This window comes from Oryctolagus cuniculus, chromosome 7 (assembly GCF_051225735.1).
Source record: "Oryctolagus cuniculus isolate XC-2025 breed Fujian yellow rabbit chromosome 7, ASM5122573v1, whole genome shotgun sequence".
NCBI lineage: Eukaryota > Metazoa > Chordata > Mammalia > Lagomorpha > Leporidae > Oryctolagus > Oryctolagus cuniculus.
In genome coordinates this window covers 145,881,805-145,942,752 of record NC_142873.1, presented here as the reverse complement: position 1 = coordinate 145,942,752, position 60,948 = coordinate 145,881,805, and the positions used below count along the sequence as shown (strand labels likewise).

The 60,948-nt window shown below is 57.1% G+C and overlaps 2 protein-coding genes, 1 long non-coding RNA gene and 1 other non-coding gene across 8 annotated transcripts; 2 read left to right on the top strand and 2 right to left on the bottom strand.

Annotated features, from left to right (window-relative positions):
• The first annotated feature begins 305 nt into the window (after positions 1 to 305).
• LOC127493681 (uncharacterized) lies at positions 306 to 2,820 on the top strand. The gene is made up of 3 exons (XR_011390830.2): positions 306 to 427; positions 1,559 to 1,727; positions 2,551 to 2,820. It is a non-coding gene; the product is annotated as an uncharacterized LOC127493681 (transcript).
• Positions 2,821 to 3,958: 1,138 nt separating this feature from the next.
• Positions 3,959 to 32,991, bottom strand: CRYBG2 (crystallin beta-gamma domain containing 2). 2 transcript variants are annotated; one of them, XR_016211212.1, is made up of 22 exons: positions 32,812 to 32,990; positions 30,748 to 30,817; positions 27,480 to 28,216; positions 19,658 to 22,268; positions 19,263 to 19,310; positions 19,067 to 19,179; positions 18,782 to 18,911; positions 16,678 to 16,817; positions 15,490 to 15,616; positions 15,202 to 15,237; positions 14,789 to 14,925; positions 14,502 to 14,628; positions 14,107 to 14,246; positions 13,879 to 14,005; positions 13,679 to 13,711; positions 13,444 to 13,556; positions 9,045 to 9,174; positions 7,822 to 7,965; positions 7,406 to 7,529; positions 5,616 to 5,774; positions 4,206 to 4,365; positions 3,959 to 4,120 (listed from the first exon to the last, which is right to left on the bottom strand). XR_016211212.1 is itself a non-coding variant. In XM_017346564.4 (22 exons), the coding sequence occupies exons 1-22, from the start codon at positions 32,925 to 32,927 to the stop codon at positions 4,032 to 4,034; spliced, it is 5,607 nt and encodes a 1,868-aa protein (XP_017202053.4). In that variant the 5' UTR covers positions 32,928 to 32,991; the 3' UTR covers positions 3,959 to 4,031. The 2 variants fall into 2 exon arrangements, 1 of the variants encoding a protein (XP_017202053.4); XM_017346564.4 differs by having other exon boundaries at positions 7,826 to 7,965; positions 32,812 to 32,991.
• Positions 32,992 to 33,547: 556 nt separating this feature from the next.
• Positions 33,548 to 41,903, bottom strand: ZNF683 (zinc finger protein 683). Of its 4 annotated transcripts, none has more exons than XM_089299153.1 (6): positions 41,779 to 41,903; positions 40,933 to 41,061; positions 40,404 to 40,608; positions 37,150 to 37,826; positions 35,389 to 35,517; positions 33,548 to 34,612 (listed from the first exon to the last, which is right to left on the bottom strand). In XM_089299153.1, exons 3-6 carry the CDS (start codon positions 40,573 to 40,575, stop codon positions 34,304 to 34,306), a joined length of 1,287 nt encoding a protein of 428 aa, XP_089155279.1. In that variant the 5' UTR covers positions 40,576 to 40,608; positions 40,933 to 41,061; positions 41,779 to 41,903; the 3' UTR covers positions 33,548 to 34,303. The 4 variants fall into 4 exon arrangements, with proteins under 4 accessions (XP_089155279.1, XP_089155280.1, XP_089155277.1 ...); XM_089299154.1 differs by having other exon boundaries at positions 40,933 to 41,058; positions 41,779 to 41,878; XM_089299151.1 differs by having other exon boundaries at positions 40,404 to 41,061.
• Positions 34,593 to 35,115, top strand: LOC149125784 (uncharacterized). The gene is made up of 2 exons (XR_016210208.1): positions 34,593 to 34,755; positions 34,830 to 35,115. It is a non-coding gene; the product is annotated as an uncharacterized LOC149125784 (long non-coding RNA).
• Positions 41,904 to 60,948: the final 19,045 nt, after the last annotated feature.

Below are 60,948 nucleotides of genomic sequence, written 5' to 3'. Positions count from 1 at the left end.
CAGCCCCGCCCCTAGCCCAGGCCCCGTTCACTGCTCTGTGGCCGCCCGCTTGTCCCTGTGCCTATGGGAGCTCCCCTCCCACCTGTCCTACATTCACACAAGCAACTCATCTGCTGGTTTCTTTACCCGAACCACAAAACACCAGGTCTTGAGAAATTTCAGAAAGGATCTGTTTCCATCTTCTCCTTTGAAAGCAGGAACTGGCCCAGCTAACCCCCGTCCTCCTGACACCAGTGGTGTGGGTATGAAGGCCACGTGCCTGGAGAGCGCAGGGGCAGGCAAGCAAGGGGGGCTTCCTTGGGGGAGGGGCAGCGAGCGGGCTCCAGGAAGTGCGCCAAGGGTCCAGGACTGAGCTCAGGGACTCCTCCCCCACCAACCCTGGGCCACCGGGAAGCTGCTGCTGCTGCAGGCCGGGGAGCAGACACAGGTGAGCGCCTTTGGGGCCCGCGTCTCCTTTGGACCGGTCACTTAGACACATTTTCAGAGAGGGCAGTGGGAGTCGCTGCCAGGGAGACTCCGGCCAGGGGTTCTGACACAGGCTCTCTCCTGGGCTTTGGCTCAGTTTATCGCACACGTGCAGGTAGGCCGTCTGTGAGCCAGCTGCTTTCTGGACTGGCATCTTAAGACCAGTAAGTCAGTTCAACAGTTTTAGCTTTTTTTTTTTTAATTACTTATTTATTTGAAAGAAAGAGACAGGGAAAGGCCTTCCATCCTCTGCTCACTCCCAAATGGCTGCAACAGCGAGGGCTGGGCCAGGCTGAAGCCAGGAGCCTGGAACTCATCCGGGTCTCCCACATGAATAATGGGGACCCAAGTACTCGGGTCATCCTCCGCTGCTTTCCTAGGTGCACAAGCAGGGAGCTGGATCCCAAGTGGAGCAGCCAGGACTTGAACCTGCACACATGTGGGATGCTTGCATCACAGGTGGTGGCCCAACCTGCTGCATCTCAGTGTCAGCGCCTTGGTTTTGTTTTAAATTTCTCTCTCTTGCTGCTTTCCCTGGACTCCGCCTATTTCCTGCCCGACTAGTCCAGTGCACCATTGTTCTCAGAGAAAACTATCACCGCTTCCTCAATCTAAATATGCCCAAGCTTCTGGTCAAAGCCTGGGGGGCCATCTGCACCCTCATCCTGAAAACTACATCAAACCCAACCTTACTTTCAGCTCCGATCCCCTGCCACCATCTTCTTTAAAAATACACCAAAAAACCCAAAGCCACAAACTATTTCTATAAGGTTTACTATGCTTTGGTTCTTTTTAAAAGGGCGATTATTGCCCTCAACTCCCCAGAGTTCTTTTGCTAGAGACTCAGACAGGTGCGGTTTCTGGCTAAAGGCTCAGGTTGGTAAGTGAACAAACCAAGATCCAATGCCCGGGCTGCAGGATTTCCCAGCCCAAGGCCTGATCTCTCGCCCCACAGCTGCCCCCTGGCCAGTGCTGGGGGACGTGGCTCCCTCCCTTTCCAGAAGTCATCTGCCCAGGGCCTTGGGCCTGGTGGCTGATAGGAAGGAAGCAACGTCCTTTTCCGCCCCTAAGCCCTCCTTCCTTCCCTACCCAGCCCCGCCCCGCCAGTCCTGCCTCCTGGTTCAAAAGCAGCCAAGCCCAAAGGCGAGTGCAGAAGCCCTGAGCGCATCTCTGAAAGCTGCTGCCACCAGGACCACCGAGACCCCGCCATGATGAATGGCTTCCTTCTCCTCCTCACCGTCAGCCTCCTCGTTATGGCTCAGGTAAGAGCTGCTCCCCCTGAGCCCCTGGCACCATGGCCAGGACTGCCCAGCATGGCAGGGTGGGAACGCAGCTCCTGGGACCCAGCCTTCTGCAGGGAGCCGAGGCTGCGGGCACCCCACAGGGGAGTCTGGCCTCAGGAGGCCTGGCGGCCCAGCCCTCCTGCCCTTCCGGCTGTGGCGAGCTCCCTGGAGGGCTGCCGCTGGCCAGCAGCCTGTGTCCACCTGGGGAACACTCACAGGTGCCGGGGAACGATGGCGAATGAAGAGGCTTGGGAAGGCAGCGGCCTGCGGGAGGGATGGCGGGTGGCGTCGACCCGCAGGGAGCCGGGGAAGTGGCCCCTTTGGGAGGGCACCAGGAAATGTTCCAGTGGCACCTGCCCTGGCTCAGCGCGTGGCTGGGGCCCCCTCCCCGGCCCCCTGCACAGAAGCCTGCAGCTTCAAAGAAAGCAGCTGTGTGGCTCCTCGGGCGCCCCGGGGGGCTAGTCTACCCAGGAGCAGCCGTGGCTTGATCTGGCCTGCTGGGTGCCTGTTCACCCAGCCCGTCCCATGTGACCCCCACCCGGGTCATTCAGAAGAGGAGGAAACTGAGGCTCAGCTCCTTGCAGGGCCATGAAGTTCAAGGGCCAGGGCTCCCCCGGCTACCTCGGTGCTGGAGGAGCTGGTGGCCTGGGAGAGATGAAAGGCCTCTCCCCTCTGCATCCCTGCCAGGGTCAGAAGGAGCAGCGACCCCAGGGGCCTGAGGCGGGGTCCGCGGAGGGTAGGGAAGGGGCCGGGAGATTCAAGCGCCCCCTCCCCTGAACTGTCCCTGCTGCTTCTCTTGCAGATCCAAACCGGAGTCTTGGGAAACCAGAACATAACCCATACCTCCCACCCAATCAGCCGCGCAGGCGCAGGCGCAGGTGCAGTGGGCGGCTGTTTCCTTCTCTTCCTGACCAACGCTCTCCTCCACCTCTTCTACTTCAGCTGAGGGACCACCTGCCCCAGCCTGGCAGGCGGAGAATCCCGCCCCTCAATCTGAGAGCTCCAGCGTGTGGAAATGGGGGTGGCGCCGGCACTCCACAGCCAAGGTCAATAAAGCTATCTTGTACGTGAACCTCCTGCAGTGTGGTCCCTGGACATCACTGGGCCCCAAGAGCCAGGGATGCAGCAGCACCAGGGAGCCCCAGCCCTATGCAGCCTCACCCCAAAGTCCCATGCAGGAGCGGGTAGGAACCAGCCATCCTCACCACCCCTGTAGGATTCTTTTGCTTCACCTGCCCCTGATGGCCCCAGGGCCCACCACCCTGAACATGCCCTCCCCCCAAGAGAGCCCCGTACCCTGGTATGCGGGTGTCCTCAGAATGACAGATTCAGGGAAGTCCCCAGTACCAAACCTGTCCATACCGCAGCCTTGGGGGGTCCCCGGAAACCAGCTCTCTGCCCACTGTGGGGTGGAGAGGGATCCAACCCACCCATGCACCAGGAAGGCAGGAAGCACAAGGAGCTGCCCTCCATGCCTTGAGGGGTCAGTGTGGGAGCCAGAAGCAAACCCTAAGGCAGCCCCCACGGACCCTTCCCACCCCTGTCTCCTCCTGGAGGACCCCAGCCAGCGAGCTGAGAAGGAGCTGCTTGGTGAGGGTCCGGGCCCTGCGGGAGCTCCTCCACCCCTAGTCCTGCCCCCTCTCAGCCGGCTCTGGGCCCAGACCCCCTGACGATTCTTCCCTGAATAACTGAGGACAGACCTCTAGGCTTGGAGACCAGGTGGGGGAAGTAGGGAGGAGCTCTGGGGCCACGCCTTGCAGGGTGAGGGGTGCAGCTCCCTCTTGTCCACCTGCTGTGCCCCCACTGAGCTGCTAAGCCTGCACCCCTGGACTTGTCTCTTCCCGGGTCACCCCCAGCCTGGCCGGGAACATCACAGCTGCCCTGTCATTGATTCTATCACCCTGGCCGTGGGAACCCTCCACTGGACTGCGAGCTCCCAAGGGCGGGGCCCAGCACACCTGGTTCCTAATTGTGTCTCCACACCCCAGCACAGGGGCTCAGTACATAGCCTTCCCGGAACCACATCAGGCACCACACCCGCCACCGGGCTGGTCCCAGCGCTCCCTCTGGTGGCAGAGAGAAGTCTTACACCTGAGCCTCAACCCAGCAGAAAAGGAAGCAGCAGGACTGGGGCGGAGGGGGACCAAATGAACACATGGCTGCCCTGGCCCCCAAATATCAAGGTGCATGGTGACAAGGACACCTGGCAGCATATTACAAAATAGCTTATGTTCCAACAAAAGTTCTATAAAAACATTTCATCCCAGCAGAAACCCCCGGGCTTCAGAGCACATGCACCGTCCAGATCTGCGAGGCCCTGTCCTTGGCTGGCTCCCACAGCACCACGTGGTCCCGGTCGTAACCCCGGCCACCTGCAGGGAGATAAAGAGATGCTTAGAGAGAGCTGGGGGACACAAAGGCCCTCAGCCCCTCCCCGCCATGCACAGCCCAGGTTACCTTTCACATCCAGGATCCGGCCCTCAAACATCTGGCTGCAGATGTGGCCCAAGTCATTGATGCTCCAGGTCTGGCGTGGTAGGCGGCTCTCAGCCCAGAGCACCACCTTGGAGCCGGGGCTGGGAGGCCCGATCACCTGCAGGCTCATGGTGGGGGCCACCTGTGGTCCAGGAGGTCATTAGGCACTGTTCCTCCCCACAGGGGCTCTGCCATGCCCAAGACACCCAGGAACTGAGCTTCAGCTTCCTTGGGAATGGGGATTCCCCAGTGATGGCTTTTGTGAGGGCTCAAAATGAGAAAACAGGGGCCGGCAATGTGGCATAGTAGGTTAAGCATCTGCCTGCGGCACTGACATCCCATATGGGCGCTTGTTCAAGTCCCAGCTGCTCCACTTCCAATCCAGCTCTCTGCTATGGCCAGGGAAAGCAGTAGAAGATGGCCCAAGTGCTTGGGCCCCTGCACCCACGTGGGAGACCTGGAAGAAGCTCCTGGCTTCTGGCTTTGGATCAGCTCAGCTCCAGCCATTGTGGCCATTTGGGGAGTGAACCGGCGGATGGAGGACCTCTCTCTCTCTGCCTCTCAAATAAATAAATAAATCTTTAAAAAAAGGAAAGTGAGAAAACCTAAAAGGGAGAGGTAAATATTAGCTCCTCTAGGAAGTCTTTCATTATTAACCCCGGAAGCACAAGCTTCAGCATCAGGCAAACGTCCATGTGTCTATAGGCTGTTTGACCTTCAGCAGACTTGACCTCCTGTGCTCTGAGTTCCTCGCCTGCAGAGCGGGGAGGCTGACGGGACCCCCCCGTGGCGCTGTCTGAGGATTACAGGAGGCATGTTCCCACCTCGGGGCCTTTGCACGTGCTGTTCCCCTGCCTGGCAGGCTCTTCCCTCGGCCCTCAGCCGTCACATCTCAGGGAGGGCTCCCCTTGCAGTCACCTGATCCCTCTTGCTTCTGCTTTTCTCTTCTCTCTCCTCTATTGCACTTCTCATCCTCTAACACGCTAAGATAGTCTACTTATTTGTTTCTGCCTTTCTCTGTCTCTGCCACCAAGTTCAGGAGGGCAGAAGTCCATGCTGGCTTCTCACTGCTGTATTCCCGGCACCTGGAAGAAGGCCTGGCACGTAGTGGGTGCTCGGGAAGTGTCTACGGAGTGAATCCATCATTATCTGACCAGTTCTGCCATCAGACACCCAAGCTGGGAGGTCCCTCAGAGGCACCTCGTTGGACACTTGCTGTGTAGACTGAGGCTGGGGGGCGGGTAGGCTTGCCCAGGGGTACAGCCTGCAGGCTCCCCTGCCCGGGGCCCTGGCGTCGGCACTCAGCTCTGCTCTTTACTGAGTGGGGCTTGCCAAGGTGGGCTGGCGAGCACTAGGGTGCGGGGGTCCCGGTCCCACACCCTACATCAGTACCTGGTTCTTCAGCAGCCCATCCTCGTAGTACCAGACGCAGCTGCCTCCAGCTCGGGGATCGGAGACCACCACGCGGCCCGCCTTCATGTCCTCCACGTGGTCTGGCACCGCCAGGACCCCCTCCAGTGCCGCGTTCCAGAGGCGGAAGTAAACCCGGCGCTGGCAGTGGGGAGAGGCTGAGAGTCAGGGGTCTCCATCACGGACGCCCCCTCCACCCTCACCAAGCTCCCACACCCTCCTTCCTGCCCCCAAACTTCCCTTGCCCTGCTCCTCAATCAGCCCTTTTTGAACACACATCCCGAAGCCACACGCAGAGCATACACACACACACACACACGCACACGGTTCTGTATCCAGAGAGGCAGCCACAGCGCACAGCGGGCACAGCACGCAAGACACCAACACACACACATGCGTAGCCATTCAAACTCATACGTCCTCACCAACACACAGATCCACACAATCGGCCACAGGGAGGACACAGCTGTGCACACGGTCACCAGGCAGAACGTGTGCACACAGCCCCAGCCAGGCCCCAGGGCTGCAGACACTGGACCTGGCTCAGTTGGGAGTCTCGGATGGAGGGGCCAGTAGCAACAGTGACAGTCGCAGCTGAGGTTTGCCGAGCGCCTGCCACTCGAGCCCCGTTGCTAGGGTTCCGCACACAAGACGCATCCCCAGGCCTCCGACAGACCCGGGGCCCACAGACTCCTCGTTTTAAAGGTGAGGTCCATGGAGGAACAGGACTTGCCCAAAGTTGCAGGGCAAATCCTCGTCCGCTTCTTTGGGCCTTCGTTTCTCCATCTGAGTGGGAGATCATCTCCACAACTCTTCATGTGAGAGTCTAGAATAAAGGACTGAACAGGTGCTCTCGTACAGAGGCACACACAATCTCAACGGTGTCACGGACACAGGCGTGAGCAGCCCTGAATACCGAACACGCACGTGCACACACACACGTGTGAGGTCACCTCCGGAGCACACGGGACGCCACAGGGACAGAAAGCCCTCAGACAGGCATGTGTGTGCACGCACACGCACACACACACACACAGAGCCCACGCTGTGCTGCTACACCAGGCACGGGTGCAGGCAGATCAGCCATGTTCCAGACACATGGGCTGCATGTACCAACATGGTGCCTCTCACAGCGAGCTGCGCCCAGCACTGTGGAGAGGCAGACGACGTGATTTTCAGTCCTAATTAGACAGCCCTATCCTTGAAAGGCCATGGGTGCTATACTTATTATACCGTCGATTATAAGTCAGACATGCCCAGGACACTCATGATTTCTATGGATAGGACTCCCAGGACAAGAATCAAGTAAACAAAAGTGAGTTGGTTTACAGAAAAATATAAAATAGACAATGATTCAAGAGGAACGCCTAGGGGCTGGCACTGTGGTCCAGTGCGCTAAGCCACAGGTTATGACGCCAGTATCCCATACGAGTGCTGGTTCGAGCCCCAGCTGCTCTGCTTCTGCTCCAGCTCCCTGCTAATGTGCCTGGGAAAGCCCGTGTGGGGGAGACCCAGAAGGAGCTCCGTGCTCCTGGTTCTGCCCGGCCCAGCCCTGGCTGTTGGAACCATTGAGGAATGAACCAGCAGATGGATGATCTCTCTCTCTTTCTCCCCACCCCCTCTCTAGCACTCTGCCTTTCAAATAAATAAATAACTCCTTTTTTTTTTTAAAGGACCAACTATGTTGCAAAGATCGTGACAAAAGAACAGACTGCTGAGCGTGGGGAACACACAGCCACACCTGGACACGCCCACCTTGGTGTGCTACCCACCTGCTTGATGGGGTAGAGTGAGCCCACCCTCTGGGTGCCGCTGTAGGTCAGCCAGTTGGTGATCTCGCAGCTGCCCACCAGCCACTGGCGGCCCCGGAAGTCGCTGTGCTCACACAGTACCCAGCTGGGCCCGGCAGGTGCCAGAGACAGAGAGAGATGACAGACACCAAGTCAAAACCACCCACCTCCTCTTCTCCCGCCCCGGGGGTCAGGGCCCCACTGGGGAGAGGGAGCCTGGGAAGTAGATTTGGGGCTTGCAGGGCAAAGTGGGGTCCTGAGAGGTCCACCCGGCAGTGAGCCCCTCTCTCTTTTCAGGCTTGGAGGGGAGGCTCCCTCCTGGGGGAGAAGGGAGGGGCCAGAGGCCCTGGATCTCCCGCCCACCCACTCGCCCCGCCCCGGGCCGCCCCACGACGCACTCACACGCCCCCCTGGACGCGCACGGACAGCACGTGGTTGTTGAAGCCCTCGGCTTGCAGGCTCCGCACCTCCCGGGTGAGCTCCATCTCTTTGCCCTCGAAGCACTCCAGCCCGTACAGGAACACGGAGGGCTCTGAAAAGTGCTGGGGCCGGGCGTGGAGAACGGGTAAGGCCCAGGCAGCCCCGGCCGCAGACGCCCGGACTCCCGGGTCTGCGCTTCAGGCCCCGCTCTGCCCTGAGCCCAGATTCGGGGACTTCCTGTGAGCCAGACCCGGCCCCGTTTCCCCTCAAACCTCCTGTCTGCTAAACGGGGGCCATGCCACGTCGCCCCCTGTCCATCCTCAGGCTAACAGCAGCCTGGGAACCCCAGCGGCGGCCACCAGAGCGGTCCTTACCACACCAGACTGTGCGCCAGCGCCGCCCTGATCCCAGTACCACTCAAGCACCCCAGACAGCTGGTGCTGTTGTAGCCCCACTTAACAGAGGGACTGAGGCAGGAGCACTTGCTGGGCCCCCGACCCAGGCCTGTGTGCAGAGCCAGCGTGCGGCCGCCCCGGCTGGACTCCCGAGCTGGGCTGCATGGAGAGCCTGGCGCGGCCTCTTCCCAGCTGTGGACTGCTCAGTGTCCACATCTGGAAAAGGGAGCTCATAAGGGCGACCCCTGGCAGGGCTGTGGCGGAGCCCCTGACCGCTGCCTGCCGTGTGCCCCTCGCTCAGCACCTGTGGGCCGCTCTCATCAGGCACCCAGCCTGGCAGCCACCCAGTGCTACAGGCCTGGCCCTGAACAGGCCTGCATCACCTCTGTCCGTGTTTTCCCTGGTCCAGGATGTCACTCACTATTCGCTCTGGGTCTCTGCCGGGCCCCGCCCACCTGTGCTGCTTCGGAGTGGGTTCTGGGTTGTTCCCACCTGCTGTCATTCGGCAGGGCTGGCGTCTCCCCACGCCTACCCCCGAGGGTCAATGCCTCCTGGCCGGGCACCACTTCTGCCTTGAGCTCTACGTCCGCATGACCATGGGCTCCTGGGAGGCAGCCTGGGTCAGGGCCTATCTCTGCAGCTGCCCCACAAATATCTGGGAAATGCTACTGGCTTTGAAGGCCCTGAGCTACAGGTATCTGGGCCGATTCTGAAAAGACTGGATCCAACCCACCAACCCAGTAGGCGTCAGGGCAGGGGCGCCGTCGGGACCCCCAGGGCTGCCTGGAAGTGGGGGAGCTACTCACCAGGGGCACCTTCCGGAGGGAGCCCAGCACCGTGGATGTCAGGCAGCCCATGGCCGTGAGAGTGGGGAACTCACCCTCGGAGAGAACGTGCTGCTCCCCCTGGAAGTCCTCCTCACCAAACAGGATCCAGCTGGGGAAGAAAGAGCGGGGCTGTTTCCTGAGCCTCCTCTGTGGTTGGCGTGCCCAGGTGCCCCCCAGATCCAGAGGAGTGGACCACACCAGGGGAGGTCAAGGGCAAACAGGGATCACTGTGAGCAGCCAGCACTACCCAGCAGCGCCCCCTGGTGCCGGTTCTAGTCCCGGCTGCTCCTCTTCCGTTCTGGCTCTCTGCTATGGCCTGGGAGAGCAGTGGAAGATGACCCAGATGCTTGGGCCCCTGCACCCGCATGGGAGACCCAGAAGAAGCTCCTGGCTTTGGATCGGCCCAGCTCCGGACCTTGTGGCCATTTGGGGAGTGAACCAGTGGATGGAAGACCTTTCTCCCTGTCTCTCCCTCTCAATGTCTATAGCTCTCTCAAATAAATAAATAAAATCTTAAAAAAAAGAGAATTAAATAAAAATGAAGCACATTCCTAGGATTTGAAAACAAATTAAACAAATGAATTTAATTGTATTTCTGGTTGGTGACATAATCATCACAATAAGGATTACTTAAATGTCTTTAAGCCATAATATTTGGAACTATGCATTCCCATATAATGAGAAAGAATGTTCTGAGGGCAAAATGAACCACAAAGAACCCTCAGACAGCTGTCAGTGGTTTCTACTGTTAGCAACAGTACTGATATTTTAATTTTAATAACATGTAGGTTTTGTAAAACAGCACTTTCGCTGAATACCACTTCCCACAAAAAGAAACCAGGATTCCTTGGGAAATGGCTGATTCCAGATTCAGGGCAAGAAATGTATAAAATGACCCTGGATTGTACTAGGGAAACAAGGAAGCTATCACAACTATGGTGTTCATTTCAAAAGGACTCAGACACATCTGAGGAGTTCCCGTCGGCCAAAGATGGCACAATTCAAACAGCAAAAGAATTGGCTGGTGCCGTGGCTCACTAGGTTAATCCTCCACCTTGTGGCGCCGGCACACCGGGTTCTAGTCCCGGTCGGGGCACTGGATTCTGTCCCAGTTGCCCCTCTTCCAGGCCAGCCCTCTGCTGTGGCCAGGGAGTGCAGTGGAGGATAGCCCAAGTACTTGGGCCCTGCACCCCATGGGAGACCAGGAGAAGCACCTGGCTCCTGCCTTCAGATCAGCGCGGTGTGCCGGCCACAGCGCGCTGGCTGCGGCGGCCATTGGAGGGTGAACCAACGGCAAAAGGAAGACCTTTCTCTCTGTCTCTCTCTCTCTCACTGTCCACTCTGCCTGTAAAAAAAAAAAAAAAAAAAGAATAGTCAGGCAATGGACCCGAGCACATCCAGTCCAGGAGAACAGCTGGGTTCACAGTGACGGGTGAAACAACCTTCATGGGGCAGCCTTGGAGATTGCTGGGGCATCAATTCACAAAGCATTCTAGAAATTGGTAGAGAGAAAGGCTTGACCACTAATCTTCGGGAAAGGGGTGAACTGCCGTTTCTATGTGAGTACCTTCAAGTAGACAAAGAGTTGAAAGGTAAAGTTTTCCCTTACAGTCTGGCTAATACATGAAGAAGGAATAAAAAGCATTAGAAAACCAGGGCTGGGCACTGGGTCCAGCAGTTAGGATGCCAGCTGGGACGCTGCTGTCTCTAACGGGAGTGCCTGGGCTCAAGTCCCAGCTCCACTCCTAATGCCGGCTTCCTGCTGATGCAGACCCTGGGAGGCAGCAGGCGAGGGCTCAGGTAGGCGAGTTCCTCCCACTCGGGTCCCAGCTCCCCGCTCCCCACTCTCAGCTTCAGCCTGCCTCAGCCCCAGTTGTTGTGGGCATCTGGGGAGTGAACCAACGGATGGCAACTTTCTGTATGCCTCTCTGCCTCTCAAATAATAAACTAAATAAAAACTTAAAACTTACTTTAAAAATTGGAAAATCAGGGGCCGGCGCTGTGGCACGGCGGGTTAACACCCTGGCCTGAAGCGCCAGCATCCCATATTGGCACCGGTTCTAGTTCTGGCTGCTCCTCTTCTGATTCAGCTCTCTGCTATGGCCTGGGAGAGCAGTGGCAGATGGCCCAAGTCCTTGGGCTCCTGCACCCATGTGGGAGACCTGTAAGAAGCCCCTGGCTCCTGGCTTCGGAACGGCACAGCTCCAGCCGTTGCGGCCATCTGGGGAGTGAACCAGCAGATGGAAGACCTCTCTCTCTGTCTCTGCTTCTCTCTGTAACTCTGTCTTTCAAATAAATAAAATAAATCTTTTTAAAAAATTGGAAAATCACCCCATAACCTCTATTTTTTATTTTTTATTTTTATTTTTTGACAGGCAGAGTGGATACTGAGAGGAAGAGAAAGGTCTTCCTTTTTGCCGCTGGTTCACCCTCCAATGGCCGCCGCGGCCGGCGCGCTGTGGCCGGTGCACCGCGCTGATCCGATGGCAGGAGCCAGGTATTTATCCTGGTCTCCCATGGGGTGCAGGGCCCAAGCACTTGGGCCATCCTCCACTGCACTCCCTGGCCACAGCAGAGAGCTGGCCTGGAAGAGGGGCAACCGGGACAGAATCCGGCGCCCCGACCGGGACTAGAACCCGGTGTGCCGGCGCCACAAGGTGGAGGATTAGCCTAGTGAGCCGCGGTGCCGGCTTCCATAACCTCTAAAGAAATGTCATGGGCCTAGGCAGTTATCGTCAGTGGATGCAAAGATCATTAGGTGAAGGAGAAATGGGAACTTTGCAAGGTAGGGATCTGAAGGGAGGGAAAGGAGGCCAAGCGGACCTGTGCTGGCTCCTGTGGTGCTATGGGAAGTAAACAGCACCACCCACATGGTCTTCTTGCCAGAAAACTGTAGCAGAACACTCTGGACCTGTTCAAGCCTCTACCCGTCACTACGGTTTATAAGAAATACAGGGGACAGTGAAATAAATTCAAAGATGCCATGGAAAGTAATCAACTAAATATAACAGGTGGGAAACTCACAGGGAAGATTATTCTAGTTCTTCAAACAAGCAAAGGGCATGAAACTAAAAGGAGGGAAGACTTCTACAGAGCAGAGCCGGATCTACCACATGGAATGTATGGATCTTAGTTAAGTCCCAAGAAAAACTAATTAAACAGCGGCATGTTTGAGAACATGGTATGGGTGGTATTAGCAAACTCACTATTTTTTATTATCTATGACAATGATTTGTGGCTATGTGGGGAAAAGTGCTGTTTTACAATATTGAAGTGTGCCCCCATGAAAGGTTGTTAGAGATTTAAATGAATTCCCTTAAAAAATAAAAAAGCAGAGGGATAGATCAATCAAAATTAGGGCGGGTGGGGGCAGTGCTGTGGCATAGCAGGTAAAGCTGCTGCCCGCAGTGTCGGCATCTCATATGGACACCGGTTCGAGACCCAGCTGCTCTACTTCCAATCCAGCTCTCTGCTATGGCCTGGGATAGCAGTAGAAGATGCACCAAATCCTTGGGCCCCTGCACCCATGTGGGAGACCCAGAAGATGCTCCTGGCTCCTGGCTTCGGATCAGCGCAGCTCTGGCTGTTGCGTCCAGTTGGGGAGTGAACCAGCAGATCCAAAATATCTCTCTCTCTCTGCCTCTCCATCTCTCTGTGTGCAACTCTGACTTTCAAATAAACAAATCTTAAAAAAAAAAAAAAAAAACTGCTCATGGTTTTAAAAGCTTTTCCACCAAAATAAACTTAATTTTTAAGCTATATTTTTCCACAAACTTTTTGAAATACCTTCATCTTATTCCACCTACAGCTTACATTCCCCATTAGAACGGTATTTTATTTTGTTTGCTTTAAAATTGAGTGACTCAAGACAGATAAGCTAGGGGCCAGCGCTGCGGCATAGTGGTTAAAGCTGCAGTCTGCAATGCCAGCATCCCATATGGGCGCCGGTCTGAGACCAGGCTGCTCCACTTCCAATCCAGCTTTCTGCTATGGCCTGGAAGAGCAGTGGAAGATGGCCCAAGTCCTTGGGCCCCCGCACCTGCGTGGGAGACCCGGAGGAAGCTCCTGGCTCCGGGCTTCGGATTGGCTCAGCTCTGGCTGTTGCAGCCAATTGGCAAGTGAACCAGCAGATGGAAAATCTCTCTCTCTCTCTCTCTCTGCCTCTCCTCTCTGTGTGTAATTGTTTCAAATAAATAAATAAATAATTTTTTTTTTTTTTAAGAGCAGCTCATTTCAAGGAAGCTGAAGGAAGGAAATCATCTCAAATAAAGACCTCCTCCTGCATCCCGGGCCCCAGGCTGTCAAGTCCAGGGCAGGCGCGTACCTGACCTCGCACCTGTGCACACGCCGCGCCCTCTACCCCCGGCCACGTCCTCACCTGCCGCCGAGGACACGGCAGGACTGCGGCTGGAAGGAGGCAGGCAGACAGGCCTGGTCCTCCTCGAAGGAGATGTGGTCGCCCAGGAAGCCGGGGCCGGAGAAGAGCTGGATCTGGAGGCACAGGGCGGGAGAGAGACGAGTGAAGCTGGGGACCAGGTGGGAGAGATGAGAGGCTCCGAACCGAGGGCCAGCGCGGGCGCCCCCGCCGGCTCCCCGCGCAGCCGCCTCCTTACCTTGGAGACAAAGTGCAGGTCGTGCTCTCCGACCTGGAGGGAGGGAGCAAAGTTTAGAGACGTCTGGGCTGGGCCAGCTGCTGTCCAGCTGCAGCGCTACTCCCGCCGCCCTCCCGGGAGGCCCCGCCCCCGGACTCCAAGCCCCGCCCCCTCTAGGGACCCCCCGGACCTCAAGCCCCGCCCCAGCGGTCGGCACACACCTGCAGCACCGGCTGCAGCGAGGCGAGGGCGCTGTTGCCCGCGCCCCAGTCGTCGCAGTTGCGGTACACGCCCTTCTCCAGCACGTACTGCTCCCCAGAAAAGCCCACCGCCTCATAGGCCACCCACCTGCACAGAGGGTAGCGGGTCAGCGGGGGCGGGGGCGGCGCTCCTGGAGCCGCCTCCGGCCCGGGCAGACCCTCCCCGCTCCGGGAGCCCGGGTCACTCACACGCCACTGAGCACGTGGATGGCCTGGGTGCGGGGGCCGTGTTGCACTAGCTCCACGTCCGGCCACGCCGCGCTCACCTCCACGCCGTGCCCCTCGAAGTCCATGGCCTCAAACAGCACCACGGCCGGGTCCCCGAAGTCCTGGGCCCCAGGAAAAGTCAGGTGTCTCCCCGAGCACCCGCAGCACGGGGATGCAACCCACGCGGGGAACTGGGAGTGAGGGGGCTGGTGTAGCCTGGGGGAGGGTGGGGGGGCAGGCCAGACCTCAGGGAACACTTCCTGCGAGAACAAACTGTAGCTCTGGGAAGGGCTACAAATTATCCCCTCCAGGAATTATACTAAGGGAGGTGTGGCCATGGCCAGAGGCAGAGGGATGGCCCAGTTGCCCTTGCTTACTGTTCGGATCACCCGCAGCGAGGTCAGCAGCTCGTCATAGCCTCCCCAGTGTGACCAGTCTGCGTATTCCCCCTCCTCCAGCAGGTACTGGTGTCCCCGGAAGCCCTCTTTCTCATAGCCCACCCAGCTGGAGGAAGAAGGAGGTGGATGGACAAGACTCAGGGGCAGGAAGCCCACAGAAGGGTCAGACAGCTGCCCCCACCCCGAGCAGCCCAGGGGACTTCCCACCCCTCCGGGTAAGGTCCAGTGGGGGTGACAAGGTAGCAGGAGGTGTCCTGAGTCCTCACCAGCCTCCAAGAATGCGCAGGGACCCCACAGAGGCCAGCTGGGGGCTCTGGCTGTCCTCTGGCTGCTGGAGGTCGTAGATATCTCTGCTCACTTCCCAGCTCCGGCCCTGAAAACCCGGAGCCTCGTACACCACAGCCTGCGGGAAGTGGGCATCGTGTTGGTGGGCACGCACAGCCAGCCCAGGGGCGGGTCTGCTCGGTATCGGCCCAGAGCACAAGGAACCACAAGGAGCCCCGTCCCCTTATCCAGCTCCCGTCCCTGGCCTCTGACCTGCTCCACGCACAGCAAGTGCCAATCCCAGACCCAGTTTCTGAACTCCCCCTCCTCTGGTCTTGCAGTCCAGGCCAGGATAGCCCCACCCCCACCCTACCCCCAACCTCGCACTCATTGACCCTGAAGCCCAGATTCTTACCCTTGGTTCTCCTGGCTTCTCCACGCTTGGGCAGCCCTGTTGGGGAGACAGAGGTGAGACACCAGCCCAAAGCGGGGGAAGACAGATGGGGCTGGGGACCTGGGATCTTCTTGATCCTGAGACTCCTAAAAATGGCTAAGCCCGTGTCCTCTTTCCCTCACCTCCACCCCTCCCTCTCCTCCAATCCCCACTCCCAGTCATTCCCCTCCTCTCCTTCCCACAGACTACAGGAACACGCCTGCTGCTTGGGACCAGAGGTAGGGCCTGTGGCTGTGCCCGGCTGTTTACCAATCTCACGGGCTTCAGGGAGCCCACACTGGGGTCCGATGCACCCCAGGCCTCCACGGTGGGGTACTCGCCAGGCTCCAGGATGTAGGGGGTATCTTCAAAGAATGGTTTGGGGTACAGCAGCCACCTGGAGGGAGGCAGAGAGGCCACTGCATCCTGGACCCCAACAGACACTGCTTAGAGGGTGAGAAGTTAGGTTGACAGGGGAGGATGAGGTTTTGGGGGGAGGTCCCCATCGTGGGTGGGGAGGACCCTGGAGGAGTTTCTTACAGTAAATATCTCTTACAGTAGCCATCCCATCCATCTCCTTCCTCTTGTCTGCCCTTTCTGATTTCACACACAGCTGGAGGATCTTTCTAACACATATCTGCTTAAAAAAAAAAAATCCCAGGGGACAGGCACCGTGGTGCAGCAGGTCGCACTGCCACTTGGGACACTTGTATTCCCTATCAGAGTGCTTAAGTTCGAGTCCCACCTCTACTTCTGTTGCAACTTCATGTTAATGCACACCCTGGGAGGCAGCAGGTGATGGCTCAAGTACTTGGGTCCCTGCTACCCACATGGGAGACCTGGATGGAGTTTCTGGCTCCTGGTTTCAGCCTGGAGCTGGCTATATCAGGCATTTGGGGAGCGAACCAGTGGATGGCAGATCTCTCTCTGTCTCCGTTGTTCTGCCTTAACTTAGTCACATACACACATAAAACCCAGTTAAGCCACACGGAGACCTGTGATCCGGCCCCTTCCACCTGGGTCTCCCACCTTCCCATTTCCTGCATACACCAGCTCGACTAACCTTTTAAAGTTGAGCTCCCTCCCCTCACATGCTGTTCCCTCCCCTTTTCCCCGTCATTAAATAAACAGATATTAAGGAGCATCCAGCATGCGTCAGGCCCTGCCTTGAGCTTCAGGGATGCGATCGCAGGCAGAGACTCGCCTGCCACCCTGGAGCTTAGATTCCTGGCCCACTCCTCCCAGCAGAGAGGCCTCCACCTCCAGGAAGTCAGCTTTGGCTCCTCTGCCTGTTCCCCCTTCCTGGAACCCTGGCTTGCTGTTGTCTGTTTACCTGCCTGACCCCACAGGTACACTGAGCACGCTTGAAGGTGGGGAGTGCGTCCCGGCACCTCTGTGTCCCCAGCGCCCAGCACAGCGAATGTGAAATGAAGGGGTCCCGGGGTGGTCCAGACTCACAGTCCGGCAGAGACAATGGCAGATGCCACCTGCAGGGGCTTCTCCAGGTCCTGGGGGTCCTTCAAGGCCTCCACCAACTTCATGCTTTCCCCCTTGAAGCCCTCCTCGGGGAAGAGGCTGATCTCTGGGGTGCGGTAATCCTGGGGAAGCAGGGGGCAGAAATGAAGTCTAAACCAGCCCCACCCCTGCTCCCCAAGTCTGTCCAGCCAGGGCACCGGGAGGCTTCTGGGAAAACCTCTGTGGCTGTCTCCCCAGAAACCAGGAGGGGGACTGAGTATTCTCTGCACGCTCAGCCTGACGAGCCTGAGACCACAGTCCTTGCTGGTCCCTTGCTGGACCATGCAGACCTGAGACCGTAGTTCCCAAGAGAACCTGCAAAGCGCCATGCTGGTCCCTTGCCTCTTGGCAGCCTGGTGGAGGTTTGGGCAAGGCAATAGCTACTTCCTGAGATCCACTTTTGACCCTTCCTTGAGGCACAGTTCCTGCCTCTGTCCAATCAGCAGGTCCGCTCTGCACTCTAGGGGTTCTGGGGCCTCACTGGGGCCATCTGCACTCATTCATCTGGTGTTTAGGAAGCTTTACGGAGTGCAAGGCACCCTGCCCAGGTTGTGTCCTGCGCCTCTCATGTTGGCCTCCAGACAGGTATTACTGTTCCACTCACAGACGAGGAAAATGAGGCTCGGTGACAACATGCCCAAGGTCACATGCTGGTGAGTGGCAGAGCTCAGAGCAGAGTGGGGAGGCTTAGTCCCCTGTTGTAATCCAGCATCTCCCACGTGCCTGTCACACAGTAGGTGCCCAATCAGCGCTGAGTCAATGAATTCAGGACCATCAGGCTTCAAAGCCTTTGTTTTTCTCTCATCTGTCATTACCTCCCACACAAAGATAAATTCATGGTGAGAAGTTCACAATAAACTGTCTGCAAGCATTTCTGAGTTTCTGAAAACGTCTGTTCCCTCCTCCTGGGCCACTGCCCTGGCTACGGCTCAGCTCTCGCCAGGAAGACTGTGCAGAGCAGTTCTGGGCTCAGTTTTCCGCCTTTTCATTAAAAACTGAAAACACGAGAGCAGGCATTGAACCTAGCGGTGAACACCCACATCCCGGTTCTGGCTCCTGACCCCAGCTTCCTGCCACTCAGACCCTGGGAGGCAGCGGTGATGGCTCCTGCCACCCACATGGGAGACCTGGATCGAGTTCTGGCTCCTGGCTTCAACCAGCCTCGGCTGTTGTAGGTATTTGGGACGCGAACCAGCAGATGGGAGTTTGGACTGTCCATCTTTCTCTCTTTGCTTCTCAAATAAATAGATAAACCAAAGGAAAAAACTCCAAAATAAGCAAAAACCCTTAAATGTCTCATAGGCCCCTCCTTCTGGATCCCCCTAGAGACCGAGATGGTTTGTTGCCCTGGATTTCAGTAGCTTGTGAATTTATCGCTGGTTTTCTGCTTGACAAATAGGAAATGGCAATGTTGACTTTGCACACCAGATGCCCCTCCCTCAGAGGTGCCCCTGGGCTGGCCGTCACCGACCTCCCTTGCCTCCCAGTGCTGTGCCCTCCTGGCAGCCAGCAGATGCTTGTAAACCCCCGATCTGGTTATATGGCTTTCTGCTTCGAACCAGCCCCTACCTGAGCTGACTGTACATCCTGCAGGGCAGAGAGCAGGGCCCCGCCCACCCAGCACCTGGCACGGTGCCTGGCATGCACTAGGCATTCCCAAGCATCTGGGAACAAATGAGCGGACAGCCACTCGTGACACCTGGGGCCTGCCTGTGGGCTGGGCGACCCCACGCCCACACCCACTCCCACGCAGTCTCCGCTGCTGTGCCCGGTCCTGCTCCAGCCGCAGCGCCTGCTTCTCCAGGCTGCTTTTCTAAGTGGGAGCGTGACCTCTGCCTGGCCCTGCCTCCTGCCACAGACGGCACACTCCCCAGAGTCCCTTCCTTCCCCAGTAGGCTCCAAGGTCAAGTTCATAAAAAGTACCCCCACACTCCGGCCCTGCCCCTCACAATCTCTCCCTGCAATGCCAACTCGAGGGCATGTTCCTGCTCGGGGTCGGGACCCAACGTGGCTGGGGCACCCCAGGGCCCTGCTCCAGCCCACTCACCCGGACAACCCTCCTTAGGGAGCCAATGCCATGGGTGCTCCAGGCTGGCTCCGGGGCCCTGAGCTCCACATCACCTTCAGGCAGGACCAGCTTCCGGCCCCGGAACTCTGGCTCTTCGTACAGCACCCAGCTGTGGGCACAGAAACCCCAGGGTCACAGGTGGGAAGGAGGTTGTAGCCAGGGTCTCTGGGTAGCTGGCGGGGTTTCTGCCAGGCTGGCCTGGCTGTTCCTCACTCCCCTCGGCACAGCCAGCACACCTCCCCGCCCCCGTCACGCCACACTCACCAGCCTCGCACTACCCTTATGGAGGCCACGGGGGCCCAGCCCGAAGCATCCGCCACGTCTTCCCAGACCTCCCTGCGGTTGCCCTGGCAGCCGGGCTCAGAGAAGAGGATGACCTGAGAAGGCACAGCCGGGGTCCTCAGACCCCACCCCCAGGCCCCGCCCCCTGCCACCCGGCCCACTTGCCCCCTGCCTCTACCTTCCCAGGCCGGGTGTTCAGCTTGCCCTGGCTCTTCAGTGCTGGGCTCTGGAATGAGGGAATCATAAGAAGCTTTATGGGGTCGCCTCCTCACTGCCCCCCACAACCTGCCATTCCAGGGATCCCACCCCCTCCCTGTTGGCCTCCTCTGATAGGAACCTGGGTGTCTAGGAGCCCCCACCCAGCTTCCGGGCATCAGGGCCACCATGCCCCTTGGCACCCACACTACACACCTCTGGTGACGCGGATGGGGAGACTGGGGCCCACACAGCCTTGCAGAGGCCAACTGACCCAGACCTCCGAGCAACCCTCCGGCCTCCAGAGCCTGTGACCCCCTCACACCTCCCGAGCTGGAGCCCACGGCGCCTCCCTCGCCCACACGAGGCCTCACTCACCCACCCCTCCGGCTGCCGGGCACGTGTGGTCTTCCCTGCCGAGGGGCTCTCACTGCACAGCAGAGGCAGCTGCCCCGGCACCTTTCTGACGCCTGGCGCCCCATGGGGTGGCAGAGCGGATAGCTTTGTGCCCAGTGGTTCCAGCTTCGGGGTCTCCTTGGTGGCAGGCACCAGACTGCCAAAGATAAGGCTGCCTCCGAGCCGGGAAGTGCGCCTGCTGCCGGCCTGAGCGTCCGGCCCCAGCTCCGGCTGGGGGCCCTTGGCACCTGCTACGTGCTTCTTCATCATCTCCAGCGGCGAGCAAGAGCCCTGGCTGGGCCTGGCAGGGCGCGGGTCCCAGGAGGGGCCGGGCTTGGCTTTCTCCTGCCTGCGCTGGAGCTTCTCGTCGTCACTCAGGTAGGGGTTCTCTGGTTCCTCCTCCTCCTCTACCTCCTCCTTTCCCACTTCCTTCTCCTGCTCCTTCTCTTCCAGGCCAGGCACCTCCTGGGGGCTGGGACCCAGCACCCAGGGCCCAGGCTGGTCCTCCTCGATGGCAGGGAGTGTGGCATACATGGCCAGGTAGGAGGCGCGGGGGGCTCGTGGCAGCCGGTGAGTGCGGAGGATCTCGGGGGGCTCCATGCTCCGCAGGGTGTCCAGGAAAATCTCCAGGTCTGCGGCCAAGGCCAACTCATCCTCCTCCCTTGATGGCTCTGGGAGCGTCTTGCCCTCGGTGGAGTCGGGGACAAACTGGGACTCCACGCTAGCCTCTGCTACCGCTGGCATTGGACTGGGGGTACTTCCTGGGCCGGGGGCTACCTGGTCCGCTGAGGAGGATGGGGCAAGGGGACCGGCAGGGTCCTGGACAACCTCTGTCTCGGTGGGAAATGGGATAGCAGAAGCACCAGAGTCCTGAGCAACCTCTTTTTGGGTGGGAGACACGAGGGGGCTCCCTTCAGAGCCCAGGCAAGGCTTATCTTGTTGCGGGGGAGGGGGGGCCGGGGCAGCTGAGCCCTCTACAGTGGTCCCTTCTTTGGTGAGGGAGGGGGCGAGGCTGTCTGCAACACCCTGCACCCCCTCCGTTTGTGGGCTGGAGCTGCCTTCTGGGTCCCCGACAACCTTGCTTGGCTTGGGGGGTGGGGTGCCAGGAGCATCCTCCACTACCTCTTCCTGGTTGGGCGGTGGGCCAAGAGGAGCCCCAGGGCCCCGAGCTGCCTGCTCCTTTCGAGCGAGGGAGGAGATAGGGACCTGTGTGGCGTCCTGACCAAACTCACCCCGCGGGGACGATGGAGGAGAAAGATGTCCTGGGCTGGGCCCAGCCTTACTTCCTGCCGAGGATGGGGCAAGAGGTGGTCCAGGAACAATGACAACCTCGCTCTTCACTGTGGGTGGGACGGTGGCCATGAGGGCATCGCTGAACCCTTCCTTTTTGGCAGGGGGCAGAGCGTGGGGAGGGGGCTGGGCCCCGGGGGGAGTGGGCACCACAGGCTGCTCTGGAGGGTGGACCAGGCCCAAGGAGGGACTTTGCGTCTGGAGCCCAGAAGAGGAGGGGACTGGGGCGTGGCCAGGAGAAGTCTGCACAGGGAGCTGAGTGGGGCTGGAGGCTTCCTGCCCCCTGGGGAGCTCACAGGCCTTGGAATCCTGGGCTCTGGCCTGCTCTTGCCCTGGGAGGGCTGCAGGCACATCCTGGCTCTGAGATGCGGGAGCAGCCGCTGGGCTGCCTGCAGAGGCCAGGGCAGAGTTGTCCTGTGGCTCGGCCGCCCTGGTCTCAGGCAGCTGTCCCAGGGCTGCCCTCCCTATGCCACCCAGGCCCGGACTCCTTGGCACCATGGCTGTGGGTCTGGGGAGGCGACTGGCAGGTGGACTGCGCTCTGCAGGCACCAGGCTACTGAGCAGCTCCAGGGCCTGGCTGCGGCTGGGGCCGCCGTCTGCCGCAGGGCTCACCACCACCGCCCGGATCGCACGGGCCACGTTGCGGCCTCTTGGCAGAGCCTCGCTGGACAGCACCGGCCCCACGGTCACAGAGCTGCTCACCCGGCGGTCCACGTGCCCTCCCACCATGGTGGTGGTCCGTACTGTGCGTGTCACCCGCAGGTTCCGGAGCCCCACAGCTGGGTGGGGACTTGGCTCCCGGGGCCCAGGGAGGGGCACCAAGAACTCAGTCCTGGCTGTGGCCCCCATGCCCGGTGGCTCAGTTCTGGGAGCCGGGAGGCGGCCATCGCTCTGGTCCACAGCCTCCTTGGGCCGCCCCACCGGCCTTTTCTCCTTGGGGGGTGGTACATACTGCCTGGAAAAGATGGGCCCGTGGCTTTGGAAGTTCCTGGGGCCGGCTGCCTCCCGAGGGCCTTGCTCGGTCACGCTCTCTTCTTCCCGCGTAGCAAAGCCATTCACTTCCTCTCGACGGAGGCTGCACTCAAACATCTCCTCCGGGGAGGCTTCCTTCCCGGCCCCTGACACCAGGGACACCTTGTGGAAACGGTGTCTGACCTCTTCCGGGGCAGGGGGCCGCTGCCACCACGTCAGCGTGGCATTGACCACTTGGGTCTCGGCCCGGGCCGGGGACCCCCCTGCCTCCTCCATGTTGGGCCCCGGCCCCCTGTCCTGAGGCGTCCTTGCCCCACTGCCGTCCAGCTCCCTGCAGATGGTGCCAACAAGAAGAGAGAGGTCAGGGGGTGGTTTGGGGGTTCCCTGAAATGCACAATAAGTACTCCTGGGGCCGGTGCTGTGGCCTAGAAGGTTAAGTGTCCACCTGCAGTGCCGGCATCTCATATGGGCACCAGTTCATATCCCGGCTGCTCCAATTCTGATCCAGCTCCCTGCTAATGTTCCTGGGAAAGCAGCAGAAGATGGCCCAAGTGCTTGGGCCCCTGCATTCGTGTGGGAGACCTGGAGGAAGTTCCTGGCTTCTGGCTTCGGATGGGCCCAGCCCTAGCTGTTGAAGCCATTTGGGGAGTGAACCAGTGGATGGAAGATCTCGCTCTTGCTCCCTCCCTCCCTCTCTCTCTCTCTGTATCTCTGCCTTTCAAATAAATAAATCTGTTTTATAAAGATTTCATTTATTTATTTGAGAGGCAGAGTCATAGAGAGGGAGGTAGAGTTACAGACAGAGAGAAAGGTCTTCCATTCACTGGTTCACTCCGCAAGTAGCCTCAACGGTCAGGGTTAGGCCAATCCGAAGTGAGGAGCTAGGAACTTCCTTCAGGTCTCCCATGCGGGTGCAGCAGCCCAAGCACTTGGGCCATCTTCTGCTGTTTTCCCAGGCCATAAGCAGAGAGCTGGATAGGAGAGGAACAGCTGGGACACAAACTTGTGCCCATATGGGATGCCAGCACTGCAGGTGGAGGCTTAGTCTACTATGCCACAGCACCGGCCACATCAAGAAAAAAAAAAAAAAAGAATAACTACTCTCGCCACTGTGATGCTGGGTAGCCTTTGTTTCCTCATCTGTAAAGTGGGTGTGTTTCAGCTTTGATTGGCTTCATCAGAGCTGCATCCTCCCACTCCAGGTAATCCCCTGTGTCAGGCTCCTTCAAAGGGTGAAGCCAGGGCCTGCAGCTGGAAGGAGGGAGAAGGGAGAGGGCAGGGCGGGAGGTGCTGCGGGCCCGCTGGCCTGGGATGGGTCTGTGCCTCTGCCCCAGGAGCTGAGAACTGGGCGCGCATTGTTCAGACCCTGTTGCCCACAGGCCTCTTGGAAGGGGAGCTAAGAAAGGAGGGGCTTTGGCTTCCTGCGGAGCTGGGCTCCCCCAGGGGCTGTCACTCACCGGCTGGATGACCTTGGGAGGCCACTTCTTCCCTTCAAGCATCAGGGTCCCCAGCCACAAAACCGAAGCACTAGGAGCACGTGCTACTGGGTCTCCAGTCAAAGAGCAGTGGGGACTCGCTTTCCAAGCTAAGATGCTGGCTCCTAGCTTCCCTGTCACCTGCGAGAGGCCGACCACGGGCCAGCGGGCGCACGCGCGCAGCCCAGCACGGCAGTCAGGGCAGAGGGCTCCTCAGTGAGCCCAGCCTGCCCCTCGGGCCCCGGCACGGTGGGCGTCCACGATGCCTTCTCGCTCAGTTCCACGGCCACAGTAACATTCGTGAGGCTCACAGAGGGCGTGAGGCAGGTACTTGGCCGCCACGCTGGGGTGCGGATTCACATCTTTGGGGTCCCCCCCACCCATAGCCTGAGGCTGGGGCACATCCGGCTGCTCCCCACCCCTCTGCCGCAGAGGCTTGTGGGGTGGGGCCTGCCTCTTAATTCTCTGACCCTCGGTCGATCTCTCCTCTGCTCCATCAGGGCTAACAGCACCTGCCCTAGACCTCGGTTGGTTCCCGTTCCCCTAGTAACCATGACACCAACAGCCGTTTGCTGAGGGGCTCGCTCTGCCCCAGACCTTGTGAAATGCTTTGCATTCCTTGTCCTGAGTGACTAGGGAGGACTCCTCAGAAGAGTCCCTCGAATTGCAGACCTCACGAAGAATACATGATTAAGAAGTTACCAACAAACATTCCCACTTTGCAGATGAGATTTTTTTAAGAGTCAGAAAGGTGAACCGAGACGTGAACTCGAAGTGCTTCCCCGCTACGGCAAACTCCAAATGTGCTTGCCTGCTAGATGGAGACTCTGGCTGGGGGTTACGCTTTCAGGGGCCCCACCAGTTCCGGAGGGACTGCCCGTCCCCCTGTCAGCATCTCAAAGGTGACAGGGCTGTTGTGAGCTGCCCGTCCCCACCGCCTGGCCTCTTAGAGCCTGAGGACTCCGGAGACATCAGCCCGTTTCTCCCCAGACCCAGGGCCGACCCGTCTTCTTCCATCAAGAGCCCCAGAACCCCCACCTGGCCAGAAACTGCCCCGCTCCCCTCCCCCAGCTCCCTCTCTGTCCTGTGAGAAGCTGGTGGAACCCAGAACTTTGACCCTCCCTGAGGCCCCAGCCATGACTCAGGTTTTATGAGGGGCAGAGATGAAAGGGGCTGAGGCCCAGGGAAGCCTGCCCCGAGTCCAGAACCACTGGTGGCCGTGAGAGTGTGGGGACAGCGTCCGAGGAGCCCCGGAAAGCCCTCACGTCTGGGGGAGGTGGGGGCCTCCAGGGACCCCCAATTCTTTCCCCAGGCCAGAGCCTCTGGAGAGCAGACAGCCCTCCCGTGATGCCCCAAGCGTCTGCCCGTCATCAATGCAGAGTCCCTTTCTTCTCATGGGACCCCCCTAAGCTGCACCTCCTTGCTCTGAACAATAACCACTCCCTGCCATTCACTGAGACCACCCAGTGGTGCTGAGGGTGTGCAGTGACACCTGCTTCTAGCTCACCCATTCATTCAGTGCTGCCTGTGTCAGGTGTGCTGGGCCCGCCCGGCACTAGGCTCATTCAGAGGCCACTTTCCCGTGAAGGTGGGACTTTGTGTCCAGGGGTCAAAGGCACAGACATCACATTCGGCCCCCAGGCTGTGGCAAAGCAACAGGAGCTGCCGTTGGTGACCAGACCAGATATTGTGAACACCGGCCCAACAATCTTAAAAATCAATGCCTTTCTCCACCCAGCCCAACCCCTGGACAACACCCCTACGGTCACCCATTCCACAAGCATGTGGTCACCGGCTTTGGCTTGCATTCCTCTAGGGACAGGGAAGTCACCACCTGACGGTTCACCTGCCCCACTCCTGGACAGTCCCAGCTGCTAGAATATTTGAACAGCACTGGAGTCTGCCTACTGAGCCGCGCCCTCTGTCTTTGCTCTGGAGACAGACCCCCGGGCCCAGCTGCCCCCGGGCCAGCAGAAGCACCCACTCTCAGAGCCTCTCTTCTCCAGCGCCTCCCACCAGAAGTAGGTGTGCTGGCACCATGACCTGTGACCTCCAAACAAGGTGTGGGGCTGAGAAGGGAGAGGCTGAGGAGGGGGTGGGGGAGTGTGGGAAAGAGTCTTGTCTAACTCAACAAGTCCTGGATTCTCCCCGCTTACCTGTGAGTCACCCCCAAACTAGGCCAAACCAGTCCACAGGCAGCAAACACATGCTGCGTCACACAGGCACGGACCCACACCGACCCACGGTCACACGCTCGGACACAGACTCACAGGCAGACAAGTCACATGTACACACATAGACACATGCACCGTGCACCTGTTCTCACGACATACACACTGTCCGCTCACAGCCATGGGCTCTCTTCCCCTTGGCACTCATCCACACTTGAACGTGGGCACCCACGCTGGCCACACACGTATCACACATCTCCACAGGCACGCCATCCGCCTCCCCACATTGGCCAATCCTGGCCTAGAGAACCCTCCCCTAAAGGGCATGGGGCAGGATGATGCCCCTGGGTCGCCTTCCTCCCTGCTCTAAGTGAGCCCTAGCCTCAGCCTGAGGCTGTCATTATCCACCTGGGCCCAAAATAGCCAGGAGGGGCAGGTGGAGGCCAGGCCAGGGTCCCCCCCACCAGCTAACTCTGCCCTTCATCTCCCCTCGGGGCCTTCCTCCTCCTTCTCCTTCCTCCTTCCCCCCCTCCCAGTGCTGGAGCCCCCCAGGCACAAGCTCCTGCCCTGAGGATGGCAGCCCTAGCTCTGCCTCTGAGGCCACGTGCACCTCCCCAGGGTCACAGAAAACCCCAAGTCTCCAGAGCAAGCAGGATGCAGAAGTCAGTCGATCAGAGCCCAGGCCCTGGAGTTAACAGAACCTGGGTTCAGATCCCACCCCCTCCCTCTCTGGGTAACTTTGGGCAAAGCCCAAAGCCTTTCTGAGTCTTAGCTTCCCTGCTGTAACTAGGTGGGAGGGGGTGGGATTAGTCCTGACTCCACGGAGAGGTGAAGATTAAATACAATGGTGCTTGTGGCATAGCTGGTGAAGCCATCCCAGCTGCTCGGCTTCCAATCCCGTTCCCCGCTAATGCACCTGGGAAGGCAGCTGAAGGCGGCTCAAATGCTTGGGCTCCTGCCATCCACCTGGGAGACCCGGGTGGACTTCCAGGCTCCTGGCTTTGGCCTAGCCTTACCCTGGCCATTGCAGCCATTTGGGGAGTGAACCAGTGGGATGAAAGATCTCTTTCTCTTCCCCTGTGTAAATCTGTCTTTCAAATAAATAAATAAATAAATAAATTCTTTTTTTAAAAAAAAGCATGCTTGGAAACAAGCTGTGATGGTAGCCACCCCCTGTCATCCTTAGTTCTTCACAGCCTTGCCTGAGGTCCAGGCCCCTTCCTGTTTTGGGGAGCCCACCCTCCACCTCTGGGCCACCAGGCAGATTCAGAGTCAGTGCCAACACAAAGAAAAGCCACAGCTTGGGAATCTAATGCCTGCTCCTGGGCTGCCAGCACAGAGCCAGGTGGGTAATTACCCCTGCCACCACGGCATAATTAATAGGCACCCTGCTATGTTGGTAGCCAGCTCTCTGGAGTTCAAAGCATGTGCCTGTAAACACCTCCTCCTTCCTCATCTCCAGTCCCCAAATCCACTCAACAGCTCCAAGCCCAGAGAGGTTAAGCAACTTGCTTCAGGATACCCAGCACCTTGGCTGGGTGCCTGTTCCCAGGCTGGGTCTGTGGCCTCCTGAATAGAACCAGGGAGTGGTGAGGGAGGCTAAGGAGAAGGTGACCGTCCTCCTGCCCAACCTAGCCACAGCAGAATAGGCCTGTCCTCAGGCAGGTGGGCAGCCTTGGGTTCCAGGAGCTAGGCTGTGGGGGTAAAGGACAGACAGTAAGGCAGAGTTGGAGCAGGTGGGGGTGGCAGGGTCAGCTCCTGCTCAGGGTGCCCAGTGAATGGGTCTCAAGTCAGAGAAGGCCAAGGACAGAGCAGAGCGACCCAAGAATCAAGAGAGGACAGCCAGGCCAGTCTCCCCTCCCGTCATCACCCCCACGGGCACCGGCCTCTACTTACCGTCCGTGTGGGGACCCAGGTGTTCGGCCGGCCTGGAGCTCCTGCCACTGGGCCGTGTTCCCCTGATGCGGGCCGGCTCTCAGCCCCGGCTGCCAGGGCGGGTCTCTCGGGCACCCCGTGATGGGGCGGGGCCCCTGGGGAGGCTCCTGCCAGCCCCTGGATTCCTCAGGGCCGCAGGGGCGGGGAGCTGGTCGGGCCGGTTCCTCGCCCTCCGCCCCAGGAGCCTGCCCACGCCCCTGCAGGGTGACAGTGATGTGGTAGCGGGTCCTCCTGGCCGAGGCACCGGCGCACAGGGTCTGGGCCGGCTCTGGCAGGGTTGGTCCCGTGGTGCTGGGATCGCCCTTTGCCCCCACTGACCTGGGGAAGGATGCTGGGCGGGGCAGCAGGGGTGCGCCTTGCAGGTTGCCGGCCGGCTCCACCAGAGGGGCCTCTGCAGCTGTGTGCAGGGGGTGCAGGCAGGTGCAGCCTGGGGATCCTTGTTCCGAATGTCCAGGAGCAGGTCCCGGGTGAGAGGGGTCCCTGGCATCGGGGGGCTCTGCCGATGCCACTGCCAATGCCAGACCCTCCGGCTCCAGGGAGGTCCAGCTGGCCAGGTCAGAGGCGCTGCCAACAGCTGGCCGTGCGAGGCGCCCCAGGGGCTCAGTCACCCGCTCTGAGATGTGTCGCTGCTTCCAAAGCCAGAAATCACCAGGGCTCCCTGCCTGAAGGTCCCACTCTGAGTGGCTCTGGGCTTGAGCCTAGGGGAAAACAGAGGCGCCATCAAGGGGAGGAGGGACATGGGGACAGCACTGCCCCCTGCCCTCCAGGTCCCCTGGGCAACCATGGCTCCCTCCTGGGCACAGGGGCAGCTGAGCAGGGCTCTGCTACCAAGCAGAGCTGCCCTAGGGAGAGGTTGCCAGGGCCACCAGAGCTGGACAAAGGGCCAGGGCTCTAGGAGGTCCTTCCATTTCTATGCATGAGGGAAGCGAGGCCCGGAGACGACAGTGACCTGACTAAGGTCACACAGCAAGGCAGAGAGGGCTCCCGACTTCAGGCCTGAGCCTGCCTCCCAGGCGAAGACGCACCGGCGGCCAGGCTACGCCTCACAAAGAGCAGTGGTCTCGGCTTCCCAGCAGGCCACTGCCATTTCCACAGGACCCTCGGGCTTCTTTTTTTTTTTTTTAAGATTTATTTTATTTATTATTTGAAAGGCAGAGTGACAGAGAGAGAGAGAATCGATCGTCCATCTACTGGTTTACTCTTTAAATGGCCACAATAGCCAGGGCTGGGTCAGGACAAAGCCGGGAGCCTAGAACTCCATCCGGGTCCCCCACGTAGGTGGCAGGGACACAAGCACTTCTTCTACTGCTGCCTTCCCAGGTGCATTAGCAGGGAGCTGGATCAGAAGCAGAGCAGCCGGGACTTGAACTGTACGCTGATACAGGATGCCGGTGTCGCAATGGCAGCTTAACCCACTGTGCCACAACACCAGTCCCGTCTCTGGCCCTTTGATATCAGGGCCTTGGGGATTCAGGGCTGTGTGCGCATGCCTTCCTCAAGTTCCCACAGCCTCTACCCTTTCCAGGCTACGAGAGGGACAACACAGCCACCTCCCTTGGGTCTTCCAGCCTGCTTTCCACAGCACGCCTAGGAGGAGGAACCCTGGACAGAGATGTACCCGGGACAGGAGGGAGCCAGGGAAGAGGGGTCTTCCGAATGGGAGCAGCACCTGACCTCTGTCCGCTGTCTTCCGCTGGGGTCCCTCCTGGCTGTGGGATGTGGGGAGGAAGCTCAGGATCCCACTGCCCCCAAACCGCCAACATTCAGGGTAAGCCTTCTATCCTCAGCACCACAGGAGACAAATCCAGGGTCAAAATTCCTCCGAGCAGGGGCCCTGGCTGCCGAATTCTTCAATTTACTCATCTATGAACTCGAGGCAGCATCTGGTTCCCCAGGGGCGGACACCTTGAGACACAGCAGAGTGGACTGTTGATGCGGGCTTGTGCTGGGCTGAGCTGATTCTCAGCTCTGTCCCTTGCTCGCCACAAGACCGCTGGCATCTCATTCTCCCTGTGTGATAATAACAGTACCTGAGAGTGCTGTGCAGATTGGACAAGATAACCCATGCAGAGCGCCCTGCACATACCGAAATGTCCAGTAAACCTTAGACACTGGGCCACCTGAGCCAGCCTGGCAGGGCTGTGTCTGCCTTCTCCAATCGGGGAACACCTCTCTGCGGTCAAACTCACAGCTCAGGTCCCCACTGTGGATGCAGAAAGTTAAGCCTTGGCCTGGCATCACCCCTGGGGGGCATGCCAGGAAGTGAGGAGAAGGAGACACACGGGTGGGTGAAAGTCAAACCAAAGGAGGGATTAGTGTGTAGGTGTCAGGGGGCAAGCATTGGTGTTTGGCACAGCAGATTAAGCTGTTGCCTGCATCCTATGAGTGCCGGCTTGAATCTCAGCTGCTCCACTTCTGATCCAGCTCCCTGCTAATGCACCTGGAAACCGTGGAAGATGGCCCAAGTGCTTGGGTCCCTGCCACCCATGTGGGAGACCTGGATGGAGTTCCAGGCTCCTGGCTTCAGCCTGACCCAACCCCAGCCATTGTAGGCATTTGGGGAGTGAACCAGTGGATGGAAGATCTCTCTATTTTTCTTTCTCTGTCACTCTACCCCTCAAATAAATCAAGCAGCAGATGATGGCCCAAAGAGCTTAGGCCCCTGCTACCCACACGGGAGGCCCTCACAGAGTTCCAGACTCCTGGCTTCAGCTTGGCCTAGCTGTGGTCATTGCAGCCATTTGGGGAGTGAATCAGCAGCAAGTGGAAGATCTCTCTCTTTCCTGTCTCTTCCTCTCTCTCTCTCTTTAACTCTGCCTTTCAAATAAATAAATGAACCTTTCAAATAAATAAATATGTTAAAAAGAGAAAGAGATGGGGAGAAGGAGTCCTGTTTCTCCCAGGGCCCCAGCATCAGGGAGCTCAGGTTTCCTGAGTGTCCAGGTCCCATACTGTATGTTCCACATCCATTACTCTATTTTTCCCAATGACCCAGAAAGAGAGAGGGAGACAGCGACACGGAGAGAAGCATCATGGCGCCCGTTTTGCAAGTGAGGACCCTGCAGTTGAGAGGTGGGGAGTGATGTGCCCAGCAGCACACAGCGAATCAGCGGCAGAGGGCAGAGTGCAGGGCCACTCACTCGTCTGACTTGCAAGCCCTGGCTCTCAGAGCCTGCCCAGCCCTCCCGAGCTTCCGCCACCCCCACTTCCCCTTTGCGTCCTCGCCTACCTTGAGGCTGACATCGCTGGTGCTGCCCCAGCCTTGCGCCAGGTCAGGGCAGCTCTGGCCACCCCAGGGCCTGTGAAGCAAGCACAGAGGAAGGGGATGTGGCAGCCTCCTCCCGTCGTGCACAGCACCTGTACCCCTCAACAGCCCCCCCCCCGACCCCTTCTCTCAGCACCAGCAGGGTGAGCTCCCGTAACCCTGGGCAAAGGGCCCTCAGCAGCCCTCTCTCTGCTGCCTTCCTCGCAGGCCACTCCATCCCCGGAGGCAGAGAAAGGGACAAGATGGGCTGGTGTCGCAGCAGGGCGGGTTCAGCCGCCGCTCAGAATGCCCACATCCCGTATCAGAGTGCTGGTTCCAGTTCCAGCTACTCCACTTCCCATCCAGCTTCCTGCTAACAGGTCCTGGGAGGCAGCAGCCTCAAGTGCTAGGGTCTCTGCCACTCATGTGGGAGACCCGGATGGAGTTCCAGCTGCTGGCTTTGGCCTGGCCTTTGGGGCATCCAGTGGATAGAAGATCTCTCCCCTCCTCTCCCTCTCTCTCTGCTTCTCAAACAATTGAAAATAAACATTTTTTTTTTTAAATGGGGGCAGGGGCCAGAATGCAGAGAAAGGACATCGCTAGGACAATTCTGAAACGCACCCCTTGCTGAGGCCTCCTGCGTGACAGGCTTAGCGCTAGCTTCATCCACAATACTCTTAGCAGAGGGTTATTAGCGCTCCCATTTTGCCGACAAGGAAACCGAGGCCCAGCAATGCAAAGTGACTTGTTCAGAGTCACACAGCTCGTGAGCCTTGCAGTTAGAATGCCAGGCCCATCCCTCTTCAAAGCTTGGTTGGACATCACAGCAGGAATGGGGATAAGATGATGACATGCCTTGCCCCTGCCCCCACGCTGTCAGCGGGTAAGAGCTGAGGCCAAGTGCACGCATGCATGGCATGTGTCACCACGCTGGCGCTGCACCCCTCCCCTGACTCACCTGCACCCCCAACTCTGAGTAGGGAGAGGGAAGGGCAGTGCTGGGCCTATAGGGCAGGTTTCTGCCAGACAGGGTAAAGGGGGAGGGTGTGTCCTCCAGGCGGGGGCGGGCAGGGCACCGGCAGGGTGTGGGCACCCCAAGGCACCCAGGCTTCCAGACAGAGTGAGGCTGGGCACTCCCTTTCTGTCTTTAGCGTGAGACAGCAGTACAGGCCCCTCCCCTCATTCTGCACCCCAAGCCCCCACCCCTCCCGGGGCGGGCTGAAGACAGCTGCGTGTGGATAAGATCAGAACAAATTGCCGGGTAACTGCGCAGACACACAAACAGCGGTGCTGGGCGCACACCCCCGCACTCTGCCGACTCAGGGCCCGCTCGGCTTTTCTCGCTGCCTCTCCCAGCCTTTCCGCCCAGCCCTTAGCGGAGGGGTTTTCCTTCACGCTGACTTCAGCTACCCGCGCACAGGCTCGCCCAGCCCGGGCACCTGAGCTCTGGACCTGGCGCAGCCCCTGGCTTGCGCTCTGCCGGTCTCCGCAGGCCACCGGGCTTCCGGATGTAGGCTCCTTAGCCAGACTGCTGACGTGTGCATCCCGGCTCCACCACTTCCCAGCTGTGTGACTTTGAACAGGTGGCTTCGCCTGTCTGATCCTCCACTTTATAGGGCTGCCTTGAGGGTTACACAGCGTAATCCAGGAAGTAAGTGGAGAAGGAAAACTTCTCGTTTTGATAAGCAATTGCCAGGTGCAGTACTGGCTAGGGGGACAAATCGGTGTCGACTCAGCAAACGCGGTGCCGTCCAAGACGACTGCGGAACCTGCCACTCAGGACCGAGGGACGCCAAGACCGGAGCTGCGCTAGTCTGCGGGTGACACTCAGTCCCCAGGAGGAACTGCTAAGTGTGCCTCAAACTGTCCCCAAGAGGAAACCGTTGTCTGCTGGCGCCTGCCCGGCTTAGGGAATTTTCAAATTGCTCTACCTTTTGCCAAGAGCCCGGGGCCCTCCCACATTCACGTATCCAAAATCAGACCCCAACGACACACGTATTCCTAGCCACCCACACACCCCGCTCCCGGCCTCAGCCCCTCTCCCCTCACCTATCCCGGGATCTGGCCTCCTGCGAGGTCATCTGCCCCCTGCGCCCCCTGCGGACCCCTAGTCCGGCCAGGAGGCGAGTCAGGCGGGCCCTCAGGCCCCCGCGCCGCTCGGCCATGGCGAGGGCCCGGCCCGGGGCTCGGCCGTCGGGGCACCTGCCCGGGGGCCACCCGGATCCGCTGCACCGGGAGAGACACCTCCTCCGGCCCGCCCCTCGGAGCAAACAGGGCCCCGCCCGCGGCCCGTGCGGGCGGGGACCCGACCCAGATGCTGCCCATGCCCTGCGGCCCGCGGTCCCCCGAACGCTCCGTTGGAGCCTCCCGGGCCCTGTCCACGCTACTTTTTCAGGCCTCTCGCCGGGCGCGGGGAGATGGACCTGCGGCGGGCAGCGGCTACGGGGGCGGGGCTCGGCAGAGGGGCTCCCCCACCCCCGCAGCAGGAGGGCCTAGGGCTCAGGGGCGGGGACGGGCGTGGTCTCGCCGCCTGGGCGGGATCTGACCCGATGATTGGCATCCGGGACGGGGCCAAAGGCCCGACCGGGATAGGCTTGGACCCCGGACCTCGGCTACTGCGGGGGCCGAGGCCGACCCTGCTGAGTGGTCCTCGCTTTGCGTCCCGGGTAAGAGCCGGACTCTGGCTCAGCGCCGGGGGCGGGAGCCACTCAGTCCCCGGACGCGAACGGCGCCACCTGCCGGAAGTCAGCCAGAGACCCCCGCGCTCTGTCTGAAAACAGCCTTGTGGAATAATAGCGGTCGTTTATTGTGGTTATAGCATGGGCCTCCTGCCTCCCCGCCACGCTGCCTGTCTGACTTACACGTCACGGTGGGAAACAGCTAGCACTGGAGGGGCCCCCCTGGGACTTCAGGGAGAAAGGCAGTGGGAAGGGCCCGGCTCCCCAGGCTCCCTGCCAAGCCCTGCCCCGGCCTCTGCACCCTCCGTGCTGACTGCTCTTGACACCCGGGGGACATCATGCTTCCGGTCGTGAGTGGACACTGGTATCTCGTGTCTCCTTCCTTGGCACCCCCACCTGACCATGGCAGGGGCTGCCAGCTGGAGGGCCATGCTGGCCGCCTAGGAACTGTGAGACCAGAAAGTGGCACCGAACAGCAGAGCAACATCAGGACAGGTGTTAGAAAAGCGTGCGTCGTGCAGGCGCTGTCCCTTGCAGCATCCTGGGGGAGCTGGATTGCTGGTCAGTGAGCCGAGACAGAGGGCCCGGTCCCAGGTAGGTCACAGGCAGGGAGCAGAATCCAAACCCTGCCTGAGGGAGATGGCTGCAGGCCCCCACCTCACCCCCGGGGGCAGCCCAGCCAAGCTCTTCCCAGCTGCGCCCCCTGACCTGTCCCCAGGCGGGTATGAAGTCAGGAAGACGCACAGCGGTCCCCCACACCCCCTTGTTGAAGCTCAAGCAGTCCATTTGGTCATGGAGAAAATCCTCTAATTGCTCTGCCCTGCCCCCTCCCAGGGCTGCCCTGGCACCACCGCTCAGGCCGACTATGTTTGCTTCCTTAGAGACGCCGAGGACACCGAGGACACCTTGTCCACGTCCCAGCCCATCTGCTTCTCTGACGGCGCTGCCACAAGACCTGGAGACCCATGGCGCCATTGGGCAAGGCCGGTGACGGAGGCCGGGGGCAGCTGGGGGTGTGCGGGGTCACGGGGCCGCGGGGCCTGCAGCGGATGGCGCAGCTGCAGGCAGACGTGCCAGCTGCAGCGACACAGGCGCTGGGAGGGCTGGGCCCCCGAGTGCAGGCGCAGGTGCGTCTTGAGGTTGCTGGAGCTGCTGAAGCGCTTGGGGCACACCTGACGGAAGGGGCGGTGCGGTCAGTCCTGCGCTGGGCTGGCTCAGGATCCCTCCCCACCTCCTTGTCGGTGCTGGGAAGCTTTGCCCGATGCTTTCTCCCTGGGACCCACGGTGTCCAGTACACCGGAGCCAGCAGACCCAGGTTAGTGCCTTTTTTTTTTTTTAACTCCCTGAATGACTTCTCCTCTCTGAGTTTTCCTGTTATTGTTAACACAGCTCTCTGCTATGGCCTGGGAAAGCAGTAGAAGATGGCCCAAGTGCTTGGGCCCCTGCACCCATGTGGGAGACCCAGAAGAAGCTCCTGGCTCCTGGCTTCGGATCGACCCAGCTCCGGCTGTTGCGGCCATTTGGGGAGTGAACCAGCGGATGGAAGACCTTTCTCTTTCTCTTTCTGCCTCTTCCTCTCTGTAACTCTACCTTCCAAATAAATAAATAAATCTTCAAAAAAAAAAAAAAAAAAAAAAAAGCTGGGAGCTGGCATTGACCTTAAGGTTTTCCTGCTTGAGTACTTTGCACACAGTGGGGCGTTGACTCCTCCAACTCTGGGAGGTAAGTAGTGGGTATGCATTCTCCAGGGACACCCCACCCCTGCAATTCCACTGCATTGTTCTCCCGGCACTCATTCCAAGCTGAGAGTCACTTCCTCTCCCTCTCTTCTGCTACCCAGCCCCTGCCCTCCTGTCTCCCCTTGCTTAGTGGGACTGGGGAATGGAGGCTGCAGGTGTGTCTGTCCAGGGGGCTACCAGATTGCACGTGAGGGCGAGGAGGGTCTCACCGGACACTGGTGCGGCCGCTCCCCAGTGTGCACCAGGTGGTGTTTCTGCAGGTGAGCAAGCTGGGTGAAGCTCTTCTGGCACAGGGTGCACCGGAACGGACGCTCCCCGCTGTGCACTCGCAGATGAACCTGAGCCAGGTGTGGGAGAAATGCTGCCAGCTGCACAGAGCCCCACAGGGCCTGCCACCCGCTCAGAGTCTCTGCCCCCATCCCGGCAGGACCCCTTGTTGGCACCCTGGCCTCTCAGTCCTCTTCACTAGCACCCCCTGGGTGCTCCCACTCTTTCTGCTGCCCTGCAGGGGAGCTGGCCAGGTAAGGGGAACTCCGGGTAGATCCTGGAGCAGTGCTGCTCCGCATGGCCCATGACTAGCAACGTGGGCTCGCTTTGGGACACTGAAAATGAAGCTCGTCAGGCCCCACTCCTGACCTGCTGAATCGGTCTCTGGGGCTGGGTCCTCGGGGTCTGCCTGGTCACTCGCTCGCACTAGCTCAGCAGGTGGGTTGAGGCTCACCAGAGTAAGAACGCTGCCCGGGGTGGTGTTGTGCAGTGACTTAAGCTGACTCTCGGGATGCCAGCATCCCATACCAGAGTGCTGGTTTGAGTCCCACTTCTGCTTCTGAGCCAGTTTCTTGCCCATGCTCCTGGGAGGCAGCAGGTATGGCCCTGGTGCTTGGGTTCCTTTTACCCATGTGGAAGACCCAGATGGAGGTCTTGGCTGCTGGCTTTGGCCTGGCCCAGCCCTAGCTGTTGTAGGAATTTGGGAAGTGAACCAATGGGCCTCTCTCTCTGTTGCTCTGCCTTCCAAATACAGAAATAAATGTTTTTTTAAAAAGAACACCTGCCTTAAAGGATCCAGTAGAGCAAATCCCCAACAACTTACATAGCTTCCAGGTTTTGCTAACACAGAGATGAGCCCTTGGGCGGCCCCTGCTGGACAATGGGGATGATGACATCAACAGCGCTGGAGCTGATTAGTGGGGTCCCACTTGAGAAAGGTTGATAGTTGGCCTGTGGTCTAGACTCACCCAAATCTACCCATTCCTCCATCTGCCCCTCAGAACAATAAAGGCTTAATTTGTAGAAAAGGATGGTTGCCCAGGCAAGTGCTTTGCACCAGAGGCTGAGAGACTAAAATCAGAGCCAGACTGCTCACCATTGCATCAACATGAACTGGGAAAATCCTGCCTTCGGGAGCCTCGGTTTTCCCACTGTTAGTTCAGATGTGACGACCCAGATCTGGGAGCAAGCACTGTGGCACAGCAGGTCAAGCCACCACTTGGGATGGTTCAAGTCTCAGCTACTTCACTTCCAGCCCAGCTCCCTGCTAATGCACTGGAAGGCAGCAGATAATGGCTCAAAAACTTGGGTCCCTGCCACCCATGTGGGAGACTCAGATGGAGTTCTTAGCTCCTGGCATCAGTCTGGCCCAGCCTCAGCTGTAGCCATCTGAGGAATGAGCCAATGAATAGAAGATAGTTGTCCCTCTCTGTGTCACTCTGCTTTTCAGATAAATAAATAAATCCTTGAAATAAATAAAGATACGAGATGATCTGATAGGCAGACCTGCAGGGTGGAGAGGACTTTGGTAGCCCTCTTATCCTGTCTTGCCACCCAAAGAACCGTCCAAGGTCACTTGGCCCCAGAGGCTTCCCGAGAGTGCCTTCTGGGGCAAAGATCCTTGATTCTAGAAACAGGGTCGGGGTGGGGGAGGTGCCCGGGAGGCTGCTGCAGGGAGCCCCAGAGCCCAGGGAAGCAGGTACCTTGAGGTTGGAGAGCTGCCCAAAGCTCTTGCTGCACACGTTGCACTCATACAGGATCTTGCCATTCTCTTTCTTCAGCGGGTAAGGCAGGGCTGCGGCGCCTGCCCGGGAGCCCAGTGAGGCCTGGGTAGCTGGCGCCGCCATGCCAGCATGCTCCAGCCCTGGGCAGCAGGTCGGGGTGGATGATGTGGGGCCTGGATTTAGGGACTGGGAGGGTAAAGCATGGCCAGAGGCTTGAAAAGTCCCTGGGCAAGAAGACAGGGCTCTCCCCTGGGCGTTGTGGCATCCGGGCTCTTCGGCCGTCACGAGCGAGCTGGGCACTACTGTGGGGATGCAGGAGGTGACTTGAGGCCACAAGAAGAGGTAGGGGCACTGGGTGGAAGGCTGGGCCCTACAGGGGAGCAGGCAAGGTGGAGGCAGGAGCAGTGGGTGCCCAGGGTAGAAGGGATGGAGGCGGAATGGGAGCTCCTTGGACATGGGGGCAGGAGTGGGGCTAGAGCTCTTTCTCTCCTGCCGGGGGGCTGGAGACGAGCTGTAGCGAGGAGGGAGGGATGGGCAGGGGGCCCCCAGGCCAGCTTTTCCCGGACGGCTTCCCATCTGGTGGCTGCTTGGTGGGTGCTTGGCTGTGAGTTTCTCATCATCAGGGGAGCTGGCATGGAGCCTCCATGGCTGGTGCTCTGAGCAGGGAAGGGGAGAAGGTCAGGCTCCCACAGCCCAGGGTGAAGTCTGTCCCCAGCTCTCCCTGGTGCTGTGGCCTAGCAGGCTAAGCCTCTGCCTGCGGCGCCAGCATCCCACATGGGTGCTGGTTTGTGTCCTGGCTGCTCCTCTTCTGATCCAGCTCTCTGCTATGGCCTGGGAAAGCAGTGGAAGATGGCCCAAGGGCTTCAGCTCCAGCACACAAGTAGGAGACCTGGAAGAAGCTTCTGGCTCCTGGCTTCAGATCGGCCCAGCTCTGGCTGTTGCAGCCATGTGGGGAGTAAACCAGTGTTTGGAAGACCTTTCTGTCTCTCCCTCTTCCCGTCTGTAACTCTACCTCTCAAACAAATAAATAAAAGTATTTTAAAAATTCAGTTGCTCAATCTCATTAGCCACGTGTAATATTTGTTTGTTTGTTTGTTTATATTCTAAAGGCAGAGAGACAGAGATCTTCCATCCACTCGTTCATTCCCCAAATGCTCACAACAGCCAGACTGAAACCAGGAGCCAGGAACTCAATCCGGGTCTCCCACGTGAGTGGCAGGATCCCAGGTACTTGAACTGGGTGTGCATTGTCAAGAAGCTAGATCAGATGTGGAACAGTTGCTTGAAGTAGGCACTCAGAGAGTGAGTACCCCAAGAGGCATCTTAACCACTGTGCCAAATCCCAGCCCCACTAGCCACTTTTAAAGTGTTTAACAGGGTCAAGTGCCTGGGTTCAAGTCCTGGTTCTGCTTCTGATTCCAGCTTCCTGCGAACACCCACCCTGGCAGGTAGCAAGTACCTGGAAGACCCAAATTAAGTGCCTGGCTCCCACCTGGGCCAGCCCCAGCTGTTGCAGACATTTGGACAATGAGCGAGCAGATGTCTGTCTCTTTCTGTCTTCCAAATAAAATGAACATAACCGAATCGAAATTAGGGGAAAAAACCCGAAGAGATCAATAGGTTTCCAGGCAGCACAGGTATAGAATATTCCCACTGTTGCAGGAAGTTCTACCAAACAGCGCTCTTCTAGATAAAGAGAAGAAAGAAGAGGGGGGGAGGAGGAGGAAGGGGAAAGGAGAAGAGGTGCAGAAAGGAGTGGTGATAATGGGGCGGGGGAGGAGGAGGGGGTCTGAGTTCTGATGGTCTCTGAGCGGTGAGTAGAAGGAAGCGAGGGAACTGAGATATAACAGCCGGCAAGGCAGGAGCAAAGCGAGGAGTGATAAAAGCAACACCCTTGGGCGGGCATTTTGCAATGGCTAAGACGCTGCCTGGGACGCCTGCCTCCGTGTCGGAGCATCCGGTTCGAGCTCCAGCTCCTCCACTTCGGACCCAGCTCCCTGGTGATCCACACTCTGGGAGGCAGCAGCAGGTGATGGCTCGAGTACTTGGGTCCCTGCAACCTACAGGGGAGACCCAGTTGAGTTCCTGGCTCCTAGTTTTGGTCTGGCCCACCTCTTGCTGTTGCGAGCATTTCGGGAGTAAACTATGAATATCTCAATGTGTCTCTGCCTTGGTTTCTCTGCCTTTCAAAAAAAATAAAAATAAATATTTTGTAAAAATATTTTTTAAAGTTTATTTGAAAGGCAGAGTTACAGAGAGGCAGAGGGGGAGAGAGAGAGAGGGAAAGGGAGAGAGAGAGAGAGAGGGAAAGGGAGAGAGACAGGAAGAGGTCTTCCATCCCATCCACTGGTTCACTCCCCAGATGGCTGTAACGGTTGGAGCTGCCACAGTCCGAAGCCAGGAGCCAGGAGCTTTCTCTGGGCCTCCCATGTGGGTGCAGGGGCCCAAGGACTTGGGCCATCTTCTACTGTTTCCCAGGCCATAGCAGAGAGTGGGATCAGAAGTGCAGCAGCTGGGAATTGAACCGGCGCCCAAATGGGTTGCTGGAACTGCAGGTGGCAGCTTTACCCACTATGCCACAGCACCGGCCCCAATAATATTTTTCTTAAGTAAAGAAAAAATTTAAAAACCAAAACGTATTCAAAGCTAGGTAGATTGCTTGGATCCTCGCTTATTCAGCCACTCAGTGTCACTGAGCTGTTGCAGTCTGCATTGGGTCCCAGAAATGATGGACCCTGCAGGGCAGCCAAGAGGCCATGGTCACGTGAGCAAATGTTGTGTTCTGACACAGCAAGCTGAGAACACAGGCCCAGTGACAGCCTTCTTTATGGTAAATGAAAACAAGGCCACGGTGATGTGCCCACAGCCACAAAACTAGAAAGAGCAGAACCAGGCCTCCGGGTCCAGTTCCCCGATTCCCAGTCCAGTGTCGTAAAAACGACAACCCCTCCAGCTCAAGCATTCCAGGCAGGTCAAGGGCCATTGCCAACCTCGCGGCTTTGGCTGTGCCTACACCGGCTCCGACACTACGGCCCACTTGCTCTGCTCAATCTCACCATCCTGAAATCTCCCTGCACCCTCAGGCCTGAACCCAGGCCAAAACGTGACAGTGACCAGAACCTGAGGCTGGGTCACCCATGCCTCTTTGTGCCCCCCTCCCATCCCGAAGCATAACAGGGGGCCCCACCTCCAGCCTCCACCCAGGGCAGAGCAGCTCGGAGCCCTAGGCTTACTTGTGCTCAACGTGTCCTCTCTGAGCCCCTGCAGAGATGTGTCCCAGGAAGCCAACTGCAGGGTACACACATACAGGTCCAGGCCCTGGGGGCAGGCCAGCAGGGTGGACCTGGCCGGTGCCAGCAGCAAGGGGCACAGCCAGCTGGCACAGGGCAGGCCATGAGCATCCATTGTGTCTGGAAGTGACCTGCAGGCTGAGAAGATCTGGAGAGCAAGGAGGCAAAGAGCTTGGGGCTTGCCCAACAGACTCATGGCCATGGCCCATGGCCAAGACTCATCCCTTGTTTGGTTTCCCAAGGGGAGAAGCAGCTCAGGCACCCCCACACCTGTCACTCAAATGGCTTCCCAGCCCCTTGTCCCACGGTTGGTTTTCCTGCCCAAGGGCTTTATCATCTCCTATCCCCCAGAGCTGCATCCAGCCCCAATCTCCTTTCCTCCTCCCGCCACACTCGTAGGACCCTTCATTCATTCCCCACTCCTCCTACCACCAGCAGGCCACCTGCAAAGAGAAGGCTGAGGTCCGCCTACCCGGTCGCCTTGGCAGACCTGCAAGTTCAGGCGGGGGGTACAGGGACTCCCCTGGGTCCCCCAGGGCCTTGGTCTTGTGTCAAAAACTCAGTTGTGCAGCTGGTTCTCTCCTCGCGGCCCTGCTACCTGCTGGGAAGACAGGTGGCGCACAGGTGAGCTGTGACGGTCCTCCAGGGAGGAACCTTGTGCCCAGGACTGGCTCTCCCACAAATCCACGCTGTGACTTTGAGCTGCTCACGGCCCCTCCTGCCTCAGTTCCCCTGTATGCAAAATGGGAGGGTTGGACCGGTTGATGTGTAAGGACTTTCTTGGGGCCAATGATGCTCTCCTGGGAGAAGAGGAAAGAGGGTTAATGGAGATTAACCAGTCAGAGGTGAGGAGCAGAGCTGGCCCAAGAGAAGTGAGGAAGACCTGGGAGAACATTCCAGACTCCTCAGGGCCATAGAGAATTGAGATGTCACCCGCCACCGCCCCCATGCTGCCATGCTAAGAAGGGTCCCGGCCTCAGCCACCAGACTGCCCCAGGCTCAGGTCCCACACCAGGGACAAAGCCCGAGTGAGCCAAGGGCCCCCAAGCGTCCCCACTGCCCTGACTCAGCTCACTGGGCACCGGCTTCTCTGCTGTCTTTCGTCAGAGCCCACGCAGCACAGGGGTCCTCTCAGCCCTGTGAGTGTGTGAGCACCCCCGCCCCTTCCCTCCGTAACCCCCAGTGCCCCCTGGGCCCCCAGCCTTGCTCCAGCGTCTCTGCACTCCAAAGCCCTCCTCCTTTCCCTCCTTCCTCAAGCCTCCCAGCCCGGCCTCAGGCTTCTAAACTAACGCTGGGATTCCCAGAAGAGGTGCTTCACCTGCTCTGCAGGGCTCCAGCGGGCTGCGGAAGGCAATGGGGGGCAGGCGGGCGGCAGGTGGGCGGCAGCCACCGGTGGCTGGGGCCTCGGTGGCTGTGAGAGATGCCAGGAAAACGCTGCATGTGAAGCCACCTCAAATAGGAAGAGGGGGCCGGCCTGGGGGCCCTGCGAGGCCAGGGGGAGCTCCCCGCCCCGCCTCCACCTGCCTGGGTGACTCCACAGACAGCTTGCTGGATTTCAGATCGCAGGGACTTGGGGATCCGTGTGTGTGTGTGTGTGTGTGTGTATGTGTGTGGGAGAGAGAGGGGAATTGTGTGTGTAGCCCCAAGGGGTGCTACCTCCCCTCTCAGAGAACCCACAGGCTGAGCCGGAGAGGCACAGGGCACAAAGGGTTCAGAGGCTGACCCTGGAAGGTAGGAGTTCTGGGAATGGGGTCAGAGCTGAGACAGAAACAGGCAATGGTGACACGGAAGACATTAATGGTGACAGGCAGACACACAAACAGTGCAGACAAGAACAGACAACATAGGATATGGGAGGAGAGAGAACAGAGCAGGGTCTGAACCCATAAAGCAGAAGCCCAGGATACAACCAACACTGTCCTCCACCTTGTCCCATCATAGCTCCTAATCTTGGGAAATTCTAATTGTTATTTATTTATTTTCATTTTTATTTGAAAGGCAGAGAGAGACAGAGTCTTCTATCTGCTGGTTCACTCCCCAAATGGCCATGACATCCAGGGCTTGGCCAGGATGAAGCCAGGAGCCAAGAACTCAATCTGGGTCTCCCACATGGGTGGGGGGCAGGCCCTCGAGTACTTGAGCTGTCACTGGCTTCCTCCCAGGGTGCACATTAGCAAGAACCTGAATCAAAAACAGAGCCTGGAGGCAGCGCTGTGGTGCGGGGGAGGGGGGTGGTTAAAGTCCTGGACTGCAGCACCGGCATCCCATATGGACACTGGTTGGAGTCCTGGCTTCTCTACTTCCAATCTAGCACCCTGCTAATGCGTGTGGGAAAGCAGTGGAAGGTGGCCCAAGTCCTTGGGCCCCTGCACCCAAGTGGGAGACCTGGAAGAAGTTCCTGGCTCCTGACTTCAGATCAGCTCAGCTCCAGCCATTGTGGCCATTTGGGAAGCAAACCAGTGGATGGAAGATCTCTCTCTCTCTATCTCTCTATGTCTCTCTCTGTCTCTGTCTCTGTCTCTCTCTTTCTCCCTACCTCTCTCTGTAACTATGTCATTCAAATAAATAAAATAAATATTTAAAGAAAAGAAAAGAAGAGGAACAGAGCCTGGACTGAAACCGAGACACTGATTGAAACTCAGGCATCTAGAGCAGTCTCTTAATCACTGGGCCAAATGCCTGCCCCAGATCCCAGGAGATTCTGTCCTCTAATCCAGTTAGAAAATCGAGGCACCAAGAAGGCAAAGCCAAGTCAAAGACACAGCAAAATAGGTGGGAGGCGGGACTGTATAGGAGAAGGGAGTCCTCGTTGGCCAGGAAGCAGCTTCATCGTTCCTGTGTGAGAAGGTGTATCCCCCCCGGGGCCTCGCCCAAGTTCTCGTGTGTCTGAGTCAGGCCCAGTGTGACGTAATTTCTGCCCAGTGTGGCCAAATCTGGCTCACGGTGACCCAGCCCCAATCAGCCATCCAGATCCACCCCAGTCATGCCCCCCAGGTGGCCTGGAACACTCAGGGGCAACTGAGGCTAGCGGCCATGGACAAGGGCCCTGTGGCGCGGTGACTCTGCCCGCACCCCAGGGCTGGGATGCACCTCAACTCTTGCTCCAGCCACTTCCTATCACGATTACCTTCCCACAGAACTGATCCTTACATGTGAACGTCTAGGGAACAGGGACTACTGTCTACTCATTTATGTTTCTTATGTAGACATTTGTCGAGTTTTTTACCTGCCCAGTGTCTGGAACTTTCCCCCTCCCCACGAGTCTTGAGGGAGGCAAAGGTACCTCCTACTTAAAAGTCAAAACCGCCGGCTGCCTGATTCCAACTGTCTTCCCCAGTACGTGATGCAACTGCGCACACTCTACACCAGTCGGATGTCCCCACCCAGGCTGTGGACAGGTCAGGTGGAGACTGTGAGTGCTGTGGTGCCACATCCAACTGCCAGGACAGAAAAGGAAAGAGCGATTCAGAGGCAGCCACAGGTCCTGAGGTCTGTTTTCAGGCTGGTGCTCGCTTGTTCTACAAGCCTGGGCCTCCAGCCTTCCCAGACCGTCTGTCAGCTTCCCTGGTATCTTTCCAAGAAACCCCCTTTCTGCTTAAAAGCTCCTGAAATGACTCCTATAGCTGACAACCGAGAATCCCGCACTAAACGTGCCCAGAACGGAACATGAAGCGACATGGCTCAGGCCAGGAGGTTCTAAGGGCCAGAGCAAATAGTCAACCTCTACAAAGTGCTGACGTCCTGTGTGCCTGGCACTGTGCTAGAAGATCAGACACTTTATCCCATTTAATCTTCACCAGAAGCCCGTGTGGTTGGTTGTATTGTTCTCATGATCTACAGAAACTCAGAAGGTAAGCAGCTCACCCAGTCACACAGACAGGAGCCAAGAGCTCTCTAGTGCCAAACCTTGAACTCTTGCCATCTCTTGCCAATGTCAGTGCCCGCCCACTGACCCCCTCATTTCTGCCCCTCATCCTCCCTCTTCTGCCGCACTGTGCCCAGACAACCCTCCCCAGCACCCGCCTCTGCAGCCTTCGGACGAGTGGAAGGGCTCTGTCCACAGCACCCCTTGCAGTATCTGTGGGTCACCAAACTCCCCCCCCCACAAGCTATAGCCCTCCCAGACCCCGAGGCCACAAGCCTGCCTCCCCCACAGCCCTGCTGGGGACCACAGCAGAGTAAGGGTCACTAGGTGCCAGGGGAAGGCCCGGCCCACACCTTCACCATGATCCACATTCACGTTTAACTTCCACCTGCCGATCCCACCCCACTCCCCGCCCGCCTGGCTTCGCACTCTGCTCCCAGCTCTCAGGTGAGAGATGAAAAGAGAAGAGGCTTGGAGATTTCCAGGTCTCCAATACTGAGAGTCCTTGATGTGGCCAGGAAGTGTCCTGGGGGTGCACTGGGGACACAGGCCTGGAGCTTCCACCTGAAACCTCCTCTACCTGCAAGCCCCGCCTTGTCCCTCCCTCCCGCCCCCCGGGCCCTACCAGATCCTCTGCTAGTCAGTCTGGGGGCCTGACTGTGCTGTCACTTGTCCCACACCCCCAGCAGGAAGCACAGGGCCAGGACCATGGCCTTCTCTTTCCTCGGTGACCACAGTGGGCTGGGCAAAGGCTCCTGCAGGGAAAGCAGGATGAGTAGGTGACATTCCGGGGCCTCTGGGACAGGCGACCAGAGATGGAGGGTCTGCAGGGGCTCCAGGCCCCCGGTGTTCACCTCCCACTTGGTTTCTGCTGCTTTTTGTCAAATGCAAAGGAGGCCAGCGCCGAGGCTCAATAGGCTAATCCTCCGCCTAGCGGCGCCGGCACACCGGGTTCTAGTCCCGGTCGGGGCACCGGATTCTGTCCTGGTTGCCCCTCTTCCAGGCCAGCTCTCTGCTGTGGCCAGGGAGTGCAGTGGAGGATGGCCCAAGTGCTTGAGCCCTGCACCCGCATGGGAGACCAGGAGAAGCTCCTGGCTCCTGGCTTCGGATCAGCGCGGTGCGCCAGCTGCAGCGCACTGGCTGCGGTGGCCATTGGAGGGTGAACCAACGGCAAAGGAAGACCTTTCTCTCTGTCTCTCTCTCTCTCACTGTCCACTCTGCCTGTCAAAAAATAAATTAAAAAAAATGCAAAGTAATATACACGAGTGGCCAACATTTGAAACAGCAGAGAATATGAGAAAAAACATACCAGAAACCCCTCCTCTGTCCCAGTGTCCCAGTGGTCAGTGTGAGCTCTATGATGCTTATACTTCTGGACATTTTTCCAGGCCCCAGCAAGCAGATGCAAGGGATTTTTAAAATATTGTTTCTGGCGCCAACGCTGTAGTATAGCGGGTTAAGCTGCCCCTTGCAGCTCTGACATCCCCTATGGGTGCCGGTTCAAGTCCCAATGGCTCCACTTCTGATCCAGCTCTCTGTGATGGCCTGAGAAAGCAGTGGAAGATAGCCCAGTTCTTGGGCCCCTGCACCCACGTGGGAGACCCAGAAGGAGCTCCTGGCTCCTGGCTTCAGATCTGCCCAGCTCATCTGTTGTGGCCATTTGGGGAATGAACCAGCAGATAGAAGATCTCTCTCTCTCTCTCTCGCTCTCTGAATCTGCCTCTCCCTCTCTGTAACTCCATCGTTCAAGTAAAATAAACAAATCTTTTAAAAAAATTGTTCTATCCAAGCACACTGTTACACTGTTTTTTTCTTTTAAGATTTTTATTTATTTATTTAACAGGTAGAATTACAGACAGTGAGAGGGAGAGACAGAGAGAGAGGTCTTCCATTTGCTGGTTCATTCCTCAAATAGCCACAAAGGCTGGAGCTGGGCTGATCCAAAGCCAGGAGCTTCCAGGTCTCCCACACTTTCCCAGGTCAAAGCAGAGAGCTGGATTGGAAGAGGAGCAGCTGGGATTAGAACTGGTGCCCATATGGGATGCTGGTGCCACAGGCAGAGGATTAACCTACTCCACCACAGTGATGGACCCCCATTGCTTTTTCTATCCAACCATCTTCTGTGGCTACCATTTCATGCCATGAGCAAACATCTCCGTCTCCCGCTTCTTCCTGGCTGTAAAGTGTTCCATCCAGGGATGCACGCGCTACATAGCTTCCTCCAGCAGTGGGCCTAGAAGAGAGCTCTAGTTTTCCCCGTTTTCACACAAGACTGAAAAGGCTCTCCATACAGACTCAGTGTGCAGAGTGGGTAAGAACATTAGCTCAGCTGACTTCAATCGCTGCTGGGTGAAATTTGGTAAGTCGCCTAACCTCTCTGTTTCTTTCTCCCTCTGCAGGGATAGGATTAACTATACTTGCCTCATAGAGTTCCTTCCAGGACTCTTCAATGCAGCCCACGTAAAGCCCTTAGTATGGTATCTGAACCAAAGCAAGCATTTAGTAAAGGTGGTGATGGTTAATATGGAATGTCACCCTTTGCCTAGCTGGCCAGGCATCTCCCAGGCCATAGCAGAGAGCTGGATCAGAAGTGAAGCAGCTGGGACTAGAACTGGTGCCCATATGGGATGTCTGCGCTTCAGGCCAGGACGTTAACCTGCTGTGCCACAGTGCCAGCCCCCTTCACATATATTTTTTAAATTTTTTATAACACTTATTTGAAAGACAGAGACAGAAACAGAGAAAGGTCTTCTGTCTATTGATTCACTATCCAAATGCCCACAACAGGCAAGACTTGGCCAAGCCAAAGCCACGAGCCTGGACCTCAATCCAGGCTTCCCACATGGGCGGCAGGGACCCAAGTACTTGAGCCATCACCCGCTGCCTCCCAGTATACACATTAGTAGAAAGCTGGAATCAAAAACAGATCTAGGACTTGAACCCAGGCAGTTGATAGGAGAGGCAAGTGTTCCAAGCGTGTTCTAATTGCTGTGCCAAACCCCGCCAGTCCCCACTCACGTATTTACTGATTGGCAGGCACGTGCCAGGCACTGGACTTGTTTCTGGGACAGTGGCCCATAGGAACATGACCCAGACTTTGGAATTTCCAGCCCAGCTATCAGGAGGCTGCCTGGATGTTGCTGAAACAGCGTGGTGTGCAAAGGTCAGGACTTATGATTATCAGTGTAGAGGTTTGGGGAGCGAAGTAGAGCCGGGGGGTTCGGCTGATTAATGCAGTAAAAAAGGGAGGCAATGGGACCACAGCCAGAAGACCCACTTCCTTCCGGGAGGCCTCAAAACCTTCTTCAACCCCTAATAACCACAGCTCCTCCAACCTGAGGCCCCTAGCTGAATTCCTAGCAGGCTCCGGGGCATGGGTCCAGCTCTGCCCATGGTGCCATGGCTCCGGGAGCTCTGTCACATGGCACTTTTGAAGGGCTCCAGGTAAGGACTCCAGGTCAGGCAGGGGCCTAGGACCTCAGGGGCTCAGAGGGTAAAGCAGCTGTGTGGGTGGAGCTCCAAGGACGGGGCCAAAGGTGGGACGGAGGGTGTTCTCGATTCTGCTGCTCTGTGGTTGACACCTCCCTCCCACTGCCTGACACCCACCTGCTTATCTCCCTGCCAGTTCAGCTGGCAGTCTGTCAGAGGCACCGGGTTGGCCTTGGGTTCACACCCAGGGTGAGGAAGAGATATTGAGATAGGGCACCAGCTCTCGCCTCTGCAGAATAGGCCTAGAGACACTCGCATGTGCCCTGCACCCACCTGTAGCCCTCCCATCCTCTTGTGGGCAAATCTGCAGGTGCATCTTCCAAAGATCTCAGAGGTCACCCCTGCTGGCCTCTCATCTCAGCCACTCCAAGAGGCTAAGAGATAAAGGTCATACTGTTGAAATTCAAACCCAGGAGCACTAATACACTTTTTCTTCTTTTTTAAAAAGACTTATTTATTTATTTGGAAGGCAGAGTTACAAAGAGGGAGAAACAGAAAGAGAAAGAATTTTCCATCTGTTGGTTCACTTCCCACATGGCCACAACAGCCAGGGCTGGGCCATGTCAAAGCCAGGAGCTTGGAACTTCATTCAGGTCTACCATGTGGGTAGCAGGGTACTTGAGCCATCATCTGCCACTTTTCCAGGTGCCTCAGCAGGGAGCTGGATTGGAAGAGAAGCAGCAGGGACTGGAATTGGTGCTCTTATGGAATGCCAGCATCATAGGCAGCAGCTGAAACCTGCTATGACATAATATTCATATACAGAAAGAAGTGTGCACCATTTTCTCTCACCATTTACAAAACTAACTCACAATGGATCATAGGCCTTTTTTTTTTTTAAAGATTTATTTATTTATTTGGAAGGCAGAGTTATAGACAGAGAGTGGTAAAGACAGACAGAAAGGTCTTCCATTCTTTGGTTCACTCCCCAGATGGCTGCAATGGCCGGAGCTGTGCCAATCCGAAGCCAGGAGCCAGGAGCTTCTTCTGGGTCTCCCACACAGGTGCAGGGGCCCAAGGACTTGGCCCATCTTCTATTGCTTTCCCAGGCCATAGCAGAGAGCTGGATCAGAAGAGGAGCAGCCGGGACTAGAACTGGCACCCACATGGGATGCTGGTGTTGCAGGCAGAGGCTTAACCCACTATGCCACGACACTGGCCCCAGGGATCATAGACCTAAATGTAGGAGCCTGAACTCTTAGAATAAAACTCTTAGAAGAAAACATATGAAGAAGTCTTAGTGACCTTGGATGAGGCAAAGCTTAAGCAACAGAAGATAAAATATGGAGCCGGCATTCGGCCTAGAGGTGAAGCCCTGACTGGGGTGCCCACATCCCATATCAGAGTGCCTGGGTATAACTCTGGGCTCTGGCTCCTGCCTCCAGCTTCCACCAATGCAGCCCTTGAGAAGCAGCAGTGATGCTCCAGTAAAGGGGTTCCTGCCACGAACATGGGAGACCTGGATTGAGTTTCTGGCTTCATGGCTTTAGCCTGGCCCAGCCCCAGCCACTTCAGTTCAGATATCCAGTCCACTTTCTTCCTTCCCTGCCTGGAGAGCAGGGGGCAAAACCCCTCAACACATAGTTACCATATGGGGCCAGCACTATAGCATAACAGGTTAAGCTGCCACTTGAAACACCAGCATCCCATATGGGTGCCGGTTTGAGTCTTATCTTGCACTTCCGATCCAGCTCTCTGCCAATGTGCCTGGGAAAAGTAGCGGAAAATTGTCCAAGTCCTTGGGCCTTAGCCACACACGTGGGAGATCTGGACGAAGCTCCTGGTTCTTGGTTCTTGCCTGGCCCAACCACGGCTGTTTCAGTCATCTGGGGAGTAAACCAACAGATAGAAGATCTTGATCTCTCAATCTCTTGGTTTCCCTTTCTCTATGTAACTCTGCCTTTCAAATAAATAAAATAAATATTTAAAAAAACGCGAGTACCACATGCACATATGCCAGATTCCCCCAGCACAGCTGGGATGTGGAGAAGCTGTAGCCCCAAGACGTGGACTGTGGGACTGACAACAGGCAATCAAGCAAGAACATATACACATGTTTGCAACAACATGATCTGTGTTAGCCAAAAGGTAGCAACAGTCCACGGGTCCCTCAGCAGACGAATACATCAACCAGCTGTAGTCGACTCATACAGTGAATCCTTTGTCAAAGGAGTACTAGTAGAGGAAACTGGACACAAAAGGTCACATATGGTGTGATTCCATGTATGAAAAATGTCCAGGATAGAGAAATCCGTGGAGATAGTAGATTGGTCATTGCCAGAGGCGGGGGACAGGGAGGAATGGCAAGAAACTGCTTAATGGGTAAGGAGTTTTTCTTTTCTTTTTTAAAGATTTATTTGAAAGTCAGAGTTACACACAGAGAGAAGGAGAAAGAGAGAGAGAGAGGTCTTCCATCTGCTGGTTCACTCCCCAGTTGGCCACAACGGCCGGAGCTGTGTCGATCTGAAGCTAGGAGCCAGGAGCTTTTTCTGGGTCTCCCATGTGGGTGCAGAGTCCTTGGGCCATCTTCTACTGCTTTCCCAGGCCACAGCAGAGAGCTGGATCAGAAGTGGAACAGCTGGGACTCAAACCAATGCCCATATGGGATGCCAGCACTGCAGGTGGCGGTTTTACCCGCTACACCACAGTGCTGGCCCCAGGTAAGTTTTTCTTTGCAATGTGGGAATGTTCTAGAATTAGGCAGAGGTGGTGGTTGTCCCACACTGTGAATGTGCTAAAGGCCACACAGTGGTGTACTTTAAGGTGGCTCACTTAAGATTTGTGAATTTGGGGTTTGTGCTGTGGTATAGACAGTTAAGCAGCCATCTGCAGCACTGGCATTCCACATGGGTGCCGGTTCGAGTCCCAGATGCTCCACTTCTGATGCAGATCCCTGCTAATGCACCTGGGAAAGCAGCAGAAGATGACCCATGTGCTTGGGCCCCTGCACCCATGCGGGAGAATCTGAAGAAGTTCCTGGCTCCTGGCTTTGGCCTGGCCCCACCCTAGCTGTTGCAGTCATTTGGGGAATGAACCAGCAGATAAAAGATCTCCCTCTCTCTCTCTCTCTCCCCTTCTCTCTGTAACTATAGCTTTCAAATAAATAAATTTATCTTAAAATAAGAGTGAGATAGAGGGAAATACAGATAAATAGATCTTCCATTCACTGGTTCACTCCCCAAATAGCCGGGAGTCTAGAGCTCCCTCCAGGCCTCCCATCCGTTTCCCAGGCCGGGAGCTGGGTCAGAGGCTGAGCAGCTAGGACTCCATCTGGCATCCTGATGTTGGATGCAGCAGAGCACACAGCAGTTTGATACTCTGAGCCACAATACTGGCTACAATACAGTATTATTTTTTTAAAAAATAGAACGTGAAAAAACAATCCACAGAAAGGAAGAAAATATCTCTAAATCAGATAGCTGATTTTTAAAAGTGTATTCAAAATATAACAACTCTAACAACTCAATAATAAAAAAACCACAATTTTAAAACAGGCCTAGGATCTGATAGACATTTCTCCGAAGACACACACAAGCAGCCACTCAGCACATGAAAGGGGCGCAACACCATCGGTCACCAGGGAAACGCAAATCGAAACCCTGAGGAGATACCATCTCACACCCACTAGGACGGTTGTAAACACAGAACCAAACAAAGCGTCCAGAAGAGCCAAGTGCTGCCGGGCATGTGAAGAAATGGAACCTCATGCATCAAAAATGGTGCAGCCACTGTGGGAAACTGTTCTCCCAAAAGTCAACCGGCCTCGACGCATGACTCAGCAACTCTGCTCGCACGTGCATGCACTCAAGAGCATTGAGAGCACATGTTTGTGCAGAAACTGTGCGCAAACGTTCGTAGCAGCATTGGTTGTAAGAGCTAAAACAAGCCAACAACCCAACATTCATCAGCTGATGGCTGGATAAATAAAACGTGGCGTGTTCATACAGGGGACCATCATCCATCACACACAGTGCAGCACGGATGCCTGCTGCAACACGCATGAACCTGGGAAACATGCCAAGCGCGAGAAGCCAGAAGCAAAGGCGACACCGTGAAAAGTCCAGAATAGGCCATTCCATGGCAGCAGAAAGTAGACTTGTAGCTGTCACAGGCTGGGGGTTCTGAAGGGGCATGGGGAAATGTTTGCTTTTGTAAAAAAAAAAAAAAAAAAAAAAAAAGTATCGTAGGGGCCAGCGTTGTGGCATAGCAGGTAAAGCCTCCACTTGTGACACCGGAATCCCATATGGGTGCCAGTTTGAGTCCTGGCTGCGCCACTTCTGATCCAGCTCCCTACTAATGGCCTGGGAAAGCAGTGGAAGATGGCCCGAGTGTCTGGGGCCCTGCTACCGATGTAGGAGGCCCAGATGAAGCTCTTGGCTCCTGGCTTTGGCCTGGCTCAGCCCTGGCTGTTGCAGCCATCTGGGGAGTGAACCAGCAGGTAGAAGATCTCCCCCTGACTCATAACTCTGACTTTCAAATACATGAATCTATCTTTTAAGAAAGTGTTGTGGCTGGTGTGGTGGCACAGTGGGTTAAGGCACTGCCTGTGATGCCAGCCTCCCGTGTTGAAGTGTGCTGGTTCCAGTCCCCGCTGCTTCACTTCTGATCCAGCTCCCTGCTAATGTTCCTGGGAAAACTGCAGAAGATGGTCCACGTGCCTGGCCCTTTGCTACCCATGTGGGGCATCTGGATGGAATTTCTGGTTTCTTGCTTCAACCTTGCTTAGACCTGGCTGTTGTGGCCATCTGGGGAGTGAACCATGAGATCTCTCTCTCTCTCTCTCTCTCTTCTTTTCAAATAAATAAGTATTTTTAAAAATTTATTTATTTATTCACAGATAGATAAAGAGAGAGAACTCCTACTTGCTGGTTCATTCCACAAATACCCACAACAGCGGCTGACCGGGGGCAAAGCTGGGAGCTAGGAACGCAATCTGGATCTCGCACACGGGTGGCAGGGACCCAGCCTCTTGAGATATTGCCTGCTGCCTCCCAGGGTCTGCATTAGCAGGAAGATGGAGTCAGGAGCCAGACAGGACCTAGGTATCCCAGGGTGGGACTGGGATGCCAAGAAGCCACCCCCCACTTAAACACACACACATACACACGCACACGTATGCGCGTACACACACACACACTCACACACACATACGCACGCACACACGCACGTATGAGCTTCCAGAACCCAAGCTAGCCCTTCAGGTCAGAAGCCCATTGGCGTCACACCCCTTGTGGCTGCCCAGGGTCTCCCCAGGCAAGCAGAAAAGACCCTAAGGAGGGAAGTGAGCAAGGGCTCTCAGGGAGAGGCAGAGAAGCGCTGCTGGAGCTCAGAGCAGGGGTTGCTTCCACCTGCAGCCTCAGGGAAGGCTCTCACCACATCACCCAGGGGTCCAAACACTTCAGCGCCCATGCTGACCCCTCCCTGGGTTAGCCTAAGAGGCCTCGTCTGACCCAGCCCCTGCTGTCCACACTTCCAAACAGGAGCAAGGATTCCCTCTGTGCAGGACACCCCTGCACCCTGCAGGAGGAGGCCACGTCTGTGCTTTACAGAAAAATGAATACACGTCAGAAAATGTGCCTGGTTCACTCCCCCCAGGTGGCTGCAACGGCTGGAGCTGGGCCAAGCCGACGCCAGGAGCCAGGAGCTTCTTCCAGGTCTCCCATGTGGTTGCCGGGGCTCAAGCACTTGGGCCATCTTCCACTGTTTTCACAGACCATGAGTAGAGAGCTGGATCAGAAGAGGAGCAGCCTGAACACGAACCGGCGCCCATATGGGATGCCGGCACCGCCAGCAGAGGCTCAGCCTACTATGGCACAATGTCAGCCCCAGCCCAACAGCATTTCACAAGCCAGAATGCACACCCACCTAAACCCAGCTCCAGAGCCCGGACTCTAAGAAACACAATTATTTTAAGAACTAAATGAGCAAATTGTGAAAACATTTGGAAACCACGCAATATAACTGAAGCTGTCATATGTAGTAAAAATATTTTATTTTAACTGGAATATATCCTCATCTTGATCAAAACCTCCAGGGTATTGAGGCCAGCGCTGTGCTGTAATGGGTTAAGCTGCTGCCTGCAGTGCCGGCATTCCATGTTGTCACCGGTTCGAGACCTGGCTGCTCCACTTCCGATCCAGCTCTCTGCTAATGTGCCTGGAACAGCAGTGGAGGGTGGCCCAAGTGCTTGGGCCCCTGCACCCCATGGGAGACCAGGATAAGCACCTGGCTCCTGCCTTCGGATCAGCACGGTGCAGGTGAACCAACGGCAAAAAGGAAGACCTTTCTCTCTGTCTCTCTGTCCACTCTGCCTGTCCAAAAAAAAGGTGAAGTGCACATGAGAGGAAGCAGTGCGTTCATGCAGCAGAGAACTGGTCAGGGCTCCTAGGAGCGCTATTTTATTCATGTTTTATTCCAGGTCCTCCACAAAGCGAATGCCAAGAGGGCCTCTGCTGTGGGAGAGATCTCTTGGGAGAAATGCCTTTGAGAGAGAACGGGCAGAGAGCCGGGGGAAGCGGGCAGAACGCTGAGTGTGGCGTAAGTGAGATGCCGTAGGGGAGGCCAAAGGCGCACAAGTTGGGTCAGAAAAGTCTTAGGCCGCGGTGCCGTTCTAAGGACATCCCGGCAAAACCCGTGGGGAGTCCTCCCTCCAACGGCTCTGGTGTCCCTGCCATGCTGGCTACTGCCCGGGAGCGGCCATGGGATGCGTGACCTCACAGAGAATGTGGTGATGGGCTTCAGCCACTGGCATTGGGGCACACACGGCACTTGGGCCTAGCAATAGTCTTTTTTTAAAAAAAAGATTTATTTATTTATTTGAAAGTCAGAGTTACACAGAGAGAGAAGTCTGTCCTATGGCTCACTCCCCAGATGGCCACAACGGCCGGAGCTACACCGATCCAAAGCCAGGAGCCAGGAGCTTCCTCCAGGTCTCTCACACGGGTGCAGGGCCCAAGGACTTGGGCCATCTTCTACTGCTTTCCCAGGCCATAGCAGAGAGCTGGATTGAAAGAGGAGCACCTGGGACTAGAACCGGTGCCCATATGGGCTGCCAGCGCTGCAGGCCAGGGCGTTAACCCACTGTGCCACAGCACCAGCCCCCTGGCAATAGTCTTGTCATAGCAAGACACTTGCTCAGTTTTTATTATTTATAAGATTTATTTTTAAAGATTTATTTTATTGGCCGGTGCGGCTGCTCACTAGACTAATCCTCCGCCTGTGGCACCGGCACACCGGGCTCTAGTCCCGGTCGGGGCGCCAGATTCTGTCCCGGTTGCTCCTCTTCCAGGCCAGCTCTCTGCTGAGGCCTGGGAGTGCAGTGGAGGATGGCCCAAGTGCTTGGGCCCTGCACCTGCATGGGAGACCAGGAGAAGTACCTGGCTCCTGGCTTCGGATCAGCGTGTTGCACCGGCCGCAGTGGTCATTGGGGGGTGAACCAACAGAAAAAGGAAGACCTTTCTCTCCGTTTCTCTCTCTCTCTCTCTCTCTCTCTCTCTCACTGTCCACTCTGCCTGTCAAAAAAAAATTTATTTTATTTATCTGAAAGGCAGAGTTACAGAGAGAGAGGGAGGTCTTTCACTTCTCAGGTAGTCGCAAATGCCAGGGCTGGGCCAGGCCGAAGCCAGGAGCCAGGAGCCAGGAGCCAGGAGCCAGGAGCCAGGAGCCAGGAGCTAGGAGCCAAGAGCTTCTTCTGGGTTTCCCATGTTGGGTGCAGAGACCTGAGGACTTGGGCCTTCCTCTGTTGCCCTCCCAGGCCACTAGCAGGGAGCTGGATCAGAAGTGGAGCAGCTGGGATTTGAACTGGTGCCCATATGGGATGCTGGCATCGCAGGCAGCAGCTTAATGCACTATTCTACAATGCTGGCCCATCCAATAAAGTTTAAAAGAAAAAAAAAAAACACCAGTGTAGCTTTGATTGCGTTTTCACAGTACTCTGTGAAGTCTTCAGAAACATTCTGGAAAATGCTAGATTCTGTGGACTCCTGGTGCAGGGAAGACTGGGATTGTGGAACTAGGACCCAGGACAGAGCAGGCAGGTCTGGGTCCAAGCTCCACTCTGTTGTTAACTTGCTCTGGGAGTGTCTTTGCACATCTGTAAACGGGATAGGGAGGAGGGGAGTTTGTCATTCAGTGTCCCCTTGGAGACAAACTCCCGGGCGGAGGCTCGATGGCCATGTCGCAGCTGTTGTCATCGGTCGGCTTGGTCCTGCACCCCTACCCTGCGCCAGGCAGAGGCCTTGTTCTCCGCCCGCTCTGCCCTTGGCTGCCCGACTTCTGGTCTTGTGGTTTCGAGTGAGCTGTCACAGCAGCTGTGGGTGCAAGTGAGTTGGCAAAGCTTTGAGGGGGGCTGTGGAGGGCAAGGGGAAGGTGTCACTTCCAGAATCACCTTTAGGGAGATGCTGCGGCCACTCTGAAGCCGACCGTCACCACCACTGTTTCCAGGAAGCCCCCAGGGAGGGGCTGAGTGAAGGAGGGGGCTTTTAAGGAGTGCAGCCTGGTGCGAGGTCATAAGGGCTCCTGCCCAGATGGGAACCAGTCCCAGGTCGGCAGGGCCAGCCAGCTTTGGAGTGGGGGTCGGGGGGGTCGGGGAGCACAAAGAGGAGGAGGGGGCAGGTGGGTGCTGAGAAAATCAGAAAATCGGGCTCCCAGAGCAAAGGCTGCGTCTCCCCCATCTGACTAGCACTTCCCTGCCGGTTGAGTCTCCCCAGGAGATGAGGAGGCCCCATCGGATTGGCTCTTTGTTATCTAATGGACGGGGAGTTTCCTGCAAACTGTCTCCACCTCCACTGTTGCCCAAGCCCAGCCCGAAGCTGCCTCCCTCTCCCAGAGAGAAGTCTGCCTCCCCGGGGCCCCTGACCTCTCACCCGCCCCAGCCCACACTCCCCCGCTCCGTCCAGGCCTGCAGGTTGATGTCCAGCTGCAGCTCCCTCTGGACTCGCCTGTCCGCCTCGGCCTGCCGCTCAGCACCCTGAAGCCACTTGGTGACCTGCTTGTTCTGTTGGACCGCCTCCCTTCCTCTCAGAGCGGCAGAGGCCCCCCGCTGGCTCCCGACAGTTAGCTCCAGCTCTGCCCACGCGCAGACAGTCCCCAAAACAGACCAAGTCCAGTAAACGATGACAGCGCCCACTCGTGGCTGCAGGCTGGCCATGCGCCAGACATGACACCAACAATCTGTCCTTGTCATCTCGTGCCATTCCTGCCTTCCGTGACTGCTGCGGGCCCCCCCACCACAGGCCAGGCCCCACGCTGGGTGCTGGGAGACTGCAGCCCAAAGTGGACAACGCTCTGTGCCCTCCTGGAGTTGCGTCCTTGCAAGAGCCCCAGGAGGGAGGCATCCTCCCTTTTCACATCAGCTCCGCCACGAAGGCAGGAAGCACCTTCCACGTTCATGCTCGGCTCCTTCCTTCTTTTTTTAAGAAGATTTATTTATTTATTTGAGAGTCAGAGTTATATAGAGAGAGGGAGAGACAGAGAGATCTTCCATCTGCTGGTTCACTCCTCAGATGGCCACAATGGCCAGGGCTGGGCCAGGCCAAAGCCGGGAGCCAGGAGTTCTACCTGGGTCTCCCACATGGGTGCAGGGCCAAGCACTTGGGCCGTCCTCTGCTGCTTTCCCAGGCACATCAGCAGGCAGCTGGATCAGAACCGGAGCAGCACCCATATGGGATGCCAGTGGTGCAGGCTGAGGCTTTACCTGCTGTGCCACAATGATGGCCGAGAAAATAATGATGGCAATGAATTATCACCCAGTGAAGAGAGAGGAACCCAGAGTCGATTCTGATTCAAAAAACAGAGAAGACAGGAAAACTCATTTTCTAATAAATGTACAAAGATGATATAATTAGAAAAATCACCACTTCATATCCATCAAAGTAATCATTGATTTGGGCAAAGACTAATTTATGGATGCTAAAAATACTGCCTGAAAGTTTCATGAGAGGAGCTGGCACTGTGGCAGAGAGGATTAAGCCACATCTGCAACACCGACATCCCATATGGGCACCAATTTGAGTCCTGGCTGCTCCTCTTTCAATCCAGCTCCCTGCTAATGTGCCTGGGAAAGCAGTGGAAGATGACCCCAGTGCATGGGCCCCTGCACCTGCCTGGGAGGTCTGGAAGAAGGTCCTGGCTCCTGGCTTCAGATAGGCCCAGCTCTGGCTGTTGTGGTCATTTGGGGAGTGAACCAGTGGGTGGAAAACCTCCTCTCTCTCTCTCTCTCTCTCTCTCTCTCTCTCTCTCTGCCTCTGCCTCTCTGTAACTCTGCCTTTCAAATAAAATTAATAAATCTTTAAAAACAATTTCCATGTACTCATGTGTCTATAAAATACAAAGCCGGAAACAGCTACTTTACAGTGGCAAATGCCTCATCCAAGACATCCAAGTCCAGCATCACCCACAATGGCGCAGGCTGACGTCCTGCACCTCCTGATGTGATGCGTGGAGGAAGATGCATCACTCCTGTGGGATCCTGCCAGAAAGGCACAATGTGAATCCAATTAGGAGGGAGCATCAGACAAATTCAAATTGAAGGGCATTCTGCACAACAGTTGGCTCATTGTTTTTAAAACATCAAGGTCGTGAAAGACAAAAACCAAGGGAAGTGTTCCAAAGAAGGAAATATGAAAATGGGACGGAATGAGGGATCCTAGATTGAGTCTGGACACGAAAGGACATTATTAGAATCTGGGTAGGACAGTCAGAAAATGTTGATGCCGCCTGTGCATCGCGTCCTGTCCTCCAGATTCTGTCCGTTGTGCTGGGACTGAGCTTGAGAATGTCCTTGGTTTTTTTAGGGAACTCGATCTGAATTATTTCAGGATGCAGGGGCATCATGTCAACAACTTACTATGAAGGAGCTGACACATAACACAATACAATTTCCCCCAGGGGGCTGACACTGTAGCACAGCGAATAAAGCCACCGCCTACAGTGCCAGCATCCCATATGGGCTCTGGTTCGAGTCCCGATTGTTCCACTTCTGATCCACCTCTCTGCTTTAGCCTGGGAAAGCAGTAGAAGATGGCCCAAGTCCCTGAGCCCCTGGCACCCCGGCGGGAGACCAGAAGAAGCTCCTGGTTTTGGAATGGCTCAGCTCTGGCCATTGCAGCCATTTGGGCAGTGAACCAGCAGATGGAAGACATACTTCTCTCTCTGCCTCTGATTCTCCGTAACTCTGCCTTTCAAAATAAATGGGGAGGGCCAGCTCTAATTCCCTGCAGCAGTCAACCTGCTTCTCCATGGAAACCAGGAGGCCCCCCTATCCCCTTGGCACCCCCATACCCATGGGCCACCCACTAAGTGCATGTCGAGTGCAGGGGCAAGAGAATTGATCAGAGGGAGAGGGAGGGGCCCAGGGCAGGTGTGGAGTGAATAGACTGGGCCCTGGAGACCATGTGGGTGGGTCAGGATTCAGCCCTCCTTTTTTTTTTTTTTTTTTTTTTTTTTTTTTACAGGCAGAGTGGACAGTGAGAGAGAGACAGAGAGAAAGGTCTTCCTTTTGCCGTTGGTTCACCCTCCAATGGCCACTGCGGCCAGTGCGCTGCGGCCAGCGCACCGCGCTGATCCAAAGCCAGGAGCCAGGTGCTTCCTCCTGGTCTCCCATGGGGTGCAGGACCCAAGGACTTGGGCCATCCTCCACTGCACTCCTGGGCCATAGCAGAGAGCTGGCCTGGAAGAGGGGCAACCGAACAGAATCCGGCGCCCCGCCCGGGACTAGAACCCGGGGTGCCAGCGCCGCAGGCAGAGGATTAGCCTAGTGAGCCGCAGCACTGGCCCTCAGCCCTCCTGAAGAGCCAGAACTGCGGCTGCCTTTGGAGCACAGGAGGCTGATGCTGCCTGCAGTGCTGGCATCCCACAAGAGCACCGGTTCAAGTCCCGGCTGCTCCATTTCTGATCCAGCTTCCTGCTAATGCACCTGGGGAAGAGGTGGAAGATGGCCCAAGTCCTTGGGCCCCTACACCCAAGTGGGAGACTCAGAAGAAGCTCCTGGCTCTTGGTTCTGCCTGGCCCGGACCTGGCTGTTGCAGCCTTCTGAGGAGTGAACCAGTAGATGGAAGATCTCTCTCTGTAACTCTGACTTTTTTTTTTTTTAAGGTTTATTTATTTATTTGAAAGTCAGAGTTACACAGAGAGAGAATAAGAGGCAGAGAGAGAGAGAGAGGTCTTCCATCTGCTGGTTCACTCCCCAATTGGCCGCAATGGCTGGAGGTGCGTTGATCCAACGTCAGGAGCTTCCTCTGGGTCTCCCATGTGGGTGCAGGGGCCCAAGGACTTGTGCCATCTTCTACTGCCTTCGCAGGCCATAGCAGAGAGCTGGATTGGAAGTGGAGCAGCCAGGACTCCAACCAGTACCCATATGGGATGCCGGCACTGCAGGTGGCAGCTTTACCTGCTATGCCACAAAGCCAGTCCCCTTAAACTGCTTTTTAACAGCTGAGCTCCTGGCTCAAATTTCCATCTGTGATGAAAATATCTCATTTGTGCCCATTACTTAACTTTTCCTGGAAGGAGCCTTGAAGATTAAACTAAATCTTCCTCTCAGTTTCATTCACTTCTGAAAGACCAGTTTTGGGGCTGGTTATTCTAGCCAGGGTCCCAGGGACCTGCTGGCTCTCCCTCCTCCCCCCCACTTCTCTGAAAAAATAAACAGAGGCATGTGTTGGGTACAGCAGTTAAGACAGCATAAGCAATTATCAAGGAAACTGACCCCGGAAAGGTGGACTTCCCAGCTGTGAGTGTGCTTAGCCTCCTGCAGTGGAAAGGGTTAAATGCTGAGCCAGTGCTGAATCCAGCCGTTCCAGGCTCTGCAAGGGGGCCTGAGCCCTCCTGCCTCGGGGTCTTTGCAAATTGCTCCCTGGGCCTGAAACACTCTCCTGCCCCTTCCCACACCCCACTCCACCTCTTTTTCACATTTTTGCTTGATCAAGATTTAGACCTCTAAGTCCCGAACTAAAAGCCCATTTCTCAGGAGGGCTTTGTCAGATCCCCTTTCTCTGGTGTTAAATCACTCTAATTATTCATCCCTTGTGATCCTACCCTGCAAGCAGCGTGAGGCTGGAACTTTGTGCATCTGTCTTGCTCACGCCTGGATTTTTCCAGTTTGTGGCACAGTGTCTTGGTGCACAGTGCCTGGCA

Excerpts from the sequence above, each read along its gene's own strand:
- CRYBG2 (XM_017346564.4), bottom strand. The coding sequence starts at position 32,927 with ATGGCCGAGCGGCGCGGGGGCCTGAGGGCCCGCCTGACTCGCCTCCTG. Across the intron at positions 19,311-19,657 it reads CCCGGCAGCCGGAGGGGTGG|AGCCCAGCACTGAAGAGCCA; the intron begins GTGAGTGAGGCC and ends CCCTCATTCCAG. Across the intron at positions 4,366-5,615 it reads ATGGGCTGCTGAAGAACCAG|GTGGCCCCCACCATGAGCCT; the intron begins GTACTGATGTAG and ends CCTGGACCACAG.
- ZNF683 (XM_089299151.1), bottom strand. The coding sequence starts at position 40,662 with ATGGCCATGAGTCTGTTGGGCAAGCCCCAAGCTCTTTGCCTCCTTGCT. Across the intron at positions 35,518-37,149 it reads GGCAGCTCTCCAACCTCAAG|GTTCATCTGCGAGTGCACAG; the intron begins GTACCTGCTTCC and ends CACCTGGCTCAG. Across the intron at positions 34,613-35,388 it reads AGCGGCCGCACCAGTGTCCG|GTGTGCCCCAAGCGCTTCAG; the intron begins GTGAGACCCTCC and ends CCCTTCCGTCAG.